The sequence below is a fragment of the Zea mays genome, chromosome 9 (genome assembly GCF_902167145.1).
Source record: "Zea mays cultivar B73 chromosome 9, Zm-B73-REFERENCE-NAM-5.0, whole genome shotgun sequence".
NCBI lineage: Eukaryota > Viridiplantae > Streptophyta > Magnoliopsida > Poales > Poaceae > Zea > Zea mays.
The window spans coordinates 157812219-157863511 of NC_050104.1; the positions used below are offsets into that span (position 1 = coordinate 157812219).

The following is a 51293-nucleotide window of genomic DNA, read 5'->3' on the forward strand; positions in this document are numbered from 1 at the left end:
GTTGAGCTAACAATATCTGATCTGACGAAGATGACTTGCCCTGTTCAAGATGCGCCCGCTGGGAGTGGAATCGAAGAAAGACATGGGAGCTCTGAATATGGACAGGTGCATCTTGTTGAACAGCAGAGTCGCTGTCTTGTACGCAGCCGTCGCAAGGAGCAGCGATCTTACGAGGATGCACAGCGAGCTTCCGAGAGCCAGCACGACGTAGACGAAGAGCAGCGTGGGCGCGCTCACCGGAGGCTCGGCATCCTTCGACGCCGGAGTAGCCCAAGCCATCCAGTAGTTACTGGCAATCTGCATGATCTGAAAGAGCGTCTGCGCCAGCAACACCAACGGCACGAGGGCGCCCTTGTAGGCTTGCGTGAGGTACTCCCAGTAGACCCAGAACCCCACCCTGCCTTTCTCCCTTTCTTCCTCCTGCACCAGCTGCCCGCTCCGAGCATCGTCGTCGTCCCCTTCAGCCTCGTTGGTGGCGCCATGTTTCTTCTCAGCTAACGACAGGGATCTGGACAGGTTCGGCGTCTCTATCCTGCTGCTGGGAGAGGATGACACGTTGGCTTCGTTCTCGTTCATGGCATCGACCACATCCAGTGCTGTTAGAGACTCCTCGTGGGCACCCACCAGCTCCATGAACTCTTCGCCTGAACCCAGTATTTCGTCGTATCTTCCTGCCTGTGCTATCCTCCCATCTTTCATGACCTACACATCTCACAAGCTTTGTTTATAAGAAGGATCGCAAGTTTTAATGGTAGCAATCATAGATTCTAACTTTACCAAGAAATTCTCACAAGGATGAGATCGGCGGCAGGTAGGAATTCAATCTGATGAGTAACATAAACCACTGTTTTTGAAGCCAAATCCGCAAGCAAGCATTCCTTCAAAATAATAATAATAAAGTCAAACATAAGCATACTTGGAATAAATCAATAAATCATGTACTAGTACCTTGAAAATGTGGGATCCTGTATGCGCATCGACTGCGCTGAACGGATCGTCGAACAGATAGACGTCGGCGTCCTGATACAGAGCGCGTGCTATCTGGATCCTCTGCTTCTGGCCTCCACTGAGGTTGATGCCTCGCTCGCCGATGACTGTCTGGTCGCCAAACGGCAGGTTCTCCAAGTCTTTCTTGAGCGCGCACGACTCGAGCACCCTGTCGTACTTGTCTCTGTCCATCTCCATACCGAACAGTATGTTCTCCTGAATTTTGCCGCTCTGTATCCACGCCGACTGGCTGACGTACGCTGTCGTCCCACAGGTCCGGACCTCTCCCGACAACTTCGGAATCTCGCCGAGAATGCAGGATAGCAGGCTGGACTTGCCGGAGCCAACTGTCCCACAGACCGCGACGCGCATGCCTGGCCTAGCTTGGAAGTTGAGGTCCTTCAGTGTTGGAGCATCAGGCGAGGCTTCCCATGAGAAGCACCCGTTGCCGACGCTGACTGCGAAGTCGGCAGAGCTTCCACGTGGAAGCCTCTGCACGGCGTCACTGGGTAGCTCGTCGAGGCACAGGAACGATGCTATCCTGTCAAGAGACACCTTGGTCTTGATCACCATCGCGATAGTGCCCGGAAGTTCGTATATGGGTTCCTCCAGCACGCGGAACGTGGCCAGTGCTGACAGCATCTTCCCCGTCTCCAAGGGGATCCCCATGAGCATGCAGGCTCCGAAGGTCACCACGGCGACGAAGGTTGGGGTGCCCCAGAAGATGAAGGTCATGGTGGCCGACGTGTAGAGGTATCTCTTTAGCCAGTTCGCCTCTGTCTTCCTCAGCTCGATGATCTTGGACAGGAACCTCATCTCCCACCCCTGCAGCTTCAGGATCCTCATGCTGTGCAGGATCTCCGACGTCGCCTTCATCCTCCCGTCCTTGCTGTCCATCAGCTTCTCCTGGAACCGCTCCTGCATTCTTCCCAGGGGCACGGTGGCGAGGCCGGTGGCCACGGTGGCACCGAGCGCGGCGAGCGAGGCCACCCCGAGGGTGGAGTACAGGATGAACATCGCCATGACTACTTGCAGCGGTACCTGCCAGACCTCGTGCAGGTACCATGAGAAGATGCCGACGCGGTCGGCGTCGACGCTGACGATGTTGATCATCTCTCCGCTCGTGTGGCTCCGCCTCGACTGGCTGGAAAGCGCGAGGCTCTTCTGGTACAGGACTGCGACGAGCGCCGACCGCGCTCGTATCCCCGCTTGCTGCAACCGGAAGAACAAGTGCCGCTGCGACAGGCACTCGAGCACCTTGGCCACGACGAAGGCGAGTACGAGGAGCTGCCCCTTGCTCGCGTACCTCTCGTCGCCGTTGAGGTACAGGTACTGGACCAGGGAGTCTATGAGGTACGGCCCGACGTAGACGGCGACGCAGTAGACCAGCGTGTAGAACGCGGTCACCGCGACGTGCCACCGTAGGGTGCGCAACAGGGCCTTGGTGAGCTTGAACGCAGTGACGGCCTTCCGGCTCGACCTGCCGCCGTCGCCGGTGAGCGCCTCAAGGTTGGCCTTGAAGGGCGGGAGGACGCCAGCAACGCTGTCGCCTGGTTCGAGGCCCGGGACATCCTCCGGGACGAGGGTCTTCCTGTGACCCACGCCGAGCAGGGGCGTCATCCAAGAGAAGGTGAGCACGCTAAGAAAGCCGGCGCCAGTGAACAAGGATGCGTCGGCGGCGCTGCTGCTGTTCTCGTCGTCGTCACCGGACCCCTCGTGCGCGCCGTTCAGCAGAGGTTCATGCGCCTCGGAAGCATGGCCGCCTCCCTCTCCCTCCTTCCTTCCGAAGAACCCAGCTGAGACTGAGAGTAGAACCGCTGCTGCAGTAACAGAGACTGCGTCGAGCGCCCACGATCGACCGGGCACAAGGGACCCGTCGAGGATCATCGCCGCGTGAACGCCGACGGTGACTACGGAGAGCAGCATGAAGAGCGCCAACCAAAGCCTGAGCGCCACGGGGAACCGCTCCTGGCGCTGCCGACGCCACCAGAAATCGAACTGCAGGTACGCGGCGAGCAGCAGCCACGACACCGCGCGCGCGGCCGCGTCCACCTGTTCAACGACCGCGTCGCGCGACCACCCGGCGCCGCCGTTCGCGTACCATGAGTAGACGGCGAGGAGGACCTCGAACGCACCCATAGCCCACGTGGTGCAGACAGAGACCCCGTACCAGTACCGAAACCGGCCAACGCCGCGGCTAGCATCTCCTCCGCCCACCTCCCCGTCCTTGGTCCGGCTGGCGGAGAGGCGGCGAAAGAGCAAGCGTCCCGCGACGGCGAGCGCCAGGATAAGGTGGGCCGCGGCGCTCACGCCGTGGAGGAAGAACGGCTGCAGGAAGAATACAAGCGATTCCTCCCAGTCCCAGGCCGGTGTTGCTGCCATCGCTGCAGCGGCAGAGGCCCGTGACTGACATGTGCGGACTTTTATACAGGGGCGACAAAGGCGGTGGCACATGGCGTCAGTCGTCGTGACGGCGACGCGGCCATGGCGGTCAAAGGAGTGGCGGGTGCCCGGTTCCTTCCTTGGCCCAGGGCCTACACCTACCACAAACCAAAACTTACGGCTTGCACACGAGTACACGACACACTGATCCATCATTCTTCTTCCATCACATTTCCAGTTTTCCACCTATCCGGGAGCGACTGACTGACTGAGGATTAGGGACCATGGAACCGCAGGAGAAACAAATCATGGCACGTATTCTTCTTGAACAGTCACAGTTCCACCTATGCGAGAGCAACTGACGGTCTCTTTGGCCTTTGCCAGCTACACCTCTAGCTATGGTAAAATAGCTCCCTCGTTATCAGGAAGAGCTCTAAAAGAAGCACCTTATTTGGTTGGGAACCTGCAGCTCCTGTTAAAAAATTAAGCAATATCAGTTTCAATTTAATTCAAAAAACCAGTGTGATGTATATGACGATATGTATATGCATGTGTATGGCTATTTCTATAAATAGTAAATAATAATAAAACATGCACAATTACGACTGTCGGCGTTTCGAGACCGGGGGTCCCTTAGGCCGACGAGTGAGTGTCGCCGCGTGCCCCAGCCCAGATGGGTCGAGCGCGAGGGCGAGCGCGAAGGGGGGAGAGCGAGGCGGTCGGAGACCGGCGTGAGAGAGGTGGGAATCCCGCGGCCTTCGTGTTCGTCCCGCGCCCAGGTCGGGTGCGCTTGCAGTAGGCGGTTACAAGCGTCCACGCGGATGAGGGAGCGAGCGGCTTCCAAGCGAGCGCCTGTCTCGTCCTCGTCCCCGCGCGGCCAACCCTCTCTAAGAGGGCCCTGGTCCTTCCTTTTATAGGCGTAAGGAGAGGATCCAGGTGTACAATGGGGGGTGTAGCAGAGTGCTACGTGTCTAGCGGAGGAGAGCTAGCGCCCTAAGTACATGCCGTTGTGGCAGCCGGAGAGATTTTAGCACCCAGCTGGTGTGATGTCGTGGCCGTCGGAGGAGCGATGGAGCCTGGCGGAGGGACAGCTGTCGGAGCGGTTGGGTCCTTGCTGACGTCCTCTTGCTTCCGTAAGGGGGCTGAGAGCCGACGTCGTCACAGAGTATGCGGGGCGTCATCATTGCCTATCTGGCAGAGCTAGCCAGATGGGACACCGGTCTTGTTCCCTGCGGCCCGAGTCAGCTCGGGGTAGGGTGATGATGGCGCCTCCTGTTGACGTGGCTGGCCTGCACCCTAGGTTGGGTGATGTGGAGGCTCCTCCGAAGCCGAGGTCGAGTCTGTCTTCCATGGCCGAGGCCGAGTCCGAGCCCCTGGGTCGGGCGAGGCGGAGGTCGTCGGCAGAGGCCGGGGCGGAGTCCGAGCCCTGGGGTCGGGCGAAGCGGAGTTCGTCGTCTTCTGGGGCTGAGCCCGAGTCCGAGCCCTGGGTCGGGCGGAGCGGAGTTCGTCGTCTTCTGGGGCTGAGCCCGAGTCCGAGCCCTGGGTCGGGCGGAGCGGAGTTCGTCGTCTTCTGGGGCTGAGCCCGAGTCCGAGCCCTGGGTCGGGCGGAGCGGAGTTCGCCGTCTTCCGGGACTTAGCCTGAGTCCGAGCCCTGGGTCGGGCGGAGCGGAGTTCGCCGTCTTCCGGGACTTAGCCCAAGTCCGAGCCCTGGGTCGGGCGGAGCGGAGTTCGCCGTCTTCCGGGACTTAGCCCGAGTCCGAGCCCTAGGTCGGGCGAGGCGGAGCTTCCTATGGTGCCTTTGGCAGGGCCTGACTGCCTGTCAGTCTCACTCTATCAAGTGGCACTGCAATCGGAGTGGCGCAGGCGGCGCTGTCCTTCTGTCAGGTCGGTCAGTGGAGCGGCGAAGTGACGACGGTCACTTCGGCTCTGCCGGGGGGCGCGCGTCAGGATAAAGGTGTCAGGCCAGCTTTGCGTTAAATGCTCCTGCGATTTGGTCGGTCGGTGCGGCGATTTAGTCAGGGTTGCTTCTTAGCGAAGGCAGGGCCTCGGGCGAGCCGGAAATATGTTCGCCGTTGGAGGGGGGCCTCGGGCGAGACGGAAATCCTCCGGGGTCGGCTGCCCTTGTCCGAGGCTAGGCTCGGGCGAGGCGTGATCGAGTCGCTCGAATGGACTGATCCCTGACTTAATCGCACCCATCAGGCCTTAGCAGCTTTATGCTGATGGGGGTTACCAGCTGAGAATTAGGAGTCTTGAGAGTACCCCTAATTATGGTCCCCGACAGTAGCCCCCGAGCCTTGAAGGGAGTGTTAGCACTCGCTTGGAGGCTTTCGTCGCACTTTTTTGCAAGGGGACCAGCCTTTCTCGGTTGCATTTTGTTCCGGTGGGTGCGCGCGAGCGCACCCGCCGGGTGTAGCCCCCAAGGCCTCGGAGGAGTGATTTTACTCCTTCGAGGTCTTAATGCCTTGTGTAATGCTTCGGCTGGTCTGGTTGTTCCCTCATGCGAGCTGGCCGTAGCTCGGGTGTACGGTCGGGTCCCAAGTTCTCGGGCTGGTATGTTGACGCTGTCAACGGTTCGGCCGGAGCCGGGTTTGCGAGAGCAGCCCCCGAGCCTCTGCACAGGGCGAGAGGGCGATCAGGGACAGACTCGGCTTTTTTACATACGCCCCTGCGTCGCCTTTCCGCAAGGAGGAGGGGGAAAGCGCCATGTTGCCCTCGATGGGCGCCGAACATGGTGTCTCCGGTGAGCTGCAAGCGGGTAATCCGAGTGGACGTCCGTGCCCCGTTCGTTAGGGGTCGGCTAGGGGCCCAGAGGCACGCCCAAAAGTACCTGCGGGTGATCTGCCGGACCCGGTTCCCTGGCGACGGGGTCCGAGGGCTCGATGCCTCCCTCTGATGGGATTCCGTTACAAGATCGCTCCCGCTGGTCTCGGAAATGTCCTAGGGTACCTCGGGAGCGCAGCCCGAGCCTTGGTTATGTATCGAACGTACCCATGGTCATCCCTCGCTCGGCGTCTGAGGCGGCTGTGAACCCTTCGGGGGCCAGCCTTCGAACCCCTGATCAGTAATGGGCGCGGAGCCCGAGTAGCCTGAGGCGGCCGTGGAACCCTTCGGGGGGCCGGCCTTCGAACCTCTGACCAGTAGTGGGTGTAGGGCCCACGCGATCTGAGGCGGCTGTCGAACCCTTCAGGGGGCCAGCCTTCGAACCTCTGATCAGTAGGGAGGCTCGGAGCCTGGTTCCTTCCTGGGGAAGGATCCTTTTCGGGGTATCCCCTTTCTCGGTCCCTGTTGCAAGAGAGAGAGAAAGAGGAAAAAAGGAAAAGGATACGAAATCGAACGACGCGGCGTACCTTTACTGACGCGGTTATTATGGCGAAGGCGAAGCGTCGCCCGCTTCTCCTGCCAGAGGCGCCGCCTGTCCCACCGCGGAGTTAATGCGACGGGGCGAGTGGTTGGCGGGGCGGCCGTTGCGCGTGCGCGAGCCGTCCGGGGAACGGCTGTTTCGCTTTGCGTTTTCGAATCCCGCGTCCGGTCCAGGCGGAACGTTTGAACCGGTCTTGCCTTGGTCTTTATATACCCGGGAGAGGGTCTGGTGACGGTTCTTTGCTCCGCTTCCTGCCTCCCTCTTAGGTTTTCGCAACCCGAGAGACTTAGCCAGAGAAGAGGAAACCGCCCTTCCTGCCCCTTGCGCCGCCATCCCTTCCGCTCGGTGATGGCTGACCGGATGACCGTCATCTTGCCGCACGATCCATGGCCTTTTTCCACGGTGACGGCGAGTGATCTGGAGGATCTTGTTGGCGAGGGTTTACTTCGCCCTCTCACCGATGAGCAGCGACCGGAATGGATTCCTCCCGTGGGCGGAGCCGCTCCGTCCCCACCGCCGGGGTACATCGTGAGCTTCGTCTCCTTCCACGAGCGGGGATTCGGTGTGCCGGCGGGCCGCTTTATGCGGGCGATCCTGCACCACTACGGGGTGGAGTTGCACAACCTCACCCCCAACTCCATCTCGCAGGCCGCCATCTTCGTAGCGGTGTGCGAGGGGTACTTGGGGATCGCCCCCCATTGGGATTTGTGGACCCATCTCTTTTTCGCGGAGCTTTTTGCCTCGCCGACGGGGGAGAGGAAAGTCCGCGCAGCGGTGCGGGCCGGCGGCTGCACCCTCCTGCTGAGGCAGTCGCGGGCGTCGCTATATATTCCTGCCATCCTCGCGTCCTCGAACAAGGGGTGGCAGCGCCGGTGGTTCTACCTTCGGAATGACGGCGAGTTGCTCCCGTCGTTCTCCCAGCGAGTAGTCACCACCGCCACCGACGCTTGGCGCCACGGGACCCCGCACGAGAGACAGAAGAACCTCGAACCCCTTCTCCAGGCCTTGGAGGTGTTGCGGAAGGGGGGACTCACCGCTGCGGGAGTGATTGCCGCCATCCACCGTCGGAGGGTGCTTCCCTTGGCGGAGCGACGGCTGTCGCTTTGGGAGATGACACCGGAGGCTGACTTGGAGGGCTCGCGGATGTCCTCTGATCCTCTTCCCTTCGACGCCCTCCACGGGCGGGTGTCCGTCGCGTTGGGGAAGCTGGACCCCACCGCCTACTCCCAGCTTTTGATGCGCCCAGACCAAGGGTGCGTGACTCTGGTGAGTGTCCGCTTCTTCCTTCCTCTTGCATCGGGTTGCTCCTGGTTCTTACAGTTGGGGTTTTCCCCCTTCTTCAGGAGGTAGGGTGGCACAAGCCTTCCCTGCCACGGGTCCCGCAGGATGCGGTGGACCGAGCAGCGCGGCGGGTCGCCGCGGAGGAGAAGAAGAAGAAGAAGAAGAAGGACGCGGAGAAGGCCCGGGCCCGCGAGCGGAGGCGGGCTCGAGACGCCTTGGAGAAGCTTCGCCGCCGGCAGGAGAGGGAGGGGCTTCCGAGGGAGCCGTCGCCGGAGACGCCCGACGACGACGATGATGATGAAGATGATGACGGGGAGGACGACATGGCCGCCCGCCTCGGCCTCGGCCCCGGCTTGGGGCTTGGCCAGGAGCCGTCAAACCAGCCCCCGAGCGGGCTGATGCCGTCAGTCCCCGGGGTCGGGACGCCGGGATCCCGGCCTGAGGGGCGAGGGCAATCTGAGAGGGTATCGGACCCTTCGGCTGGAAGATCTGAGGCGACCCCGGGGAGCCAGGCCGGAGCGTCTGCTCCCCGAGAGCCGCTGCCCGCGCCGGCAGCGCAGGGGAGCGACCCCCAGGTCGCCGTGACAGTGCCTGGGCAGTCCGCCCCTCGGGCGTCCAGGGCGTTCAAAGCAAGGGTGGTGCCGAAGCTTCCAGCGAAGCGGACCTCGGCGGCGGTTCCGGGGGTCGAGATCAAAGAGACTTCCCCCAGGCGCGGTTGATCATGGCCCGAAGCGGGGAAGTATCTCGGAATGTCTTCGTCCTGGCTTTTAATTCATATGTCCCGGCCGTGATTTTCCTTTTTCCCTCAGCAAGCGGAGCCATGGCCTGACCGACCTGGCACCCCGGAAGGCCCTTAAGACGGCGCCGGCTTGCGTGGCCAGCGCCGCTCCAGGCCTTGCCGTCCAGCCGACCTTCTCGCAAGGCGTTCCACCGCAGGGGGCTCAGGCGGCACCAGTCGCCGTGGAGCGGGTTCCTGAGGCTGGCTCTTCTGCCGAGGCGGCCATCGTGATAGGGGAGGCGGCTGACGCTGACGTGGTCCCGAACCCACCGGACGTGCCGGCCATGCCGGCGCCTACCGCTACTGAAGTCGCCGCCGTCCCAGTCGGAGAGCGACCGGTTGCTGCCGACATTGAGACGCTGATGCGTCGGCGCTTGGTGCCTCGGAAGAGGGGGGCGTGGAGACGCGATCTGTCCCGCCGGGCGGCAACCTCGTCGCTGTGCGGCAGAGCTCCGAGGGTCGGCGCCAGTTGCTCCGGTTCCGGACCCGTGAGGCCTCGGACCCCGTCTTCGTTCTCGACGATGAACGGGAGGACCAGTCCTGGGATGAGCTCCGCGAGTGTGCTGAAGCAACGGTGGGGTCGCTCCGGTTGTCGCTGGAGGTTTTCTACAGGGACGTCCCCAAAATCCTCCAGGTAACGGTTTCAGGCATACCTTTTCTCTTCTGTGATCGAAGCGTTCTTCGTGACGCCCCGCTTCCTTCCCTCAGGATCTGACGGATCAGAGCGCCGCCAAGTCGTCGTTCATCCGCCGCGAGGCCGACGTCTGGGCCTCGCTGCGATCCCTGAGGACCTCGCTCGTCGGGGCTACTGCGCGCCTTTCTCAGCAGGGTGCTAAAGTAGCGGACCTCCGGTTGCTCTGCACCGACCTGAGAGCCGAGGCGGCAGCGGCGCGCGCGGAGGCAGCCGCGGCGCGCGCAGAAGCGCAGCGGCAACGGTCGGAGTTTGACCGGGTCGTCGAGGAGCGGGACCAATCTCGGGGCCGGGCTGCCGAGGCCGAAAGCCGGGCCGAAACCCTTGCAGCCGACTTAGCCGTAGCCCAGGTCGCAGCCTCGGAGCAGCGTGCCCGAGCCGGAGGTACGCCTTGGCCATCCTTGGTTTTCGTTCCTATTTGTTTCCTCTGCTTGTGTTTGAGATCTTTCTTCTGGCTGTTCGCAGAGCTCGAGTCCGCCCTTGATGAGTCCGCCAAGGCGCTTGCTGAGGCGCTTGCCGGGGCGGCCGAGCAGAGGGAGGCCGACCACGTGGCCATGTCCGAAGCCATCTCGGACGTTTACCGGATCCTTGGCTCCGGCGACGTCCCCTCAGGAAGCTCTCCTCAAAGTCGCCTTCAAGTCTTGGGCGACCATGTGCGCGGCAGACTCCGCGAGGCGCTACACCACGGCGTCAGGCGGGCCTTCGTCGTGCTCGCTTCCCACTACGTTGTGGACCTAGAGCGGGTTAGCGAGGGGTATTGCCTTCCCGACGAAGATGAAGCCGCACTGGCAGAAGTCCAGAGGCTCGATGCGGCCGCCGCGGGTCCGAGCGTAGTGCTGGCGACCACCTTTGAGGCAGAGATCCTCCCACCTGCACCATCGCCGGAAGCCGAGATGGACTTTGCCGAAGGTGGGGACGGAGCTGAAGGCGCGGCTCCTTCCCAAGGCGACACCTAACTTTGTTGGAACAATTTCTGTTGGATGCGCGTGTGTCTTTCTGCGGCCGCTGAGGCCTGAACACTTTGTTACCGTTGCATGAAGTCGTACTCCTTTTCCTTTTATTTCGCTTGTCCGGCCTCGCCTGTTAGTAGCAGGGTGGCTTCCCCAAGTAGGGGTCATTTTTCATGGCGGGTGACGAGTGAGGTGTCCCTAGCCCGGAGGCATGGGAGTCCCTCGGCTCAGTCGGTCTTGCCACTTACATGCATCCACGTTCGCTCCTTGGGGTCCTGCTTCTGACATAGCCGGGGGGAACGCAAAAGCCTTTTTGATTGAAAATTTTGGACGCAGAGAGGTTCCCCCCTTTTTAGCCCCCAAGGGAGGGTCAGGCTCTGCCGAGGCGAGGCTGACCCTTCCTTGACGACTAAGACTTGCGTGGGGGCGAGGTATACGAACAACTTGAAAACATCTTAAGGGTAGAAGCGACATAGCTGTTGGATGTTCCAAGCGTTGCCGTAGACCTCGCCTTGACTGTTGGCCAGCTTGTGCGTTCCGAGCTTCAAAACTTTGGCGATGACAAGCGGTCCTTCCTGGGGGCGCGTGTAGCCCCCGGGTGCCCCCAACAAGGGCTCGGGGTGTTGTGCGATGGTTGCGATCTTCTCCGGGGGGCTTCGATGCCCTGCCTGGAGATGATGAACCCCAAGACCAGGATTGAGCTTGGCGCCTTTCGCCTCTTCGATGGACTCCGCCGCCATTAGCTCGTGGATCTCCTCGCCTATGGTTCTGCGCTCCTTCCTGTCGAATCGGCGCAGAGGCTGCTTGACGGGTCGAGCTCCGGCTCGAACGTCCAGCGAGCGCTCGGCGACATCCCTCAGTATGTCGGGCATGTCCGAGGGACTCCACGCGAAGACGTCGGCGTTCGCGCGGAGAAAGTCAACGAGCACTGCTTCCTATTTGGGTTCGAGCCCGGAGCCGACCCGGATCTGCTTGGAGGCGTCGCCGCTGGGGTCGAGGGGGACGGCCTTAACCGTCTCCACTGGCTCGAAGTTGCCGGCATGACGCTTCACGTCTGGCACCTCCTTAGAGAGGTTTTCCAAGTCGGCGATGAGGGCCTCGGACTCGGCGAGGGCCTCGGCGTACTCCACGCACTCCACGTCGCATTCGAACGCGTGTTTGTACGTGGGGCCAACGGTGATGACCCCGTTGGGGCCCGGCATCTTGAGCTTCAGGTAGGTGTAGTTGGGGACGGCCATGAACTTCGCATAGCATGGCCTTCCCAGTACCGCGTGGTAGGTTCCTCGGAACCCGACCACCTCGAACGTCAGAGTCTCCCTTCGGAAGTTGGAGGGCGTTCCGAAGCAGACGGGAAGGTCGAGTCATCCGAGGGGCTGGACGCGCTTCCCGGGAATGATCCCATGGAAGGGCGCAGCGCCTGCCCGGACGGAGGACAGGTCAACACGTAGGAGCCTGAGGGTCTCGGCGTAGATGATGTTGAGGCTGCTGCCTCCGTCCATAAGGACCTTGGTGAGCCTGACGTCGCCGATGACGGGGTCGACGACGAGCGGGTATTTCCCCGGGCTCGGCACGTGGTCGGGGTGGTCGGCTTGGTCGAAGGTGATGGGCTTGTCGGACCAGCCTAGGTAGACTGGCGCCGCCACCTTCACCGAGCAGACCTCCCGGCGCTCTTGCTTGCGGTGCCGAGCCGAGGCATTCGCCGCTTGCCCACCGTAGATCATGAAGCAGTCGCGGACCTCGGGGAACTCTCCTGCTTGGTGATCTTCCTTCTTGTCATCGTCGCGGGCCCTGCCACCCTCCGCGGGTGGCCCGGCCCTGTGGAAGTGGCGCCGAAGCATGACGCACTCCTCAAGGGTGTGCTTGACGGGCCCCTGGTGATAGGGGCATGACTCCTTGAGCATCTTGTCGAAAAGGTTGGCACCTCCGGGGGGCTTCCGAGGGTTCTTGTACTCGGCGGCGGCGACAAGATCCGCGTCGGCGGCGTCGCGTTTCGCTTGCGACTTCTTCTTTCCTTTCTTCTTGGTGCCGCGCTGAGTTGACGCCTCGGGAGCATCTTCCGATGGGCGGCCCTGGGGCTGCTTGTCCTTTCGGAAGATATCCTCGACCGCCTCCTGGCCGGAGGCGAACTTGGTGGCGATGTCCATCAGCTAGCTCGCCCTGGTGGGGGTCTTGCGACCCAACTTGCTCACCAGGTCGCGGCAGGTGGTGCCGGCGAGGAACGCGCCGATGACATCCGAGTCGGTGATGTTGGGCAGCTCGGTGCGCTGCTTTGAGAATCGTCGGATGTAGTCCCGGAGAGACTCTCCCGGCTGCTGTCGGCAGCTTCGGAGGTCCCAGGAATTCCCGGGGCGCACGTACGTGCCCTGGAAATTGCCGGCGAAAGCTTGGACTAGGTCGTCCCAGTTGGAGATCTGCCCCGGAGGCAGGTGCTCCAACCAGGCGCGAGCGGTGTCGGAGAGGAGCAGGGGGAGGTTACGGATGATGAGGTTGTCATCGTCCGTTCCACCCAGTTGGCAGGCCAGGCGGTAGTCCGCGAGCCACAGTTCCGGTCTCGTCTCCCTCGAGTACTTTGTGATAGTAGCCGGGGGTCGGAACCGGGTCGGGAACGGTGCCCGTCGGATGGCCCGGCTGAAGGCCTGCGGACCGGGCGGTTCGGGCGAGGGACTCCGATCCTCCCCGCTGTCGTAGCGTCCCCCACGCCTGGGGTGGTAGCCTCGGCGCACCCTCTCGTCGAGGTGGGCCCGACGGTCGCGGTGATGGTGCTCGTTGCCGAGGCGGCCCGGGGCCGCAGGCGCGGTGTTGCGCGTGCGCCCGGTGTAGACCGAGGCTTCCCGTATGAATCGGGAAGTCGCGGCATGAGGTTCCGAGGGGTACCCCTACCTTCGGGAGGCGGAGCTCTCAGCCCGTCGGACCGCAGCGCCTTCCAGGAGATTCTTGAACTCCCCCTGGATTCGCCGACCCTCGGTGGTTGACGGCTCCAGCATTGCGCGGAGAAGCATCGCTGCTGCAGCCAGGTTCTGGCCGACCCCACTAGATGCGGGTGGTGGCCTGACCCTGACGTCGTCGGCAACGCGGTGCTAGAAACCCTGGGGCAGATGACGTATTTCTCCGGCTGGGGGTTGGCCCGCCCATGCCTGCCCGACGTCCCGGCGGATCGGCTCAAGCGCTCCTGTTCCCTCGTCGAGCCTGGCCTGCACCCCGCGGATTTGCTCGAGCTGTGGGTCATGGCCCCCCGCCTGAACGGGGACCACAGCTAGCTCCCGCGGGATGTCGACGCGGGGCGCCGGCCTAGGGAGATCACCGTCCTCCGGCATGCTGAGATGATTGCCTTCGGAGGGACCCCCTAGATCGACGTGGAAACATTCGCGGCTTGGGCCGCAGTCCTCGTCGTCGAGGCTGCGGCTACCGTCGGAACAGTCGGAGAGGCAGTAGTCACATGCGGTCATGAAGTCCCGCATGGCACTGGGGTTGCCGAATCCAGAGAAATCCCAACAGATGCTGGGGTCGTCGTCTTCCTCGGACCCAGAGGGCCCGTAGGTCGAGACGTCCGTCAACCGGTCCCAAGGCGACCACATGCGAAACCCTAGAGGGTTTGGACTCGCCTCTACGTGAGCGCCCGCCAAAGCGAGGTCGCTAGGCGGGTTGAGGCTGAATCCGAATGGCGTGGGATGGGAATCGGTTGGTACCTCTTGGTCGACGAGCGGCGATAAAGTCATGTCGGGGACTGACTGCACCGTCGTCTCAGGTACGAGGGCGACGTCCAGCAAGCTTTCCGCAAGCGCGCTGGCGTCGTCCGCTTGCTCGGGATTGGCGTGTCGCGGGGAGACGGCGCTCGTCTTCGTCTCAAGCGCGAAGTCGATACCCGGTGCGCCCCCCGTTGGGGTGCCGGCGCCGTCGACTTGCTCGACAGCCGACGAGGCGCTGCCTCCTGCTTGGCCTTGGCTGCCCTGCCTTCCCCTCCGTCGACGGGGAAGAAGGCGGGACGAGGTCGAAGGTTGTTCTTCCACCACGCGGGGAAGACGTCGTCGATTCCGCCGCCGGCGGGCGGGCTATCGGCCGCCATTGTCGTCGTCGCGCGGCGGGGGAAGGAGTATCATGTCGTAGCTGCCGTCGAAGGACATGAACTCAAGACTCCCGAAACGGAGCACCGTCCCGGGTTGGAGAGGTTGCTGAAGACTGCCCATCTGGAGCTTGACGGGAAGCTGTTCGTCAACACGCAGTAGGCCCCTACCTGGCGCGCCAACTGTCGGCGTTTCGAGACCGGGGGGTCCCTTGGGCCGACGAGTGAGTGTCGTCGCGTGCCTCAGCCCAGATGGGTCGAGCGCGAGGGCGAGTGCGAAGGGGGGAGAGCGAGGCGGCCGGAGACCGGCGTGAGAGAGGTGGGAATCCCGCGGGCCGCGGCCTTCGTGTTCGTCCCGCGCCCAGGTCGGGTGCGCTTGCAGTAGGGGGTTACAAGCGTCCACGCGGGTGAGGGAGCGAGCGGCTTCCAAGCGAGCGCCTGTCTCATCCTCGTCCCCGCGCGGCCAACCCTCTCTAAGAGGGCCCTGGTCCTTCCTTTTATAGGCGTAAGGAGAGGATCCAGGTGTACAATGGGGGGTGTAGCAGAGTGCTACGTGTCTAGCGGAGGAGAGCTAGCGACCTAAGTACATGCTGTTGTGGCAGCCGGAGAGATTTTGGCACCCAGCTGGTGTGATGTCGTGGCCGTCGGAGGAGCGATGGAGCCTGGCGGAGGGACAGCTGTCGGAGCGGTTGGGTCCTTGCTGACGTCCTCTTGCTTCCGTAAGGGGGCTGAGAGCCGTCGTCGTCACAGAGTATGCGGGGCGTCATCATTGCCTATCTGGCGGAGCTAGCCAGATGGGACACCGGTCTTGTTCCCTGTGGCCCGAGTCAGCTCGGGGTAGGGTGATGATGGCGCCTCCTGTTGACGTGGCTGGCCTGCGCCCTAGGTTGGGCGATGTGGAGGCTCCTCCGAAGCCGAGGTCGAGTCTGTCTTCCATGGCCGAGGCCGAGTCCGAGCCCCTGGGTCGGGCGAGGCGGAGGTCGTCGGCAGAGGCCGGGGCGGAGTCCGAGCCCTGGGGTCGGGCGAAGCGGAGTTCGTCGTCTTCTGGGGCTGAGCCCGAGTCCGAGCTTTGGGTCGGGCGGAGCGGAGTTCGTCGTCTTCTGGGGCTGAGCCCGAGTCCGAGCCCTGGGTCGGGCGGAGCGGAGTTCGTCGTCTTCTGGGGCTGAGCCCGAGTCCGAGCCCTGGGTCGGGCGGAGCGGAGTTCGCCGTCTTCCGGGACTTAGCCTGAGTCCGAGCCCTGGGTCGGGCGGAGCGGAGTTCGCCATCTTCCGGGACTTAGCCCGAGTCCGAGCCCTGGGTCGGGCGGAGCGGAGTTCGTCGTCTTCCGGGACTTAGCCCGAGTCCGAGCCCTGGGTCGGGCGAGGCGGAGCTTCCTATGGTGCCTTTGGCAGGGCCTGACTGCCTGTCAGTCTCACTCTGTCAAGTGGCACCGCAATCGGAGTGGCGCAGGCGGCGTTGTCCTTCTGTCAGGTCGGTCAGTGGAGCGGCGAAGTGACGGCGGTCACTTCGGCTCTGCCGGGGGGCGCGCGTCAGGATAAAGGTGTCAGACCACCTTTGCGTTAAATGCTCCTGCGATTTGGTCGGTCGGTGCGGCGATTTAGTCAGGGTTGCTTCTTAGCGAAGGCAGGGCCTCGGGCGAGCCGGAAATATGTTCGCCGTCGGAGGGGGGCCTCGGGCGAGACGGAAATCCTCTGGGGTCGGCTGCCCTTGTCCGAGGCTAGACTCGGGCGAGGCGTGATCGAGTCGCTCGAATGGACTGATCCCTGACTTAATCGCACCCATCAGGCCTTAGCAGCTTTATGCTGATGAGGGTTAACAGCTGAGAATTAGGAGTCTTGAGGGTACCCCTAATTATGGTCCCCGACAACGACGAACAAAATGTACCCTGCGGAGGAACCGATGCTCAATACATTAGTGACTCTATTTACACGAGACATCTCGTGTTGTATGTTTGATGTAGTCGTACGCAGTCAATGCAGAGTGCAGTTTTCTAAATGACACTGATGATTAAGATCTGGATCAGTGTTGGTTGAGCGGATAGAGCGAGCGGTCATGAGTAAGCTCCCAAAAACCAAAGATTACGGCTTGCACACGGCAAACTGATCCATCATTCTTCCGTCACATTTCCAGTTTCCCGCCTATCCGGGAGCGACTGACTGACTGAGGATTAGGGACCATGGAACCACAGGAGAAACAAATCATGGCACATGTTCTTCTTGAACGGTCACATTTCCACCTATCCGAGAGCAACCGAGGGTCTGGTTTTTTCCTTTGCCAGCTCCAGCTAGCTCCGGTAAAACAGACCCCTCTTTATTATCAGAAAAAACTCTAAAAGAAGCACTTTATTTGATTGGAAACCTGCAGCTTCTTGCATTCCTTGTATGAGAGAATATTATATACCGTCCTTACAAATATTTTTTAATCTATAACGCAATGCAACAATAAATAAATAAAAATTGACCTAGGACCTCTCCGATCAAGCGCCGCAAGGACACCACTGTCACGCACTAACGATCGTCCTGTTCTCCAACAAGCGTCGCATGGGGCCTCCGATCAAGCACCTGGAAGAAGATACACGTAAAGCTATGCCTGGGAGAGGATATGCTTGAGATCGCAATGATTTTTCTGCGTGGGACCAGACGTGGAGGGGAAGAGCTGGTAGAAGCCACAAAAAAACAGCTCCATGCGTCGACCAGTTTTGGGGGAGGGCTCCTTCCTTTTTTTCCAGGAATAACCCATCAAGAAGTCTTCCCTTTGGTAGAATTATTGGAGGAGCTTTTAGAGAATCTTTTGAAGGGGCCATACCAAAGGGGCCTTGACTGACCTAGGATTAGGGCTATGGAACCGCTGGACATAAAAAGAAACATGGCACGTATTGAACGTCGAAGATGTTGGAAGCCCCCTTGACTTCTCCCACGCCGATAAAAGCGAAAGGTATCTCTATATCATTATACTTTGATGTCAAAAAAATTAGTATCAATATATTTGAGCAATTCTTATATGCTTCCAAAGGGCAAGGTTTTTTTTACATAAAGGGATATAGTTTTCCAACATGAGGAGAATCTTTTTCACGTAGTGAGAGATTGCTTCTTCAAATGGGGAGAACTTTCTCTAAAACGAGAAAAATATTTTTGAGGGACCATAAGTATTTTTACCCTTCCTAACTGCTTTAATATCTTTCTTTTTGGTGTTTGGTTTTAAAAGATGAGAAATTCGAGGAGCAAAAGCAAGCCTGAATCTTACTCCCTCCGTCCACAAATGTTTGTCGCTATAGTATTCGTGTCGATCAAACTTTCTTATCAATATTTGTATCTTCGAATAATTTTACTACAAAATATATTCAAAGATCTATCGAACGATACTAATTATGTACTATAAATATTAATATTTTGTTATATAAATGTGGTCAAAGTTAAAATGTTTGACTCCTCGAAAAGTAAGAACGACCAACATTTATGGACGGAGGGAGTACCAAATACCAAAACTCACTTGAAAATTTCCAAAAGCTTTCAAGTGGTGTCTTTATGGGTTATGGTCTGTGATAGGAAGAATGTGGTTTATGGAGTTAAGGGGGAGACTTAAGTTCATACACCACGATATGGGGATAGTTTGCAATAGGCAAGAAATTCTTTAATGTGTATACTTTTAATTGATATCTTTTTATAACATATAAATCTTGTATTTGCACATGCATCCTAGCAAGTAGATTATATTTTTATGCATTTGATTATTTGCTTGCTTTGATTATGTTGTAATCAATTGTCAAAAGGGAGAGATTGTAAGAAAAATAGACTGTAGCCTATTTGATTAAGTATTTTTGGTGTTTGATGGTCAACATAACCATTTGAAATAACAATGTTTGCTAGTGTCGGGTACGTTAGAACGGGGTACCCAAAGAAGGTCCAAAAAGCCTCCCAAAGACGGTGCAATAACTGGTCGGCCCACCTGCCAAGAAACTCGACGTGAAGGTCCAAAAGGCCTCCCGTTGACGGCCCGCCCGCCGAACAAATACTGCCGAGCAACCCAATGAGGCGAGGTTACGGACCAACCTGTCCGTTGAGCAACACAGCGAGGCGAGGCTGCCAACCAACCTGCCCACCGAGCAACCAGGCGAGGCGGGCTGTCGACGAACTAGCTCGCCGAGCAACCCAGCAAGACGACAATCGACTCTTGGGCGAACACCTCTACTGAAAGGAAGAGCCGGCCTACTACAATCGAGCTACGTCGGCACGATGGGATAGCACCGAGCCATGCTCAGACCATGGAAGCGGTACCGAAGGGTCTCTATCAAGCATGACGCTGGATATGTATCCTCGCTGACCAGTGGGACCGGACAATCCTAGCAGCAGGGACCTCAGCATCGGGGTCTCTATAGTGACCCATAGGTCGGAAGGGACATGACAATATGTTGTACCAGGCATACGCCTACGCATGATGATGGAAGAGGAAACTGAACTAAAGATATTCATAAACCTCACCTCGGGCTGACTCGACCGGATCCACCAAGCACCACTACGTCTATATCGAAACTAATACAGAAACCCATTGACGACGGACGAGACGCAAAGCCATACCAGGGGTACGTCGGCGCATGACCCAACAGATGACACCATAGGGCTACGAGGCTCAGAAGAAGGAGGCCGAACTCCACCCCACTAGAATACAAGTTCTAATTGTAACGTCTACCCTTGAGCTATAAAAGGGCAAGACAACCCCCATCCAAAGACATCCCACAGCTTCACATAAGCACCTAATTGTAACACGCTCCAAGCAAAACTACTGTCAGCACTGCACTGGACTAGAGCTCCGGTCTGAACCAGTATAACCCACTTGTCTCAGATCCACCTTCGAGCCCCCCTATAGCTCACGATTCAGAGTGAGTCCGCGCTAGCACACCTGTCGAACACAAATCTTATTGTCCCTGGTTCCAGAAACCACAACAGTTGCCGGGCTAGGTAGGGAGCAGGGCGCTTAGCCTGGCCCCTTACTAATGCCACTCCGATCACCCGCCGGCAAGCTCGGCGAGGAGGATTCACCGACGTATGGCGAAGGGTGGAAAAGCGACATCTCAAGATGCTCGTCGTCGATCTCAAGCGGCGCCTCAACAGTCGCGCCGACGCCATCAGGAAGATGGCGGTGGGAGGATCAAGCACTTTTCTTAAGGTTCCCGCCGTAGGCTCTCCCCTAGGCTCCGTCATGCCCGGGGTCGAGGGCAGCGACCTCTGACATAACATGGTGGTATTCGAGGTGGCCATTGCCATCTGGCAGCCAAGCGCGAGCAAGACCGACGTCGGCTATCGGTCGCTATGCTCCAAAGTAGGTGGAGTCACCTCCCCTGCTCATGGGGAGTGACTTCTTCTACCCGCCAATGGGTTTTGGGAATCCATAATGACGAAGGCTACGCATTTGTCAACATGACCTCCCTGGAATCCATTGGTAGGTCCCCATGGGCCAGGAACAGGGGGCTAGCATAGTCTGTTGTGCTGGTCTGTATCCTGGTCCCCGACATGTGCGGTAGCCATCGTCGGCCACCGCACAAACTCATGTCGTGCTCAGTATCCACCGTCACCCACACTCAAGGGGTTAAGTCCCAAATCCCTCGGTGTGCCGGTGGAGATCGGTAAGCAATTAGCCATTAGTGGGTTGCTCCTTCAGCAACCTCATCATGCATGAGGTGGCCAGCCATGGAGAGGGCCCGGGGAAGCTCCCCACGCACGCTGGTGTTCCCAAGACCCTACTCGTCGGCCACAAGCTCCATGTCGTTCGGGGTAGCAGGCAACAACATCCATAAGGCGTTGCTTACCCCTCGAGCTAGATGCACAATATAGCTCAAATGGTTTAGGTCGGCCCCGAACCTTATGCCCGAAAGGTAGCATGAGAATGAACTCTTCCCTCATAACGAGGTTACATTTGTCTATGTCCCAGTCCGGTAAGATTGGCCTCCATAAACCCGGTTTCTAACGCACTTCGAGGCATGGCCTGGTTAGAGTCGCCCTTATGAACACGGTCTTGGGTGAAACATGTATCCCATTGCGAAGGAAGAGTCAGTCCTCATCCATTGGTTTCTTTTTCTGTTTACGCATGTTGATTCTTTTTACCCCTTTCGGGGATCTAAACTTATGTTGTACTCGAGAAAATCGAATAATAGTGCCCATTATTGCACTTGGTTTGGAAAATCACTTGACAATGAATGATGATCCGATCACTGAATGCTTAGTCTGACGAAAGGGACACATTCTCAGGGGGGAGTCCAGGGTCGTGTAGCTGCTTAGCCTAGTCGCCCTAAGCCAGCACACCCCACCAGCCTATAATAGCTGACCGAGTACCTTGGAATGAGTACTTGGAGGTCCGGACCTTGTCCAAAACTCAGGGGATGCTCCAAACTAGGATCAGCTAGAATAAACACTACTATTGGAGAATTGATTACAACAGTGAGATTCGATTTTTAATTATATTCATGAAACTTGGATTAGGTTTGAACCTTGTCACCCGGTTTTAGAACCCTCCCTTGTAACAGATAAAGATCAGGTCACGAAGGGCTAGGTCCAGGGGGAAAGGAACACGTTCTTAGGTGTGGTATGGAGCCGTGTACCACTTAGCCTGGTCTAGCACCCTAAGCCCGCACACTCCACCATCCTAGGATGGCTGTTCTAGAACCTAGGGCTCGACCCCTAAAGGCCTGAGCCTTATCCCGACCAAGGAACAAGTCCCGAGACCTTGCTCGACAAGGTCCAGAAACAAAATCCAGAAGATTGAAAGCATTTGGAACGAGGACCCATAGATTCGCCATTGAGCACCATAACAAGGCCGTGTGCAGGGACACCTTTTTTGTAGGTCACCAAACGAGGAGGCGAACTGTAGTTGTCACAAGGAAGAGCGGTGCTGACCGCTGCTCCCCTCATAAGGCAAGGCCTGGCGCTGCCGCGTGTTCTGTGACACATAATGAGGACCATCGGGGAAAATCGGTGTCAACTTCTGGAGTATGGTACGCCTCAACATTAACTGCAGACGAGACGTATACCTGCCCACTCCTGAGATGGGCGCTACGACCGAAGTACATGGGGCACATAGTGGCTTGCGCGTTACCAAGGCGGGACCTTTGACTCTGCACCATGTGGGCTACTACCATCATGACCCCCACATTAGCATGTGAGGTATCGAGACGAAGGGTGACAAGAGGAGAAGATAGGACGATGCCGCCTAAGGATCCCTACACACGGTAGCGCTTCAGCCTACGCCACAACCTACTCCTGCGCTCTGTCCCGATTAGATGAGGCAAGGGCACGACGGTTCAGGAGATCTACATGAAGACCAGAAGAAGATATGTTCCCCGCGCATATCTGGCCGATGTGCTCACGCACCCTAGCCACAATGGACTCACGCCCGGTGGATGACGAACCATCGCAGAAAGGGTTCCACACCATAAACTGTGTAAACCTCCGAGCGATCCACATGGATTGCAGGGGCTCGAGGTCTACATCTACCCGAGAGGCCGATGGACTCACGTCCATTGCGTGGCGAACCATCACAGGAAAGGGTCCACCCCTTACACTGCATAAACCCCCGAGCAATCCACATGGATTACTTAGGGGCTTGGGGGCTACATCTAACAGATGCGCTTGCATGCACCCAAAAAGGGAATCGCTCAAGGAAAGCCTCAGCTCAACTCTAATGAGTTACACAAAGGCTGAGGGCTGCTGTCGAGTACCTGAGAACAGGTGTCGGTACCCTGAAACAGGGGTACCCTGAAACAGGGGTACCCCATGCCACAATATGAAGGCGCTACGCCGGCGAAGAGGTCTCTGGTTGCACGGAGACCAGTTCGCAGCCGCGCCACATCGACCGCCCCGGGGTCGCCACGTGGCCAGGGAAAGGGACGTGCTCTAGGATACACGCGGTGGATCTGGACCTACTGCAAGGAAAGCGCCGGGCCCCCGTACGTGGCGACCGGACCTCCAAGATGGGTACCAGACCCTTCTGAGTGGGGTCCGGACTACTCACCGCCGGATCCCGGGATTCTGGGGCAAAGAATACCTAGACCCAGCTCATGAAGAGGTCCGAGGCGACATGTGTCCAGACCTAGCTTGGTGCGAACCTGTCCACGCAACGTGTCCAGGCGAAGATCTGGTGCAGCCAAGCGGCCTACTATGCGTGACGTAAGCTTGCGGGATGGGCCTGACGTAAGACCACTGGGCCACGCTGCCCTTGCATTTATTGTGGAGAAGACGCGCCGCCTGACTATCCCGCTGACAGGTGATATGCCCCTTCGGCATTTAATGTGCCCTGTCCACTCATCCTGCAGGCGGCGCCCACGCCATCCTGTAGGCGGCGTGTCCGACTATTCCCGTTGGGCAACAGTGCACCTGTGCCATGGCATGCGCCGCATCCATCATAGCTCGCACGATACCGAGGGTGCTGCAACAAGATACCAATACTGTACGCACTACGGATATTATGATGCACAGAGATTACACGGATCGGGCAAGCAACAGTTCCATCCTTCCATTTGTCCCTGGGCCCGCGTGTCAGGGCTGAGAACCCTTGTACATGCCCCCCTTGAACTATAAAAGGGGAGGCATGCAACGTTACAACACAAGCTCAATCTTTAGGCTTAGACCCAAGTCATCCAAGACAACTCAAGCAATATAACACATAGTGGAGTAGGGTATTACGCTCCGGCGGCCCGAACCACTCTAAACTCTTGCGTTTTCTTGTGTTCATTCCTTCATCTCGCAACAAGCAAAACGCTTAGGCCCTCCTCGTCTTAGGATTTAGGGCGGGTGCACTCCGCCACCCGGCCGGAGATTTCCTCTCCGACATTTGGCGCGCCAGGTAGGGGCCTAGGCTCGAAGCTTTTGCTTGTTTTCCTGTTCGACACTATGATCCATATCGCCGAGCATCATGATGAAACTTCTGAAGACTTCCCCATGGAGGAGGAGGCCGCATCTTCTACGCCTCAGAGTTTTGGCCGCCTGACGCCTGGTGCCGCAGCTGTGCGCTCCGCGCGGCAGCACACGCCAGCACAGGCGTCCCAGACTCCATCAGGGGTTGCTCCCGCCGGAGCGCTCTCTGCGGCCAGGGAGTTGTTGCGCCACCCACCAAGCTCCACAGCCTCGCCAGGGGCTATGAGGCAGTGGCACGACGACGTGGATCGCCTCCTTGGCGTGGCGCACTTTGGCTCGGTCAGGCCCAGACCTCGAGCATCCCAGCGCCAGTACGCGGCATCAGCCTCGGTGCGCTCACCCTCGGTAAGGGCTGCCCCGACCGAAGATCTACGAGCAGAGCTCAACCGCAGACGCGCGGTAGAAGACGCACAAGTTCCTCTGAAGAGACTAGAAGACCTGCGGGACGAACTCAACCGCAGGCGTGCGGGCAAAGATGCCCGTGTCTCTTTAGAAAGGGCGCGTGAGCGCCGCGGGAACCTCGAGCAAGATTTCGCTGCGGTCGCGCCGCAGGCCCCAGAGGATGTGCGGTTCCAGACAAGCATCCCGTTGGCTGGAGTGGGCTGCGCCGCCCTAGCAAACCACCTCCGCGCAAAAAACGTGGCCACCCAAGTTTCAGCCACACCTACCGGAAAAGTACGATGGTACGACAAACTCGTCGGAATTCCTGCAGGTTATGTCACCGCCATTACGGCAGCAGGGGGAGACACCGCCGTAATGGCAACTTACTTCCATGTAGCCTTGTCTGGGTCAGCCCGGACTTGGCTCATGAACCAAGCCCCAGGGTCCATATACTCCTGGAAAGAGCTCTGCGCGCGGTTCGTGGCGAACTTCGCCAGCGCTTGCCAGCAGCATGGTGTGGAGGCACACCTCCATGCAGTGAGGCAGGGACCCGGGGAGACTCTCCGGGCATTCATTTCCCGCTTCACCAAGGTACGTGGGACAATCCCCCGTATCTCGGATACTTCCATCATCACTGCTTTTCCGCCAGGGGGTATGTGATGAAAAGATGCTGGAGAAATTGGCCACGCATGATGTGGACAACGTCACCACACTCTTCGCCCTGGCTGACAAATGTGCCAGAGCCACCGAGGGTCGTGCTTGGCACTCGGCGCCACAGGCTGGGGTTACCCAGAAGGGCGGCTCGGATGCTGTCGCCCAGAGCGGCGGCAAGAAGAAAAAGAGAAAAAGGAACCGCGGCCACGAGAAGCCACAGCTGGCTGCTCCAGTGGTCGCTGCCGCGACCGGGGGCCAAGGTGAGCGCAACAAGCGCCCACGGCCCTAAGGAAGCAGCAGTGGCACATGTCCAGTGCACCCCAACAGCCGCCACAGTGCCGCTAATTGCCGTGAGATTATCAAACTCGCGAGGCGTGTCAGCAAGCGGCGCGAGCAGTCCTCCAAGGACATCTCGCTGCCTCACCGCCGGCCTAGCAAGAAGGGGGCCGACGAAGAAGCCGCGATTGTGGAGGGATGAAACCTCGACTACCAATCACCCGAGGGGGGCCTTAAGGACGTCTTCACCAGAGACTCTGACTCCGGCGACGACAACGACCGCCACAAGAAGCTGTACGTAATGTACGGCGGGAGCTAGGAGCTCATCTCCCGCAGGAGTGTCAAGTCCCTGCGGCGGGAGGTTCTTTCGGCGGTCCCAGGGGTCCCCAAAGCTGCTCCACACCAACGGTGGAGGGGCACCACCATCTCCTTTGGGGCATCCGACTGCCCCGACAACATGGCGGGGGCCGACGTACTGCCGCTCATCACCGCCCCTGTTGTCGCCAACATGCGGTTGCACCACGTGTTGATCGACGGAGGGGCCGGCCTCAATGTCATCAGCCATGCAACATCCAGGCAGCTGCAGATCTCGGGATCCCGGCTGGGGCCCTCTCGTCCATTCTCCGGGGTGGGCCCGCAACCCGTGTATCCCCTCGGGAGCATAACGCTCCCGATTACATTTGGGACAGAGGAAAACTTCCGTACGGAGAACGTCCAGTTCGACGTCGCGGAGGTCAACCTCCCCTTTAACGCCATTGTTGGGAGGCCGACCCTGTACCGGTTCATGGCCATTGCCCATTACGGGTATTTGGTCCTCAATATGATGTCCCCCGCTGGGATCCTCACTGTGCGGGGGGACCGCACCGCCGCGCTGGCAACCATCGAGAAGCTACACACTCTGGCGGCCGAGATTGCTCGGCCGGACGATGGAGGGAGAGGTCCCTCGGCCTCCAGTGCCAGAGCGCCCTCCAAGGCGCCGAAGGTACAACCATCCGGAGCAGACGGTGGGCCCGCGAAGACCATCTAGGTTGGCGCAGACCCCTCCCAGACCACCCGCATCGTGGGGAATCTGGGAGAAAAATAGGAACTCACGCTCGTCACCTTCCTCCAAGCAAATGCTGACGTGCTCGCTTGGGAGCCGTCGTAGATGCCTGGGATCCCCAGGGAGGTGATTGAGCCCCATCTAAAGATCTACCCGGACGCCAAGCCGGTAAGCCAGAAGCCACAGAGACAGTCCGTGGAGCGGTAGGACTTCATCCGTGAGGAGGTCCGTGGAGCAAGCAGCAGTTCCATCCTTCCATTTGTCCATGGCCTCGCGTGTCAGGGCTGAGAACCCTTGTACATGCCCCCCTTGAACTATAAAAGGGGAGGCATGCAACGTTACAACACAAGCTCAATCTTTAGGCTTAGACCCAAGTCATCCAAGACAGCTCAAGCAATATAACACATAGTGGAGTAGGGTATTACGCTCCGGCGGCCCGAACCACTCTAAACTCTTGCGTGTTCTTATGTTCATTCATTCATCTCGCAACAAGCAAAACGCTTAGGCCCCCCTCATCTTAGGATTTAGGGCGGGTGCACTCCGCCACCCGGCTGGAGATTTCCTCTCCGACAACAGGGTACCCAAAGAAGGCCCAAAAATCCTCCTGAAGACGGCGCACTAACTGGCCGACCCACCTACCAAGAAGCTCTTCGTGAAGGTCTAAAAGGCCTCCGGTGACGGCCCGTCCATCGAACAAATACTACAAAGCAACCCAGCGAGGACCTGCCGACCAACCTGTCTATCAAGCAACCCAGCGAGGCGGGGCTGTCGACCAACCTGCCCGCCGAGCAACCTAGCGAGGCAGGGCTGCCGAATAACCTGCCCACTGAGCAACCCAACAAGACGACAGTCGACTCTTGGGCGAACACCTCTACTAAAAGGAAGAGGCGACCTAGTACCATTGAGCCACGTCAGCACGATGGGACATCACCAAGCCATGCCCAGACCGTGGAAGCGGTACCAAAGGGTCTCTATCAAGCACGACGATGAATATGTATCCCCGCTGACCAGTGAGATAGAACAATCCTAGCCACAAGGACCTCAGCATCAGAGTCTCTAAAGTGACCCATACACCTGAAGGGACATGGCAATACGTTGTACCAGGCATATGCCTACGCATGATGAAAGGTGATGCTAAGGGGATGACGAAAGATGTAGCTATGCTGAAGACATTCCTAAACCTCACCTCGAGCTGACTCGGTCGGACCAACCAAGAACTGCTACATCTATATCAGAATAGCTACAAGAACCCATTGATGAACGGGCCAGACACGACGCCATACTAGGGGTACGGTGGCACACGACCCAACAGACGACACCATAAGGACTACGAGGCCCAGAAGCAGGAGACCGAACTCCACCTCAGTACAATACAAGTTCTCATTGTAACGTCTACCCTTAAGCTATAAAAGGGCAAGACAACCCCCATCCAAAGAAATCCCACAGCTTCACACATGCACCCAACTGTAACACACTCCAAGCAAAACTACTGTCAGCACTGCACTGGACCAGGACTCCGCCCTGAACCAGTATAACCCACTCGTCTCAGATCCACCTTCGAGCCCCCGTAGCTTACCATTCAGAGTGAGTCCGCGCTAGCACCCGTGCCGAACACAAATCTTATTGTCCCCTGGTTCTAGAAACCACGACAACTAGTGTTTGGGGATATAGTACAAAGAATGCAGTGTGGACTTAGACCAATAAAATATGATGGTAGAGAAGATCAACACCTCCAAATAAGAGATTATAAGGCTTACCTATCAAGATCATGCAGGAGTCTAAGACATAAGACAAAATGAGATCAAATGAAGAAACACGAAGAATCAAAGAAAATAGGCTACAAAGTGCACCATATGTGTTAAGTGGCACACCAAATATTGCACCGGATGAGAGCATTGCATGTACTGAAGAATGGACTGTAGAGTAAGTACACCAGACAATGTGCACTAGATTCCACACCATATAGGGAACCTAGAAGGGTACCATATGGAATGGTAGAAGAATGTTAACATAACTTATATGATTGGATTTTGTTTGTCTACATGAAGTTGTTGAAAAACGACAAAAGGTGTGCCACAAGCACACGCCACCATCAAGCCGAGGTGTGAGCACGGTACGGCGTCCCGATGTTTTTCCATTGAGGAAGTTAGGGAGTTACAACATCCGCGAAGTTTCAAGAACTTAGGAAGTTACTACATACGAGGGGGAGTTATCAAAAGTTTTCGATTGTAACTCCAAAATTTATGCGTACGATGACAATATGTTTCCTGTCCTTTGATCTCCTACATCCGCTCAGTTCTCTGTCTCTTGATTTTTCGCACCTACGCGGTTTTCTCTGTGCCCTCTTATTTCTCCTCACTCACCTATTTAAGCTTTATCATATCATTGTTTCTTGGTTCACGCTACTTAATTTATTAATCAAGCGCCCCCATCCAACTTGCATGCACTAGCACGAGAGAGTAAGCCTCCAAGACGAGTGTCCTCCAAGACTTCACCTACTCGGGTGAAGACTGACAATCACATTTTTAGGGGGTATCCATAAGCGATATGGCCGCTCACTTCGTTAGTTACTTTTTCTGGTATTATATTAAGAAGAGACCAAAACATGGTCTCGGTCAAGAAAACCCTCGAACCCTAGCCCTCCATCACTACCGGGTCGATCAACTGTCTACTCTACAACGGCCAACCAGAGGTTGGCGCAATCCACGAGAGTGGTGGGGCACTGCGAGGTGATTTTTTAAGCAATCTCGAAATTCGCTCACGTTGGATATCGAACTCGGTACCTGCTATTCGGAAGACTCAACCATTACGCTAGAGGCACTTTCGCGGTTGACATGTTTTTCACACTTAGATTATACGTCCATATATCTGATGTTATAAATACATTATTTTTCTTTTCTAAATCAAGTTAATACTAAATTTGGTTAAATATATATAACCGAAATCAATATCAAAACTAAGTATCATGTCCCAACCATTGAGGATGCACTAGACGAATTGGTGGGTGCTAGCTGGTTCTCATGTTTGAACAATTGAACTTGTCTGCAGGGTATCATCAGATCTTGATTGGCGAAAGGGAAGAGCATAAACCACTGTTTCAAACGCATATGAGCCATATTAATTGATGACTGACCTCGTCCGGCAACATTGGATCTTCAGTCTTGGGTTCTTTTGTGTGGTAGGGACTAGGGAGGGCGACAGTGGCGCTGGGTGGTGGGAGATTAGGATAGAGTGAGGAGGGGCAAAATTTACATGCCATGTGCACGCCACGTAAAATCCGTTCATGAAACAAAGGATATGGATTGGGTTCTTTTGTCAATACACCATACCAACGCCATTCCAGAGTCATTGGTTCAGTGATGCTCTGAAGAAAAAGGCATGACGAACGACGCATCGTGATGACGACAAGCCGACAAGAGCGGAGCAATCTTTGGAGACACTGAACCATTCGTGCGCGCCCTCTGCCGCGCTTCCGACAGCTGATGCTGCGCAAGTCGGGCACCCAGCGCCAGCAGCCGGCGTTGTGGCGGCGGTGCCGCAGCCTCCGGCAGATCAAGCAGGTCCACGCGCTCATGGTCCTCCAGGGCTTCCTCTCGGACTCCTCGGCGCTTCGCGAGCTCATCTTCGCCTCCGCTGTCGGTGTCCGGGGCGGCACCGCGCACGCCCGCCTCGTGTTCGACCGAATCCCGCACCCCGACCGGTTCATGTACAACACCCTCATCCGCGGCGCCGCGCACAGTGATGCGCCCCGGGACGCCGTCTCGATCTACGCGCGCATGGCCCGGCACAGCGCCGACTGCGACCTGATGACGCTGAGGCCGGACAAGCGCACCTTCCCGTTCGTGCTCCGCGCCTGCGCCGCCATGGGCGCGGGCGAAACCGGGGCGCAGGTCCACGCGCACGTCGTCAAGGCCGGGTGCGAGTCGGACGCTTTCGTCAGGAACGCGCTCATCGGCATGCACGCTACCCTGGGGGACCTAGGTGCCGCGGCTGCGCTTTTCGACGGAGAAGCGCGCGAGGACGCCGTGGCGTGGTCGGCGATGATCTCCGGCTTCGCGAGGAGAGGGGACATTGGTGCCGCCCGGGAGCTGTTCGACGAGAGCCCCGTGAAGGACCTCGTGTCGTGGAACGTGATGATCACGGCATATGCGAAGCTGGGTGACATGGCCCCGGCGAGGGAGCTCTTCGACGGGGCTCCTGATCGTGATGTTGTGTCGTGGAACGCCATGATCTCTGGGTACGTGAGGTGCGGCTCGCGCAAGCAAGCGATGGAGCTCTTTGAGCAGATGCAGGCCATGGGAGAAAAGCCCGATACTGTGACAATGCTCAGCTTATTGTCAGCCTGTGCCGACTCTGGTGATCTGGATGCTGGCCGCAGACTGCACGGGTTTCTATCGGGGAGGTTTTCTAGAATTGGGCCTACCACTGCTCTTGGAAACGCGCTGATCGACATGTATGCAAAGTGTGGGAGCATGACGAGTGCACTGGAGGTGTTCTGGTTGATGCAAGATAAGAATGTCTCGACCTGGAACTCGATCATAGGAGGATTAGCGTTGCATGGCCATGCCACAGAGTCCATAGCTGTGTTCCGGAAGATGCTGCAGGGGAATGTCAAGCCAGACGAGATCACCTTTGTTGCTGTCCTTGCTGCGTGCAGCCATGGCGGAATGGTTGACAAGGGGCACGAGTACTTCAGTTTGATGCAACAACGGTACAGGATTGAGCCCAATATCAAACACTACGGTTGCATGGTTGACATGCTGAGTCGTGGCGGGCTGCTCAAAGAAGCATTTGAGTTTATTGGCACAATGAAGATCGAGCCTAATCCTGTCATATGGAGGACCCTGCTTGGGGCTTGTAGGATCCATGGTGAGATCGAACTGGCTGAGCATGCGAATCGGGAACTTCTAAAGGCAAGGAGTGATGCAAGTGGGGATTTTGTGCTTCTGTCGAACATTTATGCATCGGTTGGAGAATGGCCGGGGTCAGAGAATATGAGAAAGTTGATGGATGACAGTGGTGTCAACAAGGAAGCAGGCCGTGCAGTTATAGATAGCAGTTCAAAGGATCTAATGCGATCTTCTAGACTATTCTAATTGAATTCTGTATTTAAAAGATTTTTTCACCTGTTTACCAAACTTCCATCTACAGGGCAAGAAATCGAACACCTCGTCCTGTTCTTCTGTCAATGAAGAGAAAAATGTCCATTATCACTCGTTGTGCTATCATTGGCTCCAATGAGACTTTGCTGGATTTTTTAAGATATATCCAGCTAAAAAGGGCATGTAAGTCTGATCAATACATGTGCATTCATCTATCCTTGTTTTCAAATATTAAATCCATGATCTATGTAGCCACAATAATCATGCAAGGAAAACACACTTCGACCTTTGGAGCCATGAAGTGAAATCAATGATCTATGGAATATTTGTACACCCTATTAAGAAAACCAGTTACATTCCATTGTATTTGGTCTGATGCAGGTTGCTGTTAACATTCAAGACAAGCACATAAAGAGGTGTTCAAGAGTGTGAATCATCTAGGCGCCTTAGTGATGTTTTGATAATTAATGACAATCATATGTGGACTAATAATTCTTGTAAAAATAAGAATGCAGGTTGGACCACAGGGAAAAGGCTTTATCGAAAGTCTTGTAGACTTAAAGCATTAGTTGTGGATCGGGTAAAGACAAAGGTATAACATAGGTTTTATTTTTTACGTTCACCAGATGTTTAGAGAAGAAATTGACTGGATTAGTAGGCTAGATAGCCGTACTATCAAGAGGGGGTCAATGACACTTGTTTGTGTAAAACTCAGTGCCTCATAGAGCATTATTGTTTGCATATACATGAGGACTAACAACACTTCTGATTCGAAAGTTAAAATCTTTTTAAAAGTGTGTTTGGAAAGTTGGTATGTTCAGTGGTCGGCGGACCGTCCGGGCCAGGAGTCTGGACCGTCCGGGCCAGGAGTCTGGACCGTCCGCGACTCACTCTTATCTATGTAAAATGATTTCCCCCTTTTACTAATAATAAATCACAGTAGAGTATGACCCTCGTGTATTCATTCAAAAAAAGATATACATGTTGCTACGATTTTTATATATTACATTGATTTTGTTTTAATAAAACACAAAAGTATATATGTTTTGTTAGTTGATTGTGTGTGAATATAGAGCCAATAACTTAGGTTCAAACCCCGTTTTTCGTAAAGCGAGAAAAAGGGTGATATAGGACGACTGCGGGAATGTTGAGACTCATGCTTTATATAATAGATAGAGAAAAGAAGAATCAACACAAATACTTTCGATATAAAGAGTGATGCGATGGATATGGAACCGTGAAAACTAGTGTTTTATATTGTAGAAGACAAGAAAAGAAGGATCAGCGGTTCAGCTCATACTTTTGGCATGCTTGCATGGCCGTCCATACTTGTGCACGGCCTTTGCATTGGGGGAGGTTGTTAATTAGGTATGGGGTTTCCGTGCAAGCACTACTTGTGAGGCGAAAGATCTTGAAATTGTGATATTTGAATACTTGTGCTATTTTAGTGTAGAGGTGCATCAACGTAAACTAACCGTTACGTAAAAACGCTATCTACTGCATGTCAGCGTTTGTGTGTAGAAGAGAATTGAAAAAATAATATAATATATGGTAGTTGGTATATGGTTGAGATACAAAGTAAATATGACTACAGAAGATTATGGTATAGAGTAAATAATTTTGTTGACAAGGACAAAATTTATAGTGTTCTCTCTCCTACTCGACTTTACAGGACGCACCTCTCATTAGTAGACAACAGTTGTGTGGGAGATAGAATATAATTGGAAAGAAATGATATAATATATGATAGTTGATATAGAGTTTAAATATAGAGTAAATATGACTGTGGAATATTGTGATATAGGATAAAGAATTTTGATGACCAAGATATAATATTCTTTTTAGGGTACTAATTTAAAATAGTATAAGTGTGAATAGCCTTAGACGTGCTCCATCACATCACTCGATTCTTCACCCCCAGAATATCCAGTGTATGTCGACTCCCTGACTTCATTCGACGATTCCCCCTCTCCCTTCCTCTACCAGGTGAGAGAAGAATTTCTCCTCACTTCACTGATCAGTAATAATAACTGTAAAACTAAACATTTTTAAGTTTTATTACCACATAATAATGTGTAGTATATTACTATAAATATTGTAGATTTTTTTAGAACTCTAAAAGTCGATGCATAAATATCAAATAACCCAATTAATAAAATAAAAGGGGAGGTGAAATAGTGAGAGGAATGAAAGAGAATATAGTTATAAATGAATAGAAAGCATAAATAAGGGGAGATAAGAGGGGTGAATTGTTACAATCAGTTTAGCATCATCTCTCTCCTACTCGTCGGTCAGATTGACGCAGATGGCTATAGAAGTGTGCCGATGAACCTCTGCACCTGCATGTGGCAAGCGAATCAGTGCACGCAACGAAATATACCCCGTCTCCAGTCCAGTGACGTGACGTGCGTCGTTTGGGGCAGTTTGGGAGTTCAAATATCATAGGATTTTAGCCTCTCTAATTTCTTTCGGTTTTGTGGCTACTAAACTAGTTCTCAATATAGCACTTAGTGCCTAATATTTTCACAAAATTTCCCATATTTCCCGCTCTTATAAGCGTCTGACAGACATGGCCGGCACCACACTCCTGGCGCGCGCGACTTGGAAGAAGAACCTTTTCCTTGCAAGAATGCCCAACCCTCCTCCTCCTTGTCAGCCAGCTACTTATTGGCCCAGGCAGGCAGGAGTCGCTCTGGGGAAGGAACGCCACAGACTCCGGGAAATTGCCGTTGCATTTGCAGCAGGTTAGACATGTCGTCGTCGTCGTCGTCAATGCTACGCCTTCCTCCATGCCGTCCCGCAGTCCATCCAGGTGCCAAACTTTCCTCCTCATCCATTCACAGAGCATTTTCCTGTGCGTTGTACTGCTTCACTTTTGCCTGGGAATTTCGCACGTAGTTTGGTAGAGAGCTAGCGGGCGTCGTCTTTGCACGGCTGAGGACATGACAAGGTAATCTGTATGCAACAGTGTGTAGGGGTGCTGGATCATCAGGAGGGAGCAGTAGCACGCACCCACTCCGATCAAGCTCAAGATCAAGGCCGTCGTCGCTCACCGCTGCGTGCGCTCTCAAGACGCCCTCGAATGGCGGATCGAGGGGGAAGGTCAACCCCAGGGACCTCTTCACCTTCTCCCACAAGTTCAGCACCGACATCCCGATGAGCGAAACGCAAGGGGTAGGTTGCCGCAAGTTCTCAAGGATCGGCCGGCTTGGGGGGTTTTGCTCTGCACATCGCAGATGATCTGATCCCACGGAGCCGTCTCTGTCTCTGCACTGTGCAGGCGTCCATCGATGAGTACCTGCGGAACAGTCCCAGGATCGTCGGAGCGGTGTTTCCGGACCAGCGCAAGAGAAGGAAGATCAACGACGTGAGTTGCCTCCGTTTCATCTCGTTGGCTCTGAGACCTGAATTTCCGGCGAGGCCAGCTACAGCTTCCTCGCCGGAAGCCTGGAAACTTCAACGATACGAAACACGAGAAGAAGGAAGCGCTGCTTCTGCTTGTGAGACTACTATACGCAAGTGAAGGACACGTACACGCAATGCTAACAGAGTTGCCACTGGCTGCCGTCTTTCAGGAAGAATGGAGCGTGCAGCTCCTGCCCATCCGGTTCCTGTTCCTGTCGGCGTCGCCGGTCATCGTCATGCGCTTCGTCAGCAAGTCCGGCGGGAAGGAGTACCCGCCCAACGTCCCCGTCCACGCCACCAGCCTCCTCCTCATGGAAGTGGTGCGTAACTGACACCAGTCCCTCCTTCCCCGATCAAGAACTCAGCTCATGTCACGTCTGTGTCTGTCCGAACGTAATGTACCCTGACGTGCTCTGCTGCTGCTGCTGCTGCTGCAAGCAGACAGACTACAAGCTGAATGGTCTGGACAGCAACGCCATGCCGTCGCACCTGGCCCTCACCGTCCGAGGCCTCATGTACCCGCAGCGGCAGCGGGAGGGGAGGAAGAGCCTCAAGGGCCACGTCGAGATGACCGTCGGCTTCGACCTCCCGCCGGTGCTCGCCTTGGTCCCGGCGAGCATCATCAGAGGCGTCGGCGAGACGGTCGGTGCTTCAATGAATTCGTCTCCTCACCTGCAGCCTGCTCTTGCAGAGAAACCATTACCGGATTGACAGGCATGCTTTCGTTTGTGGTGAACGATGCGCAGGTGCTGAGGCAGATGGCGGAGCAGATGAAGCAGGACATGGACACAGGACTTGCAGCAGATTTCAACAAGTACAGGAGGGAGAAGCTAACAGAGAGGCGCTCATCGCCCTGAATTCTGAGACACATTTCACAATCACATCCCGGCCTGTATCGATGTATCATCAACAAGTAGCCATGACTAGGAATTTCTTCAGACTCGCCTTGTCGTCAAGCAGGGTCGTCAACCTCTTGCACTATTTATTCATTCATAAGTTGGATGACATCAAATAATGATATTAACTTGATGTATTCGCATCTTATTCATTGTAAAAACGTTGCTCATAATTAAAGAGCATCCATCCAATCTCAAAGAGATTTCTGGAGCAATTATGTCTGTATGTACTGTTCATTCACCAGTTGGAAGACATCAATCAAATAATGACAATAACTTGATGTATCGCATTTTATTCATTGTAAACATGTTGCTCATAATTACAAGAACATCCATCCAATTTCAAAGAGATTTCTGGTCTCGAGCAATTATGTCTGTGTTTTCTGTCAGGCTCGGTTCCAGTTCAGCTAGGGACTGCTATGTACTACTATGATGTATACAAGGCCTAGGGCCCATGCTTCCAACAGCTAGATGAGTACAATTAACACTTCTATGCAGCGTAAACAGACAGCACTAGTCCTCCAGTGACCTCTTTCTCGCCCTCAAGTCGCGCTCGAGGCTTTGAGGCAATGGAGGAGTCTTTCCACGGCGGAAAAGAACAGCAAGGGCTTTCATTTTACGGCACATGCTGAAAACCTACAAACAAGCACAGTCGCGACAAGTTGTACATTATGATCGATTGCTAACCAGAAACTGTTAAGGTCCACCAAATAATTTACTTACTGATGATGCTTCTATCTCCGCAATTCCCTCGCACCCTTGGCCGCCGCCCTGCAGAAGGTTGCAGTATTTTACAGCATCATCCTCATCCTCAAATACCTGCAGCAAATGATGGAATGGAAACGATTCAGAAGAATATATTTCTCGAATACGCAAGAGAGCTGCGTATCATTTGTATTAAGAAGAAAAGGAGAGCAAAAGAGCCTCCAAAAGTACAAACATACAACAAGGAACACTCACACGCCTAGATCTAGCACAACAAAACGACCAGCACTAAGGAATATCCTCAGCTCAATGGGCAGCTAGAAAGGAAATTCCAAAAGCCCCAGCCCTACTCCACAGACGCCACACTTCTATGGATAGAGCTAGCAGACTAGCAAGGTCAGGAGAGCAACCATCAAAAACACATCTGTTACAGTGATTCCATAGAGACCTTATTACTAATTCTACTGTAGTGGTCAATAAATCCAATCTCTGAATTTCTTTTCATGGTTGATCAAGAAACTAGCAGTGTGGCCTATATTTACCTCAATTTGTGCAAAATCTAAAAGAGTGTGAAGTTGACGGATTAACCAAGTTAAAATGTGTTAGACAGCCAGAGGAAACAGGGCAGTTGCCTGTGGAGAACATGCCCTCAGGAATTCATCTCAAGCCAGTAAACTACTCACCAGTACTCCATCTCTGATATCTTCGACAACCATGTTAAACTTGGTGCCAGAGTACTTCGATTTAGTTCCAACTCCAGAACCCCCTCCGTTTGAGAAAAGCTTTCCAAGTTCCCTTTCGACTTCACTGCAGAAGACAATGATAGATAACATCAGCAGTTCATGTTGTTCAGTAAATTACAGACTCGTGACAAGCTAAATGTAACAGCATCAATAAATTCTCACTTGCGGCTCCTGCGAGTTTTCATTGTCCATAGGTGGTTATCGCTTGTGGCTAGCACATAGACTGGCTTGGAATCTTCTCTCCATGGGTTTGTCTCCAGTACTGAATCATCATGAAAGTGCACAGAGTTACTAAATTTAAAATTGCCATGTGCCAAATTATCGTGTATATTTACGATAAGGAGTTCTATTAAAAAAATAAATGACAACTGATAACATTTCAAAGTATGTGCATCAGAACTTGTCTAATCAAATATCCACAGCTATTTGATCATTGGATACAGTCTCTAGTCATTACAAGAAGATTTATGCATATAAATTAGTAATGGCCCACAGCAGGCTTGTCCAGATGGTCAAGTAGCACATGACACACGATCTATATTGAATATGAGAAAAAGTGCTACGGCTGCAAGAGCTAATCATAGCCTACAGATGAAGCCATATCTTGCCCACCTGAAACTGCACATCTCAAACCACAAGCTTCACAGGGTAGGTCTGTAGGTGCTGATGCTCAGTTGATTGCAGCACGCAATCCTCCCGTGCACACAAAGATCGCATCATTGGGCGATTCGTACCACGTGTTTCATCGAACACGCCGCGCGCACAACTAAACCCTGAATACTTCGGCCTATACGACAAGAACCCTTAATAAGCTGCATATGCTATTATGCTAAATCGCTAAACCCCAACGCAACGAGAACTCGATCGACCACGGAGAAGCTTATAAGATCCAAGAGACGTCACCGTCGTAGGCGAGGGAGTCGAGCGACTCCATGAGGTGGCGCCGCATGCCGTAAGCGCGGGAGGAGACGCGGCGCAGAAACTCCCCCGAGGTCCCGGGGATGCCACCGTCCATCCCCATCGCCCTCTCCACCTCCTGCTCGTCGCCGTCGCCCTCCGGTGTCGGCGGGGGACGGGGCGACGCGGCCGCGGCCACGACCGCCCGGCGGTGCGAGGCGGCGAGGCGCGGTCGCGGCGGCGTAATAGACAGGAGCGAGGAGGCCGTGAGGTTCCCGGACAGCGTTGTGGAGGCCACAGCCGCTGCCGGCGGCGGCGGGGTGAGGGACGACGAGGGAGCTGCCATTTTTTTTTTTTTTTACGTTCCAACAAAGCCGAGGCGAGGAGTGAAATGAAAGGAAATGAAACGGGAATGTGGAGTGCAACGTGGACACGGCAGCCTCAGCCAGACAGCCAGCACGCTACAGTCTTCCGGTCTTCTGGAGATCTTTATTTTCCACTTCCACCGCGGTTGTTGGGTTCGGCACGTTTCGGAAACTGAGTTCAATTTTCTTTCCTCAACTGTCGTGAACTATTTGATGTGTTTGGCTTGTGGAGTTATCTTATTTTTTATTGGAAAGAAAATTGAACTTCTTTTATCAACTTTCTGAAAGAAAATTGTGAATTATGTGTCTATTCACGACTTCTTAAGAACGCTACCAAGGAAAGTCAAAAAGAGTTAAAGTTTGGCTCAAAAGAGCTAAAGTTGGACAAGTATGGAACTCACCGAACTGTTCGGTGGGGCACCGGACTATCCGATGGGACGTACGGATGAAGTCTTCAGTCTTGAGATTTTTATTAGAACAATGTGCGTCGGACAGTCCCTCCAACAGCTACGTTGACTTCGCCAGCGCTCCAACGGTCGTATTGGGTTACTGGACAGTCTGGAGCCCCAGAAAAGGAAGGTGTGCCAACCAGTGGGTTTCCTAACTATTATTGTGCGTGCCCGATGACTGACCAGACAGTCTGATGCGTTCGTGATGAGGAAGGTTTTGGGGCTTCCTTTTGGAGAAGCCAACGGCTCCTTGGCCCTAGAGTCTATAAAAGGTATCTCTAGGCGTCTTCAACTAGTACCAAGCACCTAAAGAGCATACGAACACTCCGAAACTTCACAACCTGGCATTCTAGTGATTTGAGATTGATTCGAGCGTCAGTTCTATGTTGTTCTTGTGTGATCTTGTACTTGCGCCCTTGCTTTGCATTTCTTGCGTGTGTTGTTGCGATTTGCTCTTGTGTGTACTCTATCTCTCTCCCTTACTCTAAGTCTTGATTGTGATCACTTTTTAAGGCTGCGAGAGACTCCAAGTTGTGAAGATTTCTCGTAGATGAGAACTATTGATATAAGTAAGGACTGGGGTACTCAAGTTTGATCTTTGGATCACTTGAGAGGGATTGAGTACAACCCTCGTTCATTGGGACACCACAACGTGGAGTAGGCAAGCATATTATGCTTGACCAAACTGTTGGTTACTTGTTCTTGATTGTTGTATGCAATCAAAAACAAGGCTACACAATGTTAAAAAGTATTAACCTTCGTCCTCGAAGTGTTTTTCCTTTGGGACAACCTCTCAAAGACGAAGGTTAGGATGTAATCAAATAAATCATACGAGAACATGACAATAAATGTATAAATAACATTACAAAGTGAAATGTGCTAACTCATATCAAACATTTTGGCACTTCGTTTCTCTCTTCATATATACAAAGTTTACAATCGTATCTTCGGCTTCTTGAAACATAGTAGCGCAGTTTACAATCGTATTTTCAGCTTCTTGGTACATAGTAGCGCAAAGGAGCTTCAGAAATTGAATTACACATGGTTGTTACAACCGGCCAAAAGTACTTTATGCAGGGCACTATTCATCTATTTATAGCGCAAAGGTACAACTTCGTATAAAATTACAAGTATATTCTCAAAAGACTTGTACATATGGTTTTACAAATGACGTAGGGGTAATATTATCTTCTATATTTTATCATCTCAGCTGCAGAATCTTGTGAATACTTCTTCCGGCCTTGTCCAACTTCTTCCTTCATCCTTGTATAGTCACGACGAAGCTAGTATTTCCGTCCCTTTTCTTGGTTTGTTCCGAAGGTATATATCACCGAAGATCTACAACACTTAGAGATGCATTGAAAAACGATGGTTAACTGTGTTTTTAAGGACCTTCGAAAGACGAACGTTCCCAACACGAACCACATGGCCCTGTTTTGCGCAGCTTATTTTCAGCTTCTTCACAAATTTAAGCAGATGTTATGCCAAACATGTAGCTTCTGCAGCAGTTTATCAGTTCAGCTGCTTCTCAGAATAAACTAAAAGCAGCCAACAAGCAAAAGCTCCTTTTCACCAGCTTCTCAGATAAGCCGCTTTTTCAACAAGCAGCAGTTGTGCCAAACAGGGCCAAAACCCGTCGTGTCATTTGTCTCATTTACTTTATTGCGATTTCTATCTTTCTTAGTGCTTAACTTCACGTGTGATATTGCTCTAAGTTTAATACACATCTTGAGAGAGCAATCAAGTGAAGGGGTCATTTCTCTCTCCTTCTTCACCCATACTTGATTTTAGTTTATACTAACTTCAATTATAGACCAAGTTTGTGTTGTATTAAGTCTTTTTTATAGGACCACTTATTCACTCCCTCTCTTGGTGCTCTCAATTACTCACATGGTCATCCAAAACACTGTTTTCACCATAAGTTGCGTTGTTCACAAAGTGGTGTTTAAATATAGGGATGAGGATGGATAAACTGCTGGAGATAGTCTAGAGAACATCAACATTCCCCATTCGCAAGTGTCTTGAACCGATGTCGCGAGTCTCTGCCATCATGCACCTCTTAGACAGCGGGGTAAGAGCAACTCCAAGAGATTAGCCAAAAATACTAACGAAATTTACTGATTTAGCTACTCTGTAAAATAGATTTTACAGAAAAAGAGTAGGCTAATCCAATATACTCAGTAAACCTACAGACTGAATGAAGAACTGTGGCTCGTCCTCGGGGAACCGTATTCTAAGTCTGTGGGCAAGATGGCCTCGGCCCCATAGACTAGAAAGAACGGTGTGAAGCCCGTGGCTCGGCTCGGTGTTGTCCTCAGACTCCAGACCACCGAGGGGAGTTCCTTCATCCACCGCTTGCCGAACTTGTTGAGGTCGTTGTAGATTCGAGGCATGAGTCCTTGTAGAATCATGCCGTTGGCACGCTCTACTTGCCCATTCGTCATGGGGTGAGCCACGGCGGCCCAGTCCACCCGGATGTGGTGATCCTCGCAGAAGTCCAGGAACTTTCTGCCGGTGAACTGGGTGCCGTTGTCGGTGATGATGGAGTTCGGGACCCCAAAACGATGGATGATGTTGGTGAAGAACACCACCGCCTGTTCGGACCTGATGCTGTTTAGGGGTCGGACCTCGATCCACTTGGAGAATTTGTCGATGGCGACCAACAGGTGCGTGTAGCCCCCGGGTGCCTTCTGTAAGGGGCCGACGAGGTCCAGACCCCACACAGCAAAAGGCCAGGTGATGGGTATCGTCTGTAGAGCCTGAGCGGGCAGGTGGGTCTGCCTCGCGTAGAACTGACACCCTTCGCAGGTGCGGACAATTCTAGTGGCGTCGGCCACCGCCGTCGGCCAGTAGAAACCTTGTCGGAAGGCGTTTCCAACAAGGGCTCGAGGTGCTGCGTGATGGCCGCAAGTCCCCGAGTGCATCTCTCGTAGGAGCTCCTGACCTTCGGCGATGGGGATGCATCGCTGGAGGATGCCTGAGGGGCTGCGGTGGTAGAGCTCCTTCCCATCTCCTAGCAAGACGAACGACTTGGCGCGCCGCGCCAACCGCCAAGCTTCGGCTCGGTCGAGGGGTAGCTCTCCTTGGTGGAGATATTGCAGGTACAGGGTCTGCCAGTTTCGATTAGGCGTGACCCCGCTTCGCTCCTCCTCAACGCGCAGTGCCTCACCCTCGGGGGCCGAGGGTGCCTCGGGCCGAACCGAGGGTGCCTCGGACTGAGCCGAGGGTACCTCGGGCAGGGCCGAGGGTGCCTCGTGCTCGGGCGTGTCGTCGATCTTGACGAAGGGTTGATGCAGGTCTCGGGAGAAGACGTCCGGGGGAACCGTTGTTCGCCCCGAGGCTATTTTAGCCAAGTCGTCCGCAGTCTCGTTGTGGCGCCGGGCGATGTGGTTGAGCTCGAGCCCGTAGAACTTGTCTTCCAGGCGCCGAACCTCATCGCAGTAGGCCTCCATCTTCGGGTCGCGGCAGTGGGAGTTCTTCATGACTTGGTCGATGACGAGCTGCGAGTCACCGCGAGCGTCGAGGCGTCGGACCCCTAGCTCGATGGCGATCCGCAACCCGTTGACCAGAGCCTCGTACTCAGCCACATTGTTGGACGCCGGGAAATGGAGACGTAGCACGTAGCGTAGGTGCTTCCCGAGGTGCGAGATGAAGAGTAGGCCTACGCCGGCTCCTGTCTTCATCATCGACCCGTCGAAGAACATGGTCCAGAGTTCCGGCTGGATCGGAACTGTTGGGAGCTGGGTGTCGACCCATTCAGCCACGAAGTCCGCCAAGACCTGGGACTTGATGGCCTTCCGAGGGGCGAACGAGATTGTTTCGCCCATGATTTCCACCGCCCACTTTGCGATTCTACCCGAGGCCTCTCGGACTTGATGATCTCCCCCAGGGGGAAGGATGACACCACAGTTACCGGATGAGACTCGAAGTAGTGTCGCAACTTCCGCCGCGTCAGGATCACTGCGAATAACAGCTTCTGAACTTGTGGGTAGCGGATCTTGGTCTCGGACAGTACCTCGCTGATGAAGTAGACTGGCCTCTGGACGGGCAATGCATGCCCCTCTTCTCGTCTCTCAACCACAATCGCGGTGCTAACCACCTGAGTGGTCGCGGCGACGTAGATCAAGAGGGCTTCTCCGGCAGCTGGGGGCACCAAGATGGGCGCGTTCGTGAGGAGCGCCTTCAGGTTCCTGAGGGCTTCCTCGGCCTCAGGGGTCCAAGTGAAGCACTCAGCCTTCCTTAAGAGGCGGTACAGAGGCAGGCCTCTTTTGCCGAGGCGCGAGATGAAACGGCTAGAGCCGCAAGGCACCCCATGACTCTCTGTACGCCTTTCAAGTCCTTGATGGGCCCCATGCTGGTGATGGCCACGATCTTCTCCGGGTTGGCTTCGATGCCCCGCTCGGAGACGATGAACCCCAAGAGCATGCCTCGGGGTACCCCGAAGACACACTTTTCGGGATTGAGCTTCACGCCTTTCGCCTTGAGACATCGGAATGTCACTTCAAGGTCGGAAAGGAGGTCGGAGGCTTTCCTTGTCTTGACTACGATGTCATCGACGTAGGCCTCGACCGTCCGGCCAATGTGTTCGCCGAACACATGGTTCATGCACCACTGGTACGTCGCACCCGCATTCCTCAAGCCGAACGGCATGGTGACATAGCAGTACATGCCGAAGGGTGTGATGAAAGAAGTCGCGAGCTGGTCGGACTCTTTCATCCTGATTTGGTGATACCCTGAGTAGGCATCGAGGAAAGACAGAGTTTCGCACCCAGCAGTGGAATCCACAATTTGGTCGATGCGAGGCAGAGGGTAGGGAACCTTCGGACATGCTTTGTTTAGACCAGTGTAGTCTACACACATCCGCCATTTCCCTCCTTTCTTTCTCACAAGCACAGGGTTGGCAAGCCATTCGGGATGGAATACCTCTTTGATGAACCCTGCCGCCATTAGCTTGTGGATCTCCTCGCCTATGGCTCTGCGCTTTTCTTCGTCGAATCGGCGCAGAGCCTGCTTCACGGGTCGGGCTCCAGCTCGGATATCCAGCGAGTGCTCGGCGACATCCCTCGGTATGCCGGGCATTTCCGAGGGACTCCACGCGAAAACGTCGGCGTTTGCACGGAGAAAGTCGACGAGCACTGCTTCCTTTTTGGGATCAAGCCCGGAGCCGATCCGGATCTGCTAGGAGGCGTCACTACTGGGGTCGAGGGGGACGGACTAACCGTCTCTGCTGGCTCGAAGTTGCTGGCGTGGCGCTTCACGTTTGGCACCTCCTTAGAGAGGCTCTCCAGGTCGGCGATGAGGGCCTCGGATTCGGCGAGGGCCTCGGCGTACTCCACGCACTCCACGTCACATTCGAACACGTGTCGGTACGTGGGGCCGACGGTGATGACCCCGTTGGGGCCCGACATCTTGAGCTTGAGGTAGGTGTAGTTGGGGACGGCCATGAACTTCGCGTAGCATGGCCTCCCCAATACTGCGTGGTAGGTTCCTCGGAACTCGACCACCTCGAACGTGAGAGTCTCCCTTCGGAACTTGGAGGGTGTTCCGAAGCAGACGGGAAGGTCGAGTTGTCCGAGGGGCTGGACGCGCTTCCCGGGGATGATCCCGTGGAAAGGCGCAGCGCCTGCCCGGACCGAGGACAGATCAACACGCAGGAGCCCGAGGGTCTCGGCGTAGATGATGTTGAGGCTGCTGCCTCCATCCATGAGGACCTTGGTGAGCCTGACGTCGCCGATGATGGGGTCGACAACGAGCGGGTATTTCCCCGGGCTCGGCATGTGGTCGGGGTGGTCGGCTTGGTCGAAGGTGATGGGCTTGTCGGACCAGTCTAGGTAGACTGGCGCCGCACCTTTACCGAATAGACCTCCCGACGCTCTTGCTTGCGGTGCCGAGCCGAGGCGTTCACCGCTTGCCCACCGTAGATCATGAAGCAGTCGCGAACCTCGGGGAACTCTCCTGCCTGGGGATCTTCCTTCTTGTCGTCGTCGCGAGCCCTGCCACCCTCCGTGGGTGGCCCGGCCCTGTGGAAGTGGCGCCGAAGCATGGCGCACTCCTCAAGGGTGTGCTTGACGGGCCCCTGATGATAGGGGCACGACTCCTTGAGCATCTTGTCGAAGAGGTTGGCACCTCCGGGGGGTTTCCGAGGGTTCTTGTACTCGGCGGCGGCGACAAGGTCCACGTCGGCGGCGGCGCGTTTCGCTTGCGACTTCTTCTTGCCCTTCTTCTTGGCGCCGCGCTGAGTTGATGCCTCGGGGGCATCTTCCGGTGGGCGGCCCTGGGGCTGCTTGTCCTTCCGGAAGATAGCCTCAACCGCCTCTTGGGCAGAGGCGAACTTGGTAGCGATGTCCATCAGCTCGCTCGCCCTGGTGGGGATCTTTCGACCCAGCTTGCTGACCAGGTCACGGCAAGTGGTGCCGGCGAGGAACGCGCCGATGACATCCGAATCGGTGATGTTGGGCAGCTCGGTGCGCTGCTTCGAGAATCGCCGGATGTAGTCCCGGAGAGACTCTCCCGGCTGCTGTCGGCAGCTTCGTTGGTCCCAGGAGTTCCCAGGGCGCACGTACGTGCCCTGGAAATTGCCGGCGAAGGCTTGGACCAGGTCGTCCCAGTTGGAGATGATAGTCGCCTAGAGGGGGGGTGAATAGGGCGAAACTGAAATTTACAAAAATAATCACAACTACAAGCCGGGGTTAGCGTTAGTAATAATAAATGAGTCCGCAAGAGAGGGCACAAAACAAATCGCAAGCAAATAAGGAGAGTGACACGTGGATTTGTTTTACCGAGGTTCGGTTCTTGCAAACCTACTCCCCGTTGAGGAGGCCACAAAGGCCGGGTCTCTTTCAACCCTTCCCTCTCTCAAACGGTCCCTCGGACCGAGTGAGCTTTCCTTCTTCTCAATCAACCGGGAACAAAACTTCCCCGCAAGGGCCACCACACAATCGGTGCCTCTTGCCTCGGTTACAATTGAGTGTTGATCACAAGAGCAAAAGAGAAAGAAAGAATGCGATCCAAGCGCAAGAGCTCAAAAGAAACACGGCAAATCTCTCTCGCTAGTCACTAAAGGCTTGAGTGGAATTGGAGAGGATTTGATCTCTTTGTATGTGTCTAGAATTGAATGCCTAGCTCTTGTAAGTGGTTAGAAGTTGGAAAACTTGGATGGCTTTGAATGTGGGGTGGTTGGGGTATTTATAGCCCCAACCACCAAACTTGACCGTTGGCTGGAGGCTTCTGCGCGATGGCGCACCGGACAGTCCGGTGCACACCGGACAGTCCGGTGCCCCCTGCCACGTCATCGTTGCCGTTGGATTCTGACCGTTGGAGCTCTGACATGTGGGCCTGCCGAGGTGTCCGGTGCACACCGGACATGCACTGTTTGATGTCCGGTGCACCGGTATGGGCGCGCCTGCCGACTGCGCGCGCAGAGCGCGCATTAAATGCGCTAGCAGGTGACCGTTGTCGCGGAAGTAGCCGTTGCTCCGTGGTTCACCGGACAGTCCGGTGCACACCGGACAGTCCGGTGAATTTTAGCGGAGCGGCTGCCGCGCGAACCCGAGGCTGGCGAGTTCCGGAGGCCGAGTTTCCTTGGAGCACCGGACATGTCCGGTGCACACCGGACAGTCCGGTGAATTATAGCGCGCCGGCTTCCGAGAATTCCCGAGAGTGAAGAGTTTGAGTCTGAGTCCCCTGGTGCACCGGACAGGTACTGTGCACTGTCCGGTGGCACACCGGACAGTCCGGTGCGCCAGACCAGGGGTGCCCTCGGTTGCCCCTTTGCTCCTTTATTGAATCCAACACTTGGTCTTTTTATTGGCTAGATGTGAACCTTTTGCACCTGTATAACTTATACACTAGAGCAAACTAGTCAGTCCAATATTTGTGTTGGGCAATTCAACCACCAAAATTATTTAGGAACTAGGTGTAAGCCTAATTCCCTTTCAATCTCCCCCTTTTTGGTGATTGATGCCAACACAAACCAAAGCAAATATAGAAGTGCATAATTGAACTAGTTTGCATAAAATAAGTGCAAAGGTTGCTTGGAATTTAGCCAATGTAACTACTTCATAAGATATGCAAGGATTGTTTCTTTCTTATATAACATTTTGGACCACGTTTGCACCACATGTTTTGTTTTTGCAAATTCTTTTTGTAAATCCATTTCAAAGATCTTTTGCAAATAGTCAAAGGTACATGAATAAGAGTTTGCAAAGCATTTTCAAGATTTGAAATTGTCTCCCCCTATTTCAAATGCTTTTCCTTTGACTAAACAAAACTCCCCCTAAAAGAGATCCACCTCTTAGTGTTCAAGAGGGTTTTGATATACCATTTCTGAAATACTACTTTCTCCCCCTTTTGAACATAATAGGATACCAAATGATAAAGACTTTTGAAAAGCACTAAGTTTTTGAATTTGGTGGAGGTGGTGCGGTCCTTTTGCTTTGGGCTCATTTCTCCCCCTTTTTGGCATGAATCGCCAAAAACGGAATCATTAGAGCCCTTGGTGTGCAATCTTCCCCTTTGGTCATAAATAAGTGAGTTAAGATTATACCAAAGACGAAGTCCTTTTGCGTTTGAGCTTTTACTCTCTCCCCCAAGGATGAAGTCCTTTTCCTTGATGCTCATTTCTCCCCTGAAGAAGAGAGAGTTGCTCGGAGTGATGGCGAAGCATGAGTTACGGAGTGGAAGCCTTTGTCTTCGCCGAAGACTCCAATTCCCTTTCAATAGACCTATGACTTGGTTTGAATTAAACTTGAAAACACATTAGTCATAGCATATAAAAGAGACATGATCAAAGGTATTCAAAAGAGCTATGTGTGCAAGCTTAGCAAAAGAAATTTCTAGAATCAAGAATATTGAGCTCATGCCTAAGTCTGGTAAAAGATTGTTCATCAAGTGGCTTGGTAAAGATATCGGCTAATTGATCTTTAGTATTAATGTAAGAAATCTCGATATCCCCCTTTTGTTGGTGATCCCTAAGAAAATGATACCGAATGGCTATGTGCTTAGTGCGGCTATGCTCGACGGGATTGTCGGCCATCTTAATTGCACTCTCATTATCACATAGCAAAGGGACTTTGGTTAATTTGTAACCGTAGTCCCGCAGGGTTTGCCTCATCCAAAGCAATTGCGCGCAACAATGTCCTGCGGCAATGTACTCGGCTTCGGCGGTGGAAAGAGCGACGGAATTTTGCTTCTTTGAAGCCCAAGACACCAAGGATCTTCCCAAGAACTGGCAAGTCCCCGATGTGCTCTTCCTATTGATTTTGCACCCTGCCCAATCGGCATCCGAATAACCAATCAAATCAAACGTGGATCCCCGAGGGTACCAAAGCCCAAACTTAGGTGTATAAGCCAAATATCTCAAGATTCGTTTTACGGCCGTAAGGTGGGATTCCTTAGGGTTGGATTGGAATCTTGCACACATGCAAACGGAAAGCATAATGTCCGGCCGAGATGCACATAAATAAAGCAATGAACCAATCATCGACCGGTATACCTTTTGATCCACGGACTTACCTTCCGTGTCGAGGTCGAGATGCCCATTAGTTCCCATGGGTGTCTTGATGGGTTTGGCATCCTTCATCCCAAACTTAGCAAGAATGTCTTGAGTGTACTTCGTTTGGCTAATGAAGGTGCCCTCTTGGAGTTGCTTGACTTGGAATCCTAGAAAATACTTCAACTCCCCCATCATTGACATCTCGAATTTCTGTGTCATGATCCTACTAAACTCTTCACATGTAGACTCGTTAGTAGACCCAAATATAATATCATCAACATAAATTTGGCATACAAACAAGTCATTTTCAAGAGTTTTAGTAAAGAGTGTAGGATCGGCCTTGCCAACTTTGAAGCCATTAGCAATAAGGAAATTTCTAAGGCATTCATACCATGCTCTTGGGGCTTGCTTGAGCCCATAAAGCGCCTTAGAGAGCCTATAGACATGATTAGGATACTCACTGTCTTCAAAGCCGGGAGGTTGCTCAACATAGACCTCTTCCTTGATTGGTCCATTGAGGAAGGCACTCTTCACGTCCATTTGATAAAGCTTGAAGCCATGGTAAGTAGCATAGGCTAATAATATGCGAATTGACTCAAGCCTAGCTACGGGTGCATAGGTTTCACCGAAATCCAAACCTTCGACTTGTGAATACCCTTTGGCTACGAGTCGAGCTTTGTTCCTTGTCACCACACCATGCTCATCTTGCTTGTTGCGGAAGACCCATTTGGTTCCTACAACATTTTGGTTAGGACGTGGAACTAAATGCCAGACCTCATTCCTCGTGAAATTGTTGAGCTCCTCTTGCATCGCCACCACCCAATCCGAATCTTGGAGAGCTTCCTCTACCCTGTGTGGCTCAATAGAGGAAACAAACGAGTAATGTTCACAAAAATGTGCAACCCGAGATCGAGTAGTTACCCCCTTATGAATGTCGCCGAGGATGGTGTCGACGGGGTGATCTCGTTGGATTGCTTGGTGGACTCTTGGGTGTGGCGGTCTTGGTTCTTCCTCATCCTCCTTTTCTTGATCATTTGTATCTCCCCCTTGATCATTGCTATCATCTTGAGGTGGCTCGTCTTCTTGATTTTGCTCTTCATCATTTTGAGCCTCATTCTCATTTTGAGTTGGTGGAGATGCTTGCATGGAGGAGGATGGTTGATCTTGTGTACTTGGAGGCTCTTCGGATTCCTTAGGACACACATCCCCGATGGACATGTTCCTTAGCGCGATACATGGAGCCTGTTCTTCGCCTATCTCATCAAGATCAACTTGCTCCACTTGAGAGCCGTTAGTTTCATCAAACACAACGTCACAGGAGACTTCAACCAGTCCAGTGGACTTGTTAAAGACCCTATATGCCCTTGTGTTTGAGTCATAACCGAGTAAAAAACCTTCTACAGTTTTAGGAGCAAATTTTGATTTTCTACCTCTTTTAATAAGAATGAAGCATTTGCTACCAAAAACTCTAAAATATGAAATATTGGGCTTTTTACCGGTTAGGAGTTCATATGATGTCTTCTTGAGGATTCGGTGAAGATATAACCGGTTGATGGCGTAGCAGGCGGTGTTGACCGCTTCGGCCCAAAACCGGTCCGGTGTCTTGTACTCATCAAGCATGGTTCTTGCCATGTCCAATAGAGTTCGATTCTTCCTCTCCACTACACCATTTTGTTGTGGCGTGTAGGGAGAAGAGAACTCATGCTTGATGCCCTCCTCCTCAAGGAAGCTTTCAATTTGAGAGTTCTTGAACTCCGTCCCATTGTCGCTTCTTATTTTCTTGATCCTTAAGCCGAACTCATTTTGAGCCCGTCTCAAGAATCCTTTTAAAGTCTCTTGGGTTTGAGATTTTTCCTGTAAAAAGAATACCCAAGTGAAGCGAGAATAATCATCCACAATTACAAGGCAATACTTACTACCGCCGATGCTTATGTAAGCGATCGGGCCGAATAAGTCCATGTGTAGTAGCTCCAGCGGCCTGTCGGTAGTCATGACATTTTTGTGTGGATGATGAGTGCCAACTTGCTTCCCTGCTTGGCATGCGCTACAAATCCTGTCTTTCTCAAAATGAACATTGGTTAGTCCCAAAATGTGTTCTCCCTTTAGAAGTTTGTGAAGATTCTTCATTCCAACATGGGCTAGTCGGCGGTGCCAAAGCCAACCCAAGTTAGTCTTAGCAACTAAGCAAGTGTCGAGTTCAGCTCTTTCAAAATCTACCAAGTATAGCTGACCCTCTAACACTCCCTTAAAAGCTATTGAATCGTCACTTCTTCTAAAGACAGTAACACCAATATCAGTAAAAAGACAGTTGTAGCCCATTTGACATAATTGGGAAACAGAAAGCAAGTTGTAATCTAATGAATCAACAAGAAAAACATTGGAAATGGAATGGTCAGGTGAAATAGCAATTTTACCCAAACCTTTGACCAACCCTTGATTTCCATCCCCGAATGTGATAGCTCGTTGAGGATCTTTGTTTTTCTCATATGAGGAGAACATCCTTTTCTCCCCGGTCATGTGGTTTGTGCACCCGCTGTCGAGTATCCAACTTGAGCCCCCGGATGCATAAACCTACAAAACAAATTTAGTTCTTGACTTTAGGTACCCAAACTGTTTTGGGTCCTTTGGCATTAGATACAAGAACTTTGGGTACCCAAACACAAGTCTTGGAACCCTTGTGCTTGCCCCCAACAAATTTGGCAACTACCTTGCCGGATTTGCTAGTAAGCACATAAGATGCATCAAAAGTTTTAAATGAAATGGCATGATCATTTGATGCATTAGGAGTTTTCTTTCTAGGCAACTTGGCACGGGTTGGTTGCCTAGAGCTAGATGTCTCACCCTTATACATAAAAGCATGGTTAGGGCCAGAGTGAGACTTCCTAGAGTGAATTCTCCTAATTTTGCTCTCGGGATAACCGGCAGGGTACAAAATGTAACCCTCGTTATCCTGAGGCATGGGAGTCTTGCCCTTAACAAAGTTAGACAAATTTTTAGGTGGGGCATTAAGTTTGACATTGTCTCCCCTTTGGAAACCAATGCCATCCTTGATGCCAGGGTGTCTCCCATTATAGAGCATGCTTCTAGCCAATTTAAATTTTTCATCTTCTAAGTCATGCTCTCTAATCTTAGCATTTAGTTGAGCTATGTGATCATTTTGTTTTTTAATTAAGGCTAGGTGATCATGGATAGCATCAACATTGATATCTCTACATCTAGTACAAATGGAAATATGCTCAACATTAGATGTAGAGGGTTTGCAAGATTTTAGTTCAACAACCTTAGCATGCAACACATCATTTTTAGTTCTAAGGTCTGAAATAGTAGCATTGCAAACATCAAAATCCTTAGCCTTAGCAATCAGTTTCTCATTCTCATTTCTAAGGCTAGCAATGGAAACATTTAACTCATCAATCCTAGCAAGTAAATCAACATTATCATTTCTAGGATCAATGCAAACATGAGAATCTACCTTAGCAATTAATTTAGCAT

General features: G+C 53.9%; 4 protein-coding genes across 6 annotated transcripts in view; 2 read left to right on the plus strand and 2 right to left on the minus strand.

Annotated features, from left to right (window-relative positions):
* Nucleotides 1-3494, minus strand: part of LOC100274125 (uncharacterized) — a 7581-nt gene extending 4087 nt beyond the window's left edge. For 2 of the 3 annotated variants that reach the window (XR_002264747.2, XM_035962159.1), the window contains exons 1-3: nucleotides 949-3494; nucleotides 792-878; nucleotides 40-702 (exon numbers count right to left, since the gene is read on the minus strand). Coding sequence is in view for 2 of the 3 variants with exons in the window: in XM_035962159.1 (XP_035818052.1) it covers nucleotides 40-702; nucleotides 792-878; nucleotides 949-3441 (3243 nt within the window). In the remaining variant the exon portion in view is untranslated. The remainder of the gene's footprint in view (nucleotides 1-39; nucleotides 703-791; nucleotides 879-948) is intronic. The other variant, NM_001360540.1, reaches the window with a different exon arrangement.
* A 25678-nt stretch (nucleotides 3495-29172) lies between these two features.
* On the plus strand, nucleotides 29173-31061 carry LOC100279802 (uncharacterized). The gene has a single exon (NM_001152758.2). The coding sequence runs from the start codon at nucleotides 29229-29231 to the stop codon at nucleotides 30840-30842; it is 1614 nt and encodes a 537-aa protein (NP_001146230.2). The 5' UTR covers nucleotides 29173-29228; the 3' UTR covers nucleotides 30843-31061.
* A 2373-nt stretch (nucleotides 31062-33434) lies between these two features.
* LOC103639541 (DUF1997 family protein) lies at nucleotides 33435-35448 on the plus strand. Its single transcript, XM_008662283.4, has 6 exons — nucleotides 33435-33660; nucleotides 33817-34022; nucleotides 34129-34215; nucleotides 34424-34573; nucleotides 34695-34895; nucleotides 35000-35448. Exons 1-6 carry the CDS (start codon nucleotides 33600-33602, stop codon nucleotides 35108-35110), a joined length of 816 nt encoding a protein of 271 aa, XP_008660505.1. The 5' UTR covers nucleotides 33435-33599; the 3' UTR covers nucleotides 35111-35448.
* Nucleotides 35414-38131, minus strand: LOC103639540 (uncharacterized). The gene is made up of 5 exons (XM_008662282.4): nucleotides 37501-38131; nucleotides 36760-36859; nucleotides 36538-36661; nucleotides 35873-35968; nucleotides 35414-35785 (listed from the first exon to the last, which is right to left on the minus strand). Exons 1-5 carry the CDS (start codon nucleotides 37838-37840, stop codon nucleotides 35663-35665), a joined length of 783 nt encoding a protein of 260 aa, XP_008660504.1. The 5' UTR covers nucleotides 37841-38131; the 3' UTR covers nucleotides 35414-35662.
* Between the last annotated feature and the right edge of the window lie 13162 nt (nucleotides 38132-51293).

Bases quoted from the DNA above. Each gene is read 5' to 3' on its own strand.
- LOC100279802 (NM_001152758.2), top strand. From the start codon at position 29,229: ATGCTGCGCAAGTCGGGCACCCAGCGCCAGCAGCCGGCGTTGTGGCGG.
- LOC103639541 (XM_008662283.4), top strand. From the start codon at position 33,600: ATGTCGTCGTCGTCGTCGTCAATGCTACGCCTTCCTCCATGCCGTCCC. The intron at 34,216-34,423 runs GTGAGTTGCCTC...GCCGTCTTTCAG, and splicing joins AGAGAAGGAAGATCAACGAC to GAAGAATGGAGCGTGCAGCT. The intron at 34,574-34,694 runs GTGCGTAACTGA...TGCTGCAAGCAG, and splicing joins GCCTCCTCCTCATGGAAGTG to ACAGACTACAAGCTGAATGG.
- LOC103639540 (XM_008662282.4), bottom strand. From the start codon at position 37,840: ATGGCAGCTCCCTCGTCGTCCCTCACCCCGCCGCCGCCGGCAGCGGCT. The intron at 36,662-36,759 runs GTGAGAATTTAT...TGTCTTCTGCAG, and splicing joins AAAACTCGCAGGAGCCGCAA to TGAAGTCGAAAGGGAACTTG. The intron at 35,786-35,872 runs GTAAGTAAATTA...GCTTGTTTGTAG, and splicing joins CGGAGATAGAAGCATCATCA to GTTTTCAGCATGTGCCGTAA.